Source organism: Oncorhynchus tshawytscha, unplaced genomic scaffold (genome assembly GCF_018296145.1).
Source record: "Oncorhynchus tshawytscha isolate Ot180627B unplaced genomic scaffold, Otsh_v2.0 Un_contig_120_pilon_pilon, whole genome shotgun sequence".
NCBI classification, from domain to species: Eukaryota; Metazoa; Chordata; class Actinopteri; order Salmoniformes; family Salmonidae; genus Oncorhynchus; species Oncorhynchus tshawytscha.
In genome coordinates this window covers 59,468-131,556 of record NW_024609310.1, presented here as the reverse complement: position 1 = coordinate 131,556, position 72,089 = coordinate 59,468, and the positions used below count along the sequence as shown (strand labels likewise).

The 72,089-nt window shown below is 44.2% G+C and overlaps 2 protein-coding genes and 1 pseudogene across 4 annotated transcripts; 1 reads left to right on the top strand and 2 right to left on the bottom strand.

Annotated features, from left to right (window-relative positions):
* Positions 1–12,396: 12,396 nt before the first annotated feature.
* Positions 12,397–20,326, bottom strand: LOC121844571 (annotated as a pseudogene).
* A 3,265-nt stretch (positions 20,327–23,591) lies between these two features.
* Positions 23,592–42,682, bottom strand: LOC121844574 (zinc finger protein 239-like). Of its 3 annotated transcripts, XM_042314843.1 has the most exons (5): positions 42,583–42,678; positions 40,748–40,996; positions 38,836–39,306; positions 24,498–24,755; positions 23,592–24,161 (listed from the first exon to the last, which is right to left on the bottom strand). In XM_042314843.1, exons 2-5 carry the CDS (start codon positions 40,848–40,850, stop codon positions 23,959–23,961), a joined length of 1,035 nt encoding a protein of 344 aa, XP_042170777.1. In that variant the 5' UTR covers positions 40,851–40,996; positions 42,583–42,678; the 3' UTR covers positions 23,592–23,958. The 3 variants fall into 3 exon arrangements, with proteins under 3 accessions (XP_042170777.1, XP_042170775.1, XP_042170776.1); XM_042314841.1 differs by having other exon boundaries at positions 23,592–24,755; positions 42,583–42,682; XM_042314842.1 differs by lacking the exons at positions 38,836–39,306; positions 40,748–40,996; positions 42,583–42,678 and adding exons at positions 27,477–27,726; positions 29,231–29,322; positions 32,636–32,705 and having other exon boundaries at positions 23,592–25,142.
* A 6,125-nt stretch (positions 42,683–48,807) lies between these two features.
* On the top strand, positions 48,808–64,648 carry LOC121844570 (NTPase KAP family P-loop domain-containing protein 1-like). The gene is given in 14 exon segments (XM_042314839.1): positions 48,808–49,124; positions 51,795–51,866; positions 54,490–54,618; positions 55,497–55,771; positions 56,935–57,099; positions 57,477–57,749; positions 57,959–58,118; positions 58,121–58,173; positions 61,467–61,580; positions 61,691–62,104; positions 62,730–62,816; positions 62,950–63,051; positions 63,154–63,348; positions 63,711–64,648. Coding segments are annotated over 13 exon segments (2,268 nt in total). The 5' UTR covers positions 48,808–49,124; positions 51,795–51,853; the 3' UTR covers positions 63,999–64,648.
* The last annotated feature ends 7,441 nt before the right edge of the window (positions 64,649–72,089 follow it).

The following is a 72,089-nucleotide window of genomic DNA, read 5'->3' as shown; positions in this document are numbered from 1 at the left end:
ATCAGCCTCTCTCAGCAATCATCTCCCTCTGAGAACTCTGAGAACATCTCACCAACAGCTATCAGCCTCCTCTCTCAGCAATCATCTCCCTCTGAGAACAACCAACACAGTGTATAACCCACAGCTATCAGCCTCCTCTCTCAGCAATCATCTCCCTCTGAGAACAACCAACACAGCTATCAGCCTCCTCTCTCAGCAATCATCTCCCTCTGAGAACAACCAACACAGTGTATAACCCACAGCTATCAGCCTCCTCTCTCAGCAATCATCTCTCCTCTGAGAACAACCAACAGCTATCAGCCTCCTCTCTCAGCAATCATCTCCCTCTGAGAACCAACCAACAGCTATCAGCCTCCTCTCTCAGCAATCATCTCTCCTCTGAGAACAACCAACACAGTGTATAACCCACAGCTATCAGCCTCCTCTCTCAGCAATCATCTCTCCTCTGAGAACAACCAACAGCTATCAGCCTCCTCTCTCAGCAATCATCTCTCCTCTGAGAACAACCAACACAGTGTATAACCCACAGCTATCAGCCTCCTCTTTCAGCAATCATCTCTCCTCTGAGAACAACCAACACAGCTATCAGCCTCCTCTCTCAGCAATCATCTCTCTCTGAGAACAACCAGCAATCATCATCTCCTCTGAGAACAACCAACAGCTATCAGCCTCCTCTCTCAGCAATCATCTCCCTCTGAGAACAACCAACACAGCTATCAGCCTCCTCTCTCAGCAATCATCTCTCCTCTGAGAACAACCAACACAGTGTATAACCCACAGCTATCAGCCTCCTCTCTCAGCAATCATCTCTCCTCTGAGAACAACCAACACAGCTATCATCTCTCTCAGCAATCATCTCCTCTGAGAACAACCAACACAGTGTATAACCCACAGCTATCAGCCTCCTCTCAGCAATCATCTCTCCTCTGAGAACAACCAACTATCAGCCTCCTCTCTCAGCAATCATCTCTCCTCTGCCTCCTCTCTGAGAACAACCAACAGCAATCATCTCTCTCTCTGAGAACAACCAACAGCTATCAGCCTCCTCTCATTCACAGCTATCAGCCTCCTCTCTCAGCAATCATCTCTCCTCTGAGAACAATCATCTCTCTCAGCAATCATCTCTCCTCTGAGAACAACCAACACAGCTATCAGCCTCCTCTCTCAGCAATCATCTCTCCTCTGAGAACAACCAACACAGCTATCAGCCTCCTCTCTCAGCAATCATCTCTCCTCTGAGAACAACCAACACAGTGTATAACCCACAGCTATCAGCCTCCTCTCTCAGCAATCATCTCTCCTCTGAGAACAACCAACACAGCTATCAGCCTCCTCTCTCAGCAATCATCTCTCCTCTGAGAACAACCATAACACAGCTATCAGCCTAATCATCCTCCTCTGAGAACAACAGCTATCAGCCTCCTCTCTCAGCAATCATCTCTCCTCTGAGAACCCAACAGCTATCAGCCTCCTCTTCAGCAATCATCTCTCCTCTGAGAACAACCAAACAGCTATCAGCCTCCTCTCTCAGCAATCATCTCTCCTCTGAGAACAACCAACACAGTGTATAACCCACAGCTATCAGCCTCCTCTTTCAGCAATCATCTCTCCTCTGAGAACAAACAACCAACAGCTAATCAGCCTCAGTGTCTCTCAGCAATCATCTCCCTCTGAGAACAACCAACACAGTGTACAGTGTATAACCCACAGCTATCAGCCTCCTCTCTCAGCAATCATCAGCAATCATCTCTCTGAGAACAACCAAACAGCTATCAGCCTCTCATCTCTCCTCTGAGAACAACCAACAGTGTATAACCCACAGCTATCAGCCTCCTCTCTCAGCAATCATCTCTCCTCTGAGAACAACCAACACAGTGTATAACCCACAGCTATCAGCCTCCTCTTTCAGCAATCATCTCTCCTCTGAGAACAACCAACACAGCTATCAGCCTCCTCTCTCAGCAATCATCTCTCCTCTGAGAACAACCAACACAGTGTATAACCCACAGCTATCAGCCTCCTCTTTCAGCAATCATCTCTCCTCTGAGAACAACCAACAGCTATCAGCCTCCTCTCTCAGCAATCATCTCTCCTCTGAGAACAACCAACACAGTGTATAACCCACAGCTATCAGCCTCCTCTCTCAGCAATCATCTCTCCTCTGAGAACAACCAACAGCTATCAGCCTCCTCTCTCAGCAATCATCTCTCCTCTGAGAACAACCAACACAGTGTATAACCCAGCTATCAGCCTCCTCTCTCAGCAATCATCTCTCCTCTGAGAACAACCAACACAGCTATCAGCCTCCTCTCTCAGCAATCATCTCTCCTCTGAGAACAACCAACACAGCCCACAGCTATCAGCCTCCTCTCAGCAATCATCTCTCCTCTGAGAACAACCAACATAACCCACAGCTATCAGCCTCCTCTCTCAGCAATCATCTCTCCTCTGCAATCATCTCAGCCTCCTCTGAGAACAACCAACAGCTATCAGCCTCCTCTCTCAGCAATCATCTCTCCTCTGAGAACAACCAACACAGCTATCAGCCTCCTCTCTCAGCAATCATCTCTCCTCTGAGAACAACCAACACAGTGTATAACCCACAGCTATCAGCCTCCTCTCTCAGCAATCATCTCTCCTCTGAGAACAACCAACACAGTGTATAACCCACAGCTATCAGCCTCCTCTCTCAGCAATCATCTCTCCTCTGAGAACAACCAACAGCTATCAGCCTCCTCTCTCAGCAATCATCTCTCCTCTGAGAACAATCATCTCTCTCTGAGAACAACCAACAGCTATCAGCCTCCTCTCTCAGCAATCATCTCCCTCTGAGAACAACCAACACAGTGTATAACCCACAGCTATCAGCCTCCTCTCTCAGCAATCATCTCTCCTCTGAGAACAACCAACACAGCTATCAGCCTCCTCTCTCAGCAATCATCTCTCCTCTGAGAACAACCAACACAGTGTATAACCCACAGCTATCAGCCTCCTCTTCATCTCTCAGCAATCAATCATCTCTCCTCTGAGAACAACCAACACAGCTATCAGCCTCACAGCAATCATCTCCCTCTGAGAACAATCATCTCCTCTCTGAGAACAACCAACACAGTGTATAACCCACAGCTATCAGCCTCCTCTCAGCAATCATCAGAACAATCATATCAGCCTCCTCTTTCAGCAATCATCTCTCCTCTGAGAACAACCAACACAGTGCAATCATAGAACAACCAACACAGTGTAAACCCACAGCTATCAGCCTCCTCTCAGCAATCAGCAATCATCTCATCTCCTCTGAGAACAACCAACACAGCTATCAGCCTCCTCTCTCAGCAATCATCTCTCCTCTGAGAACAACCAAAAGCTATCAGCCTCCTCTCTCAGCAATCATCTCTCCTCTGAGAACAACCAACACAGTGTATAACCCACAGCTATCAGCCTCCTCTCTCATCAGCAATCATCTCTCCTCTGAGAACAACCAACACAGCTATCAGCCTCCTCTCTCAGCAATCATCTCTCCTCTGAGAACAACCAGTGTGTAACACAGCTGCCTCCTCTTTCAGCAATCATCTCTCCTCTGAGAACAACCAACAGCTATCAGCCTCCTCTCTCAGCAATCATCTCTCCTCTGAGAACAACAACACAGTGTATCACAGCTATCTCTCAGCCATCTCTCCTCTGAGAACAACCAACACAGCTATCAGCCTCAGCAATCATCTCTCCTCTGAGAACAACCAACACAGCTACAGCCCACAGCTATCAGCCCCTCTCAGTCATAACCCACAGCTATCAGCCTCCTCTCTCAGCAATCATCTCTCCTCTGAACAACAGAACACTGGCATTTCATCTGGAGAAGGAGTCTGGGACAGCTGTATCCTGACAAGGGGGCTGTATCCCAATCAGACAAGGGGCGGGCATAACAAACCACAACACAGAAACTGGGGAGCGAACAACGGTAAAACAACCATATGCACCTATCATAGCCCCTGGAGTCCCTCCTGAAACACATCATAAAATCAGCAACACCTATCATACTACTATGACTGACCCTGTAACAACACCTTCATACTACTATGACTGCATCCTGAAACACACCTACATACCCTGTACAACAAACCACCCTGTACAACAACACCTATCATACTACTAACACCCTGTAAAACAAAACCTATCATACTACTATGACTGTAAAAACAACATATTATACCCTGTAAAACACCTATCATACTACTATGACTGACCCTGTAAAACAACACCTATCATACTACTATGACTGACCCTGTAAAACAACACCTATCATACTACTATGACCCTGTAAAACAACACCTATCATACTACTATGACTGACCCTGTAAAACAACACCTATCATACTACTATGACTGACCCTGTAAAACAACACCTATCATACTACTATGACTGACCCTGTACAACAACACCTATCATACTACTATGACTGACCCTGTAAAACAACACCTATCATACTACTATGACTGACCCTGTAAAACAACACCTATCATACTACTATGACTGACCCTGTAAAACAACACATATGTGTCAATCACAAACATACAGTGTCTATACTACATGCTACCATGACTAGGTTTGGCTTTCTCCCTGCTGTCTGTTTCTCCCTGCTGTCTCCCTGCTGTCTGTTGTCCCTCAGAACATCAGAGAAACTAGCTGTGGCCATGGTGACTGTGTGTTGCCTGCTCTGTTATATATGAATGACTCTAGCACCACCTGGTGATGTAATATTTTATATGAATGACTCTAGCACCACCTGGTGATGTAATATTTTATATAAATGACTCTAGCACCACCTGGTGATGTAATATTTTATATGAATGACTCTAGCGCCACCTGGTGATGTAATATTTTATAAATGACTCTAGCACCACCTGGTGACGTAATATTTTATAAATGACTCTAGCGACACCTGGTGACGTAATATTTTATATAAATGACTCTAGCGCCACCTGGTGATGTAATATTTTATATAAATGACTCTAGCGCCACCTGGTGATGTAATATTTTATATGAATGACTCTAGCACCACCTGGTGATGTAATGTTTTATATGAATGACTCTAGCACCACCTGGTGATGTAATATTTTATATGAATGACTCTAGCACCACCTGGTGATGTAATGTTTTATATGAATGACTGTAGCACCACCTGGTGATGTAATATTTTATATAAATGACTCTAGCTCCACCTGGTGATGTAATATTTTATATGAATGACTCTAGCACCACCTGTTATTACATTATTACATGCGCTATAGACTCAAAAGAGATGCAAGCGATCATCTGGGCAGTGTCCCAATAGCACCCTAATCCTTATTTAACCAGGGCCCATAGTCTGATATACTTCACTACTTGACCAGGAGCCCTCCCCCTCCTCTTCCTAGGCCCCTGTTCTGTGGAGCCCTCCTCCTCCCTGCTCTTCCTAACACCCTGTTCTGTGGGCCCTCCTCCTCCTAGCCCCCTGTCCTATGTAGCCTTCCTCCTCCTGGCCCCCTGTTCTGTGAAGCCCCCTCCTCCTCTTCCTAGCCTCCTGTTCTGTGGAGTCCTCCTCCTCTTCCTAGCCCCCTGTTCTGTGGAGTCCTCCTCCTCCTAGCCTCCTGTTCTGTGAAGCCCCCTCCTCCTCTTCCTCCTAGCCTCCTGTTCTGTGGAGTCCTCCTCCTCTTCCTAGCCCCCTGTTCTGTGGAGTCCTACTCCTCTTCCTAGCCCCCTGTTCTGTGGAGTCCTACTCCTCTTCCTAGCCCCCTGTTCTGTGGAGCCCTCCCCATCCTCTTCCTAGCCCCCCTGTTCTGTGGAGCCCTCCCCATCCTCTTCCTAGCCCCTGTTCTGTGGAGCCCTCTCCATCCTCTTCCTAGCCCCCTGTTCTGTGGAGCCCTCCTCCTAGCCCCCTGTTCTGTGGAGCCCTCCCCATCCTCTTCCTAGCCCCCTGTTCTGTGGAGCCCTCCCCATCCTCCTCCCCATCCTCTGCCTAGCCCCCTGTTCTGTGGAGCCCTCCTCCTAGCCCCCTGTTCTGTGGAGCCCTCCCCATCCTAGCCCCCTGTTCTGTGGAGCCCTCCCCATCCTAGCCCCCTGTTCTGTGGAGCCCTCCTCCTCCTCCTCCTCCTGTTCTGTAGCCCCCTGTTCTGTGGAGCCCTCCCCATCCTCCTCCTAGCCCCCTGTTCTGTGGAGCCCCATCCTCCTCCTCCTCCTCCTCCTCCTAGCCCCCTGTTCTGTGGAGTCCTCCTCATCCTAGCCCATAGATGGTGCTAAACCCATACAATTATACAGAGCTGCTGAGACAACATGAAGGCCTACCACTATATCACATTTAGTTACTTTCTAGAGACATGGTTTCACGAGCCAACGCAAACTACCTTATGTGTCAGAGGACGCATGGCTTTCGACCTTTGTCTCTCCCGAGCCCGTACGGGAGTTGTAACAATGAGACAAGATAGTAATTACTAACAATTGGATACTACGAAATTGGGGAGAAAAGGGAGGTAAAAAAAAAAGTAATAATAAAATAAAACTGCACGCAGACATAAAATGGTTATCCATGAGTTCATCTGACTGTGGGCAAGTAGATAATGGGCTTAAACTGTCAAAAATCAAACTATCTCTGCATGGCTAGCATTAGCTGATCAATATAACCTGTTGGTGGCTAATTGACTGGCAAGTAACGTTAGCATGTTTTCTATGCTAACTTTAGCTAGCTATATAACTTATACAGTTGAAGTCGGAAGTTTACAAACACTTAGGTTGGAGTCATTAAAACTTGTTTTTCAACCACTCTACAAATTTCTTGCTAACAAACTATAGTTTTGGCAAGTCGGTTAGGACATCTACTTTGTGCATGACACAATTTTTCCAACAATTATTTACAGACATATTATTTCACTGTACCACAATTCCAGTGGGTCAGAAATGTACATACACTAAGGTGACTGTGCCTTTAAACAGCTTGGACAATTCCAGAAAATGATGTCATGGCTTTAGAAGCTTCTGATAGGCTAATTGACATCATTTGAGTCAATTGGGGGTGTACCTGTGGATGTATTTCAAGGCCCACCTTCTAATTCAGTGCATTTTTGCTTGACATCACAGGAAAATCAGCCAGGACTTCATAAAAAAAATTGTAGACCTCCACAAGTCTGGTTCATCCTTGGGAGCAATTTCCAAATGTCTGAAGGTACCACGTTCATCTGTACAAACAATAGTATGCAAGTACAAACACCATGGAACCACGCAGCCGTCATACCGCCCAGGAAGGAGACGCGTTCTGTCTCCTAGAGATGAACGTACTTTGGTGCAAAAAGTGCAAATCAATCCCAGAACAACAGCAAAGGACCTTGTGAAGATGCTGGAGGAAACAGGTACAAAAGTATCTATATCCACAGTCAAACAAGTTCTATATCGACATAACCTGAAAGGCCACTCAGGAAGGAAGAAGCCACTACTCCAAAACCACCATAAAAAAGCCAGACTAGGTTTGAAACTGCACATGGAGACAAAGATCGTACTTTTTGTCTGTCCTCTGGTCTGATGAAACAAAAATAGAACTGTTTGGCCATAATGACCATCGTTATGTTTGGAGGGAAAAGGGGGAGGCTTGCAAGCCGAAGAACACCGTCCCAACCGTGAAGCACTGGGGTGGCAGCATCATGTTGTGGGGGTGCTTTGCTGCAGGAGGGACTGGTGCACTTCACAAAATAGATGGCATCATGAGGATGGAAAATTATGTGGATATATTGAAGCAACATCTCAAGACATCAGTCAGGAAGTTAAAGCTTGGTCGCAAAAGGGTCTTCCAGATGGACAATGACCCCAAGCATACTTCCAGTTGTGGCAAAATGGCTTAAGGACAACAAAGTCAAGGTCTTGGAGTGGCCATCACAAAGCCCTCACCTCAATCCTATAGAACATTTGTGGGCAGAACTGAAAAAGCGTGTGAGCAAGGAGGCCTACAAACCTGACTCAGTTACACCAGCTCTGTTGGGAGGAATGGGCCAAAATTCACCCAACTTATTTGTGGGAAGCTTGTGGAAGGCTACCCAAAACGTTTGACCCAAGTTAAACAGTTTTAAGGCAATGCTACCAAATACTAATTGAGTGTATGTAAACTGACCCACTGGGAACGTGATGAAAGAAATAAAAGCTGAAATAAATCACTCTCTACTATTATTCTGACATTTCACATTCTTCAAATAAAGTGGCTATCCTAACTGACCTAAGACAGGGAATTTTTACTAGGATTAAATGTCTTGAATGGTGAAAAACTGAGTTTAAATGTAGTTGGCTAAGGTGTATGTAAACTTCAGATATATACAGTTGAAGTCGGAAGTACAATATAAAATGCAACATGCAACAATTTCTAAGACTTTACCGAGTTACAGTTCATACAAGGAAATCAGTCAATTTAAGCCCCAACCTGTGGATTTCACATGACTGGGCAGGGATGCAGCCATGGGTGTGCCTTGGGAGGGCATAGGCCCACCCACTTGGGAGCCAGGCCCACCCACTTGGGAGCCAGGCCCAGCCAATCAGAATGAGTTTTCCCCCACAAAAGGCTTTATTACAGACAGAAATACTCATCAGCCCCCTGACGATCTCGCAGGTGAAGAAGCCGGATGTGGAGGTCATGGGCTGGTGTGGTTACACATGGCTTGCAGTTGTGAGGCTGGTTGCACAAACTGCCCCCAAAAAATGACATTGGAGGCAGCTGATGGTAGCTCTGGTGGACATTCTTGCAGTCAGCATGTCAACTGCACGTTCCGCAAACCTTGAGACATATGTGGCATTGTGTTGTGACAAAAGTGGCGTTTTATTGTCCAAAGCACAAGGTGCACCTGTGTAATGATCATGCTGTTTAATCAGCTTCTTGATATGCCACACCTGTGGATGGATTATCATGGCAAAGGAGAAATGCTCATTAACAAGGACGTAAACACATTTGCGCACAACATTTGAGAGAAATAAGCTTTTTGTGTATTTGGAACATTTCTGGGATTTTTATTTCAGCTCATGAAACATGGGACCAACACTTTACATGTGGCGTTTTATATTTTTGTTCAGTGTAGTGAGACAACCTGAACCTGTCAGTCAATAATGGGTTGCTAAAATCAACATCTGCTCCAACAGTTACAACAATTCCATCAAATCCCGAGTGGTGCAGCGGTCTAAGACACTGCATCTCAGTGCAAGAGGTGTCACTGCAGTACCTGGTTCGAATCCATGCTGCATCACATCCGGCTGTGATTGGGAGTCCCATAGGGACTACTAAAAGCTGCATGAACTGTTAAGTCTCGACATGTCCTGGGGCAATAGAGAGCGGGAGATAGCTGTCTATCAAAATGTTTTTACAGGCACCTGAAAGCTGGCTAGGCAACAGGAGAGCGACCCATTTGTCCACCACTAAACTTTGTACCGGCTGCTTAAAAAGGCAAGAGAACCATGGACTTCAGAAACGCGCGCTGTGTCTGTGTTGGAGTCTGTAATTGGAGTATATAGCCAGAGCGAATTTAGGAACGCAGGCTATGTCTGAGTGTTGGAGTGTGCCCCTTACAGGTTAGGATAATTAAAGTGGCAATTTAATTAATTTTTGTATAAGCCTGTAACGTAACAAAATATGGAAAAAGTCCAGGGTCTTGTATAATGCCCTGTATATGCTTCAAACTACAAATTTAAGGATCTGAAGTGATAAACACAATGGCATAATAGAACTGCATGTCCAATGGTTATCTCTGTATTAGTATTATCCACATTAAGAGCGTTGTCAGACTGTCAGTTCGTATCGCTCTCGGAGCGTTCAGAGCCACACTGGACGCTCTGGCGGAGGAGGAGGGTTGATTCAAGCGTTCTGACCTCACAACGGCAGTCAAGCATCCAAGATAACTGGTTAACATTGGCTGGCTTGCTAGCTACTTCCAGTACAAATGAGAGAACTCTGACATTTCACTCGCCTTAGCAGAGCTGGTTAGGCTGTGTTCATGTTATCCAGAGCATTTTTTAACTGTGCCGGCAACAATTTAATTACGCTGACACCGGCCGTATTCAAGGGGTGTTGAGCGTTCGTTTTTCATCAATTATTCTGTCCTCTGGCACTCAGACCAGAGTGGTCTGAAATCGGAGTATGTTGGAGTGTGCCCCTGACTATCCGTACATTTAAACTACAAGAAAATCGTGCTGTCTATTTCGCTTAATATAATGAATTTGAAATTATTTATACTTTTACCTTTGATACTTAAGTATATTTTAGCCTTTACATTTACATTTGATACTTATATGTTAAACTAAATACTTTTAGACTTTTACTCAAGTAGTATTTTACTGGGTGGCTTTCACCTTTTCCTTGACTCAAGTATCTTTACTTTAACTCAAGTATGACAATTGGGTAGTTTTTCCACCACTGGCTGCAATGCTGCCAATGTTAATTCCTGAACTCCTGACCCCTCCTGTCTCAGCCTCCAGTATTTATGCTGCAGTAGTTTATGTGTCGGGGGGCTAGGGTCAGTTTGTTATATCTGGAATACTTCTCCTGTCCTATTCGGTGTCCTGTGTGAATTTAAGTGTGCTCTCTCTAATTCTCTCTTTCTTTCTCTCTCTCGGAGGACCTGAGCCCTAGGACCATGCCTCAGGACTACCTGACATGATGACTCCTTGCTGTCCCCAGTCCACCTGGCCGTGCTGCTGCTCCAGTTTCAACTGTTCTGCCTTATTATTATTGGACCATGCTGGTCATTTATGAACATTTGAACATCTTGGCCATGTTCTGTTATAATCTCCACCGGCACAGCCAGAAGAGGACTGGCCACCCCACATAGCCTGGTTCCTCTGTAGGTTTCTTCCTTAGTTCTGGCCTTTGTAGGGAGTTTTTCCTAGCCACCGTGCTTCTACAGCTGCATTGCTTACTGTTTGGGGTTTTAGGCTGGGTTTCTGTACAGCACATTGAGATATCAGCTGATGTACGAAGGGCTATATAAATACATTTGATTTGATTTGATTTTTAAAATGTATTCAGACATCTAAATGTACAGGATTTCCCATGTGCATTTTTAAATTTATTTAACCTTTATTTAAGTGTTCGGTTCTGCAAAATACCAGTATGCATTCTAAAAACGGTGGAAAAGGCAACATATGACAATAACACAACTGATGGCAGTTGCTAACTACTGTAGCTAACTAGCCTCTGTAGCTAGTTCAAGCAATGCTTAATAACTAGCCTCTGTAGCTAGCAAGCAATGCTAAAAAGAGATTGCAAACGGGTTAGCATAACTAGCCAAACAAAATATTAAATAAATATTAGCTAAATATTAGCTAATTGACTAGTATTTATGAGGCCAGCAAACAAATTCCTCACATACTAGGAACGATTTCCTCAACGTTATACTGAAAAGGAGCCTCTCGGTCACAAAACAAGTTTTCTGGAGACTTGTGGGAGTGCTGATGACGTCGCTCACTGTGTGCGTTTTGGTAGCCGGATTGCGTCAGACTGAGGAGAAATCCACACACAATTGTCGTGACTTTACTTTCATTAATCTGATGACTGTTATGTATCTAAATCAACTAACTCTGTTTGTTACCCGATTAAATTAATCATGTAACAATGAACTCATTAGGAATTTTTGGGGCACCATGAGAGCATCTCCCGAATTAAACTCTAAAAGGGTATTTACCTATCACATCCATAAAACAGTCAACGTATTAATCATAACCCCGTCTCATATCATCATTCTGAACCGTCGTAACCTCCTGCATCTGCAAAAACCCCAGCCTTACTTATGATTCAGTACTACACAAATTGATTTAAATATTTATTTACTAGCTAACTAAATGATAACACAGGATAAACATACACACTTAATACATGAGAAAAGGTCCCTAGCGGACTGACACAATATAGTGTTTTTTTTTTTTTTACAAAAGGAGAGAGAGAGAGAGAAAAACGACACTTATCATTGATACATTTTAGAAACTATTCTCACAGTAATCATATACTTTGCAGACGAGAAGAAATCCTGAATGTATTTACGTGTGAATGCCTTCGTTCGCTGGTTATCTGTCGGCACCAGACCTTCTTAGGAAGGGTGTGCGGCCTTTCCCGCGGCACGTTTGTAAGGTTCTGATTGTCCAAAAGGGTTTCCTCTAAAATGAGTTCCGGCACCTATTTCAGTCCAAGTCAATGAGATTAAAATCACCTATTTCAGTCCAAATCAAGCAATGAGATTAAAATCACCTATTTCAGTCCAAGTCAAGCAATGAGATTAAAATCACCTATTTCAGTCCAAGTCAAGCAATGAGATTAAAATCACCTATTTCAGTCCAAGTCAAGCAATGAGATTAAAATCACCTATTTCAGTCCAAGTAAAGCAATGAAATTAAAATCACTCCATCACCTAATTTTAATCTTAGCTGGTCTGAGAGAACTGATGAGTCTTCTCCTTTATGCATACGTTGGTGTGTTTTTAAATTGCTCTGTTGAGAGAAACTCTTCCCACAGACAGAGCAGTAGTAAGGCTTCTCTCCTGTGTGTGTATACGTTGATGTGTGTTTAAATGGTTCTGTTGAGAGAACCTCTTCCCACAGTCAGAGCAGATGTAAGGCTTTTCTCCAGTGTGTGTTCTCAGATGAATTTTTAGATCAAATGATGTTGTGAAGCTTTTTCCACAGTCACAGCAGGAGTAAGGCTTCTCTCCTGTGTGTATACGTTGGTGTTTCTTGAAGCTGCTCTGTTGAGAGAAACTCTTCCCACAGTCAGAGCAGATGTAAGGCTTTTCTCCAGTGTGTGTTCTCTGGTGAACTTTTAGATCAGACGATGTTGTGAAGCATTTTCCACAGTCAGAGCAGGAGTAAGGCTTCTCTCCTGTGTGTAGACGTTGGTGTTTCTTGAAGCTGCTCTGTTGATAGAAACTCTTCCCACAGTCAGAGCAGACGTAAGGCTTTTTCTCCAGTGTGTGTTCTCTGGTGAACTTTTAGATCATATGATGTTGTGAAGCATTTTCTACAGTCAGAGCAGACATATGCCTTCTTTTCTTTATGTCTACGTTCATGTGATTTTAAATGGTTCCGTTGAGAGAAACTCTTCCCACAGTTGGAGCAGTAGTAAGGCTTCTTTCCTGTATGTATACGTTCATGCGATTTTAAGGTACCCAATCGGGAGAAACTCTTCTCACAGTCAGAACAGGAGTAAGGCTTCTCTCCTGTGTGTATACGTTGGTGTGCTTTAAAGCTACCCTGGTGGGAGAAACTCTTCCTACAGTCAGAGCAGTAGTAAGGCTTAATTCCTGTATGTATACGTTTATGCAATTTTAGGGTACCCAATCGGGAGAAGTTCTTTCCACAGTCAGAGCAGGAGTATGGCTTCTCTCCTGTATGTATACGTTGGTGTGCTTTTAAGCTACCCTGGTGGGAGAAACTCTTCCCACAGTCAGAGCAGATGTAAGGCTTCTCTCCAGTGTGTGTTCTCATATGAACTGTTAGCTCAGATGAGGTTGTGAAGCATTTTCCACAGTCACAGCAGGAGTAAGGCTTCTCTCCTGTGTGTAAACGTTGGTGTTTTTTAGGTTGGTCTGTTGAGAGAAACTCTTCCCACAGTATGAGCAGGAGTAAGGTTTCTCTTCTGTGTGCACTCTCTGATGAACTGTCAGTGCCTTTGATGTTGTGAATCTCTCCCCAGAGTCAGTACAGGAATACAGATTCTCTCCTGTGTGGAATTTTAAGTGTATTTTTAGCTTTGATAAACCTGGGAACATCTCCTCACAATGTGGGCAGTGGTGAGACCTCTTAGCTCTGTGATCTTCCTGCTGTTGCTCTCTAGATGTAGAGAATGTCTCAACATGGTCTCCTGTGTGAACAACAACAAAAGAACCAGTCAGTTGGTGTGATATACATGTCAATCAAAAGTTTGGACACACCTACTCATCCAACGGTTTTTCTTGAACTATTTACTACTCTTTGTAATACCAAAAGTGTGCAAAGTTGTCATCAAGGCAAAGGGTGGCTACTTTGAATACAAAATATATTTTGATTTGTTTAACACTATTTTGGTTACAACATGATTCCATATGTGTTATTTTCATAGTTTTGATGTCTTAACTATTATTCTACAATGTAGAAAATAGCAGAAATAAAGAAAAACACTTGAATGAGTAGGTGTTGTCAGGAGTTTACCTAGGGGGTCATGATTTGGGTCTGTACAAATATTTGATGTATATTATACGAATAATTGATTATGCTTATGTTATATTAATAGAAGGGGAGGGGTTAAAGACCCCTCCCTCCTTACATTTATAAGGTTTTATATTACAGATTAACAATATAAATTCATTGTAGAGGTTTAGTATTGTTCTACAGTTATATTTTAGTTCTCTCTCTTTTCTGCCTCATTATAAAGAGGCCCTCTTAGAAATGTGTGACTTAGACAGAACTCTGCAGGGGAGTGAAGGAGATAAGACTAGGCAAACATTCCACAATAAATCCACTTTGGGGCGAGGGACATTTACTGCTAAGTGTTTAGCTAACAGTTAAAGGACCTGTTTATACAGCTCTGTAGGCATGGTTTTGGTCCCAGGAGTAGAGGATGATGATGTCGGCGGTGACATCATCAGGGCGCGACTCAGGGTGTAATAAAACAACTGGAGGCCTTTTGTTAGACGCAGAACTTACTCTGAAACATACGTGCCATGTTCCTGGTTTGTCAACGTCTGTCTGCAAATTGCATTAATAAAGGTTTTGAATGATTTAATTAAAGATAATTGTCATAATGCTAATTTCACCAACGAACCAATGATTTGACAAGGAAGGAAGTAAGGAACGAACCCTAACGGTGTGTCCAAACGTTTGTCTGGAACTGCTCTTATTTTATGAAGCTACATCTACATTGGGGTTTTAGGTTTCTGTAAAGAACTGTGTGACAACTGCTGATGTACAAAGGGTTTCATAAAATACATGTGGCATGTATAAGTGCTGAACAGAAACCCAGCCTCAATCCCCAAAGAGCAAAGCAATGCAGATGTAGAAGCACAACGGCCACGAAAAACTCCCAGCAAGCAGGAACATAGGAAGAAACCTAGAAAGGAACCAGACTCTGAGGGGTGGCCAGTCCTCTTCTGTCTGTACCGGGTGACATATGTATTCATATCAGTAGGCTGTACAACACAGGGAATAAAACTATTCTAAAAGTGGGTAACAGTCTGGGTTGGGGGCAATTCCATTTAAATAACAGTCCATTCAGAAAGTAAACCTAATTCCAATTCCACATTTGGTTAATTTAAAGGCATTGAAGAGAATTGGAATTTCAGTGTATTTCCCAAAATTTCTAGAATTGACCAGAACCTGACAACAGAATTGACCAGAACCCTCCTCCTCTCACTATCACAAGGGTTAGTAACTACAGACTCATTTCATATCATCCTCCACTCACTATCACAAGGGTTAGTAACTACAGACTCATTTCATCATCACTCACTATCACAAGGGTTAGTAACTACAGACTCATTTCATATCATCCTCCACTCACTATCACAAGGGTTAGTAACTACAGACTCATTTCATATCATCCTCCACTCACTATCACAAGGGTTAGTAACTACACAGACTCATTTCATATCATCCTCCACTCACTATCACAAGGGTTAGTAACTACAGACTCATTTCATATAATCCTCCACTCACTATCACAAGGGTTAGTAACTACAGACTCATTTCATAGAGCTTTAAAACACTGGCAGTTTGTCTACTTCACTTCTTTAGTCTCCTCTCTGATCACTCCAGATAACCCAGTTGTCAGAATTACAGAATTCAACCTAGCAATAGACTGGTCATAACTTATGGAGGTCTAATATATGAAGATAACTTATAGATAGAACCAGCTCTTACCATGACTAACAGTTGTCCTAATCTTCTCCTCCTCTTCTTCATCTTTAATGTTGACATTCAGCTCCAGTGTTTGACTGCAGTCTTCCAGCTTCACTGATGCCATCTCTGGATCCTGCAGAGCAAACTGGGCTCCACTGTCACAATCAGGACCCAGTGACTGTAGGTTTCTACTCAGTGTGGAAGGAGAGAGGCAGGCTGGGTTTGTCCTCACTGTTGATGTTACCGGCCTCAGACTTAATCTGAGTCGGTCTGTAGTTGGTCTGTTGGTCTGTAGTAGTAAAGACAAACAGAAAACAATCTTGACAGTTCTGGTGCTTTTCTTTGTCCTCAAAAAAATGTATTATCTTTTTTGTTGTTGTTCAATCATCTCATTTCAACAGATCAGATAAACATTGACAACAAAACATTAATTCAAAACATTAGACAGAAAGTTCACCCTTTAAATTACACAAAGTAAGAGATGATCTAAGTGTACAGAATGGTTACCTGGAGGAAAAGGAGGGCTGTGCTTTTTCAATGTCAGTCTAAGGGAGGGTTTAGTATTGTTTTAATCTCGTCCAGAAGAGGGTCATGTCATTTGTAATTGGTGAAATTTCAATATTTCTCAGTGTTTAAGAATGAGTTGCTTATTAGGCTTTATAAACTGGGTGGTTGGAACCCTGAACGCTGATTGGCTGACAGCCGTGGAATATCACACCATATACCAGGGTATGACAAAACATTCCTTTTTACTCTTCTAATTACATTACTTACGTTATAATAGCAATAAGGCACCTCAAGGGTTTGTGGAATATGTCCAACATATCAGGGTTAAGTATCCAGGCCCTCCACAACAGCCCTTATCCGTGGTATATTGGCCATATAACAAACCCCCCTCTGACCTTATCACTTAAATATATCAATGTGTGGCTGATGCCTCCCTCATCTCTGATTCTCTGCTGGACAATATCAAGTGGGACTATAGGCTATTTAGTGTGATGTCAATCAAATGATCCATAGCCTATAGAATACCAAGTGCATGCTGGGAGGAAGCACAGAGCAAAGTTATACTGTATTTCTATGATAGTTGCTGAGATTGTGTAAATACAACTAGGCTGCATTACACACTACAAAAGGTTATTCCAATCCTGAGCCCCGACTTGCTCTGCTTGTTGATTCAAAACGTTTATTTTTATTTTTATGCTACCTAACCAATGGCTGTGCTGTGTCATCCTAACCAACGGCTGTGATGTGTCATCCTAACCAACGGCTGTGATGTGTCATCCTAACCAACGGCTGTGATGTGTCGGCCTATCCTGACCAACGGCTGTGCTGTGTCGGCCTATCCTGACCAACGGCTGTGCTGTGTCGGCCTATCCTGACCAACGGCTGTGCTGTGTCGGCCTATCCTGACCAACGGCTGTGCTGTGTCGGCCTATCCTGACCAACGGTGCTGTGTCGGCCTATCTGACCAACGGCTGTGCTGTGTCGGCCTATCCTGACCAACGGCTGTGCTGTGTCGGCCTATCCTGACCAACGGCTGTGCTGTGTCGGCCTATCCTGACCAACGGCTGTGCTGTGTCGGCCTATCCTGACCAACGGCTGTGCTGTGTCGGCCTATCCTGACCAACGGCTGTGCTGTGTCGGCCTATCTGACCAACGGCTGTGCTGTGTCGGCCTATCTGACCAACGGCTGTGCTGTGTCGGCCTATCCTGACCAACGGCTGTGCTGTGTCGGCCTATCCTGACCAACGGCTGTGCTGTGTCGGCCTATCCTGACCAACGGCTGTGCTGTGTCGGCCTATCCTAACCAACGGCTGTGCTGTGTCGGCCTATCCTAACCAACGGCTGTGCTGTGTCGGCCTATCCTAACCAACGGCTGTGCTGTGTCGACCTATCTAACCAATGGCTGTGATGTGTCGGTCAATGGTGGCAGTTGAGGAAGAGAGTGAAAGGTTTCTTCACATTTTGTTGTTGTTGATTAGACCAAGTACCCCAAAAACATAAACCACCATCTTGCACGCGGACTAGCCTATTCCTCAACCCACCCGGCACTCTTTAAATAGCCTACCTCCATGTCAGTGAATGTCAGTGAAGGGCTGTTGAGTTAAAACCCAGACTCCACTTGAGGGGTTATGCCATAGGCCTCTTTTAGTGAAGATGCTGTCAAAAAGCACAGGCCTCCCACTTGTTAGATAACATGAAGAAAATCAAACTGATCTGATGATATAAAGAGATCTGTAACAGTGTTTTGGTCAGCGCTGCTTTACGCCAGAAACAGGCTGTAAAATAACCAGGAAAGAAGTTACGTTGTTTCTTTGACATTCAGAGGCTGAGCTACAACCTTCTATATCCTACGAGACAAACAAAAAAATAAATATACTAATCTAATTCTGTCACTATCAATTTATTAAGCTATTTACTGGTCTGTACAATAGAAGATGTTTAAACCCAGACAGCTTTTAGGGAAATATTTGTTGGGTTAAAGACAAAGAATGAGAGTAGCCAGCAGTTGGAGATTTACATTTCTCTGCTAAAAGACTGGATGGTCAATCCGATATCTGACTGCAGATGCATCCTCTGCAGACATCTGGGCTTTTATACTTCTAGTGCTTAACGGAGGAGAGCTGTTGTCAAGGAAGTGAGTTTGTGTTTATACTGGACCTCCCGCCCACCAATCATGTCAATGCGGTGCTATACGGAGCCCTTCACATTGTTACAAAACTTGAAGAGGCACACGGCGATGCGTTAGGAGCTTGATTTGACCTCTGCCTCTGTGGGTTCAGAAATTGTGTCACACCCTCCCTAAGAAGCTTCCGAACACATTTTGGGATCAAACATGAATTGTCTTTTACTCTGTCTGGAGTGGAAAGGTAGCTTGTCTTTTACTCTGTCTGGAAAGTGGAAAGGTAGCTTGTCTTTTACTCTGTCTGGAGTGGAAAGGTAGCTTGTCTTTTACTCTGTCTGGAGTGGAAAGGTAGCTTGTCTTTTACTCTGTCTGGCGTGGAAAGGTAGCTTGTCTTTTAATCTGTCTGGCGTGGAAAGGTAGCTTGTCTTTTAATCTGTCTGGCGTGGAAAGGTAGCTTGTCTTTTAATCTGTCTGGCGTGGAAAGGTTGAACTATTTAAAGTACCATGATCAGATGGTCTCACATTTGATTATTTGTAAACAGGGACAGATTTGGCATCGGAGAAATATGGAGATGAACACAGGCCTTTCTCCATTCTTAGCCTGTGTGGTATTAAAAAACATTTGGCTAATACGTAAAATGACAGAGACTTGTATGAAATGTTTATAAAAAGGCTTTTTCTTCTCCCTCAGACCTGCAAATACGATGATAGATTCATGGAATGATTTCACCATAAAATAGATCTATCCACCCTTACTCTTGTTCACGGTGGTCTGCGAACCCACAACCTTCTGGCCCGCAGCCCTGAACGCGATCAGAATTCCTGCGTTGCCAAGCAACGCTTACAGGACGAATAACAGTTCATAAAGTTCATATCTAAAGGCTCTGGTCTGTCCAAGAAGTGTTGGTAAACATGTTCTCTACTATCCACCTTGTTTTAATCATTATTTTGGCTATAGGGGATATTTTTATGTATTTTTATTCAGCGTTCAGGGAGGGTTTATGTCAAATATATTTTGCTCACCAGACGTTCATCCATTTTCCTTTCAGATATCCGTATTAAAAAATAATGTTCACTACCTGAGTGCAATTAATCTACAGTAGTCTTCCTAAATTCACAAATTACTAAGTAAACAAGTAATGCAAGGTTGCAGTTTGAGGCAGAACTATGTCATATTTTCCACTTTCACTCACAAAAACACATTGTATTCCCCATTCACACCATAGTAACAACTATAGATAAATATAGAAACTGAATGTGTGTGAATATTGTTACAGTGACATGTAGAAATCAGATGAACATGACATTCTGCTTGTAAACAGTAAAACAACCCTGAAACTGTCTCTCTGGTGCAGCCGCACAGCCTGCAAGTCTATTGACTCAGACCGAGAGGCGCCGCCATTTTACCAGCTCATTAACATATGGAAATAATCAGAATAATAAACATGTCAAACGAACTCAGAAATCTCAAATCAATTGATTCTTTATGAAATTACATCGACGAAATAATGTACATCCATTCACTCTGACAAACCCAAAGTCTAACCTTAGCTAGCTAAATGTGACTTCTAAAATTATATTTAATCACGTTCTTCACTCACTCGGTTCAGCACAAAAACGTCATAAAACCTTTAACAAACGCGATAATACCTTGACGGATTTGCTACCTAACATATTATGACATGTTCTTTCGATATTAGACAGTTTAAACGTGCTATTGCATACCTTTAGTTAATACTTCTGAAACGGACACAACCGCTACTGTCTTCAGAGAACAACTGTGGCTGAAGCCTGCCCGGAACTTCCTGTTCCCCGACTATCAAAACGCAACAGGACTTCTTCTTCTTCGGTGGGTTTAATGGTGGTTGGCATTCAATATGTTGCATTAGTTTATTTAGTAAATATTTTATTAACTCAGGTGTTGCAAGAAGGCCAATAAGGGTATTATCTTTGAAAAACAAGTGTCCTGAAAACGGACGTTTCTTTTTTCTTGATCAATATATAACTGAGGGAGTCAAACAAACACTTTTTGGTTGTAATCAAGCTCTGACTTCACTACTTGTTTTGACCAGTGCCCATACTCTTATAGACTTCGTACCTTGTGCTGATTATTTGAATTAAACACACCACTTATTTTGTTCATAAAGCTGTAGGAATTGAATTAAGTGTCTGGTTAAGATCATTTGAAATGCTCAGCCTCCGGCAGATTATCCTCTACTTTACTGAGAGAGAGAGAGAGAGAGAGAGAGAGAGAGAGAGAGAGAGAGAGAGAGAGAGAGAGAGAGAGAGAGAGAGAGAGAGAGAGAGAGAGAGAGAGAGAGAGAGAGAGAGAGAGAGAGAGAGAGAGAGAGAGAGAGAGAGAGAGAGAGAGAGAGAGAGAGAGAGAGAGAGAGAGAGAGAGAGAGAGAGAGAGAGAGAGAGAGAGAGAGAGAGAGAGAGGAGAGACAGGGAGAGACAGGGAGAGAGAGAGCGAGAAAGAGAGACAGATGCAGGATACATTTGATTGAATCTGTTGTGGATCCATTTGATTGAATCTGTTCTGTGGAGCCCTCCACCTCCAGAGCCCTCCACCTCCAGAGCCCTCCACCTCTGGGCCCCCTGTTCTGTGGAGCCTTCCTACTCCTCCTCCTCCTCGTCCCCTGTTCTGTGGCCTCTTCCCATATGAAATCTGTAATTACAACTAATGAATTCATGCTCAGGATTCATTGAGGATGTCTATCATATACTGAGTAGATTAATTATGCTTCAAGGTTGGATCTGGATAGGAGAAGGAAAACAGAAAGTATCTGAAAATGATCACTGTGTTGAACTCAATGCACAACGTTTGACCTGGGCCCTATGCACTTTATAGGGAACCCTACAGCTACAGCCACACACGTCAGTACAGGCCTGAGTACAGTCTGAACAGCCAGTTGTCATAGCAGCCACACCATCAGTAGGTCAAGAACTCACTGTTAAATCCATTATAAAAACATATTTAAAAAAATGGAAAGAAGCGCTACTTCTGACTAGAGAAGGCCGTCCACCAAAACTCAGTGACCGGGTAAGGAAGGTATTAGACCGAGAAGCAACCAAGAGGACAATGGTAACTGTGAAAGAGCTGGAGAGATCCACAGCTGAGATGGGACAACTACCACCTGTACATTGGCATTAATATGGAGTTGGTCCCCACTTTGCTGCTATAAGAGCAGCCACTCTTCTGGGAAGGCTTTCCACTAGATGTTGGGACATTGCTGCTATAAGAGCAGCCACTCTTCTGGGAAGGTTTTCCACTAGATGTTGGGACATTGCTGCTGTAAGAGCAGCCACTCTTCTGGGAAGGCTTTCCACTAGATGTTGGGACATTGCTGCTATAAGAGCAGCCACTCTTCTGGGAAGGCTTTCCACTAGATGTTGGGACATTGCTGCTATAAGAGCAGCCACTCTTCTGGGAAGGCTTTCCACTAGATGTTGGGACATTGCTGCTATAAGAGCAGCCAATCTTCTGGGAAGGCTTTCCACTAGATGTTGCATTGCTGCTATAAGAGCAGCCACTCTTCTGGGAAAGGCTTTCCACTAGATGTTGGGACATTGCTGCTATAAGAGCAGCCACTCTTCTGGGAAGGCTTTCCACTAGATGTTGGGACATTGCTGCTATAAGAGCAGCCACTCTTCTGGGAAGGCTTTCCACTAGATGTTGGGACATTGCTGCTATAAGAGCAGCCACTCTTCTGGGAAGGCTTTCCACTAGATGTTGGGACATTGCTGCGGAGGCTTGCAAAAAAAGCATTAGCGAGGTCGGGCACTGATGTTGGGCGATTAGGCCTGGCTCGCAGTCTGCGTTCCAATTCATCCCAGAGGTGTTTGATGGGGTTCAGGTCAGAGCTCTGTGCAGGCCAGTCAAGTTCTTCCACACCGATCTTGACAAAAACATTTCAGTATGGACCTCGCTTTGTGCACGGGGCATCGTCATGCTGAAACAGGAAAGGCCCTTGCCCAAACTGTTGCCACAAAGTTGGAAGCACAGACTTGTCTAGAATGCCATTGTATACTGTAGTGTTAGATTTCCCTTCACGAGAACTGAGGGGTTTTGCCCGAACCATAAAAAACAGCCCCAGACCATTATTCCCCCTCCACCAAACTTTACAGTTGGCACTATGCATTCGGGCAGGTAGCGTTCTCCTAGCATCTGCCATAACCCAGATTCGTCCGTCGGACTGCCAGATGGTAAGGCGTGATTCATCACTCCAGAGAATGCGTTTCCACTGCTCCAGAGTCCAACGGCGGCGAGCTTTACATCACTCCAGCCGACGCTTAGCATTGTGCATGGTGATCTTAGGCTTGTGTGTGGCTGTTCGGTCATGGAAACCCATTTCATGAAGCTCCAGGCAAACAGTTCTTGTGCTGACATTGCTTCCAGATGCAGTTTGGAACTCGGTAGTGAGTGTTGCCACCGAGGACAGACGATTTTTATGCACTGCCACTTTGCGGCTGAGACGTTGTTGCTTGTAGACGTTTCCACTTCGCAAGAACAGCACTTACAGTTGACTGGGGCGGCTCTAGCATGGCAGAAACTTGACAAACTGACTTGTTGGAAATGTGGCATCCTATGACGGTGCCACTTTGAAAGTCACTGAGCTCTTCAGTAAGGGCCATTCTACCGCCAATGTTTGTCTATGGAGATTGCATGGCGGTGTGCTCGATTCTATACACCTGTCAACAACGGCTGTGGCTGAAATAGCCAAATCCACTAATTTGAAGGGGGTGTCCACATACTTTAGTATATATAGTGCAGTTTGCACCTTCTTAAGTATGTCAGGGCTGGACATGATCTTTTCTTGCCACTTGTCCAAATTATTTTTTACTTGTCCAATAGTTAAAAATACTTCTCTGAAACTGAAAAATTCTGTAGTAGTAAAAAAAAGAAAGAACTATTGACAGATGCAATTTGATAATTATTGTAATGTTAATAACAGTGTAGCAACACCTGACTATCCAACAACATGGAAACTATGGAAACTAACCATGGAAACTAACTATGGAAACTATGGAAACTAACCATGGAAACTAACTATGAAACTATGAAACTAACCATGAAACTAGAACAAACTGAATCCGCAGACCATAAAGTACATCACTGAGTTTATTGACATTTTCCTTTGTGGGGCAGAACTGATGAATTACCGTATAATACGAATAGAATAACAACCTATGACAGACTAATTAAATCTGCTAGACGTGTGTCAACCTCACAATAGCAACATAAATAGATAAAGAGATCATCTCTACAACGCAGTGATTAAAATGTCACAGAACACAATGAAGTTTAAGTCCACATGTCAGTGAATAACACATACCAATTTATATTTTATAACAGATAATTTACTTATGAATGATGTATGTAGTGGAAGCTAAATACAAAACAGTACCGGCACCTATTTCAGTCCAAGTCAAGCAATGAGATGAAAATTGAGTGATGGGAGTGATTTTAATCTTAGCTGGTCTGAGAGAACTGATGAGGCTTCTCTCCTTTATGTATACGTTGGTGTGTTTTTAAGTTGCTCTGTTGAGAGAAACTCTTCCCACAGTCAGAGCAGTAGTAAGGCTTCTCTCCTTTATGCATACGTTGGTGTGTTTTTAAGTTGCTCTGTTGAGAGAAACTCTTCCCACAGACAGAGCAGTAGTAAGGCTTCTCTCCTGTGTGTATACGTTGATGTGTTTTTAAATGGTTCTGTTGAGAGAACCTCTTCCCACAGTCAGAGCAGATGTAAGGCTTTTCTCCAGTGTGTGTTCTCAGATGAACTTTTAGATCAAATGATGTTGTGAAGCATTTTCCACAGTCACAGCAGGAGTAAGGCTTCTCTCCTGTGTGTATACATTGGTGTTTTTTTAAGCTACCCTGGTGGGAGAAACTCTTCCTACAGTCGGAGCAGTAGTAACGCTTCTTTCCTGTATGTATACGTTCATGTGATTTTAAAGTATCCAATCGAGAGAAACTCTTCCCACAGTCAGAGCAGTAGTAAGGCTTCTCTCCTGTGTGTATACGTTGGTGTGCTTTTAAATGGTTCTGTTGAGAGAAACTCTTCCCACAGTCAGAGCAGGAGAACGGCTTCTCTCCTGCATGTATACGTTGGTGTGCTTTATAGTTACACAGGTGGGAAAAACTCTTCCTACAGTCAGAGCAGAAGTAAGGCTTCTCTCCTGTGTGTATACGTTGGTGTGACTTTAAATGGTTCTGTTGAGAGAAACTCTTCCCACAGTCAGAGCAGGAGAACGGCTTCTCTCCTGCATGTATACGTTGGTGTGCTTTAAAGTTACACAGGTGAGAGAAACTCTTCCCACAGTCAGAGCAGATATAAGGCTTTTCTCCAGTGTGTGTTCTCTGATGAACTGTTAACTCAGAGGATGTTGTGAAGCATTTTCCACAGTACGAGCAGGAGTAAGGCTTCTCTCCTGTGTGCACTCTCTGATGAAGTGTCAGAGCCCTTGATGTTGTGAATCTCTTCCTACAGTCAGTACAGGAATACAGATTGTCTCCTGTGTGTATTTTTAAGTGGACTTTTAGCTTTGATAGAATTGGAAAATTCTCCTCACAATGTGGGCAGTGGTGAGACCTCTTAGCTCTGTGATCTTCCTGCTGTGTCTCTCTGGATGTAGAGAATGTCTCAACACGGTCTCCTGTGTGAACAACATCAGAAGAACCAGTCAGTTGGTGTGATATACAGTACCAGTCAAAACTTTGGACACCTACTCCTTCCAGGGTTTTCATTTATTTTTACAATTTTCTACATTGTAGAATAATAGTGAAGATATATTTTAGATTTTTCAAAGTAGCCACCCTTTGCCTTGATGAAAGCTTTGCATTCTCTCAACCAGCTTCATGAGGAAGTCACCTGGAATGCATTTCAATTAACAGGTGTGCCTTGTTAAAAGTTACTTTGTGGAATTTATTTCCTTCTTAATGCGTTTGAGTCAATCAGTTGTGTTGTGACAAGGTAAGGGTGGGATACAGAAGAGCCCTATTTGGTCAAATACCATCCATAGTATGACAAAAACAGCTGAAATAAAGCAAAGAGAAACAACAGTCCATCATTACTTTAACACATGAAAGTCAGTCAATACTCAATCATTTCAAGAACTTTGAAAGTTTCTTAAAGTGTAGTCACATAAACCATCCAGTGCTATGATGAAACTGGCTCTCAGGAGGACCGCCACAGGAAAGGAAGACCCAGAGTTACCTCTGCTGCAGAGGATAAGTTCATTAGACGTAACTGCAGCTCAGATTGCAGGCCAAATAAATGTTTCACAGAGTTCAAGTAACAGACACATCTCCAACATCAACTGTTCAGAGGAGACTGCGTGAATCAGGCCTTCATGGTCAAATTGCCGCAAAGAAACCACTACTAAAGAACACCAATATGAAGAAGAGAATTGCTTGGGCGAAGAAACACAAGCAATGGACATTAGACCGGTGGAAATCTGTCCTTTGGTCTGTCCTTTTGGTTCCAATTGCCGTGTCTTTCTGAGACGTGGTGTGGGTGAACGGATGATCTCTGCTTGTGTGGTTCCCACCGTGAAGCAATGGAGGTGGTGTGGGAGTGCTTTGCTGGTGACACTGTCTGTGATTTATTTCGAATTCAAAGCCACACTTAACCAGCATGGCTACCGGTGTGCCCTAGTAAGAAGACCACTTTGTGCAGCTCACAGCACTATCATCTCCAATGTACATAATATAAGTAATTCTACCTGATAAGCTTCTCAGTAAAGCATTAAAAACAATCAAGCAACCCATAAAAGTGCTAAAAATAGCCCATATTAATATATGTAACCTAAAAAACAAGGTTCATGATATCAATAACTTGCTAGTTACAAATGACATTCATATTTAGACTATCTCTGAAACTCTACTTAGATAATACCTTTGATGATACAGTGGTAGCAATACATGGTTATAACATCTACAGAAAAGACAGAAATGCCAATGGGGGAGGTGTTGCTGTTTATATTCAGAACCACATTCCTGTAAAGATTAGAGACAATCTCATGTTAGATACTGTTGAAGTAATACGGCTACAGATTCATCTACCTCACCTAAAGCCCATTCTGGTGGGAAGCTGCTATAGACCACCAAGTGCTAACCGTCATTATCTGGATAACGTGTGAAACATTGACTGTCTCTCATCAACCTGCCCACTCAAAAAAAAAAAAAAAAAAAAAAGCAGCCAACAAGTGCTCATCAAATGTGGGAACTCCTTCAAGACTGCTGGAAAAGCATTCCAGGTGAAGCTGGTTGAGAGAATGCCAAGAGTGTGCAAAGTTGTCATCAGGGCAAAGGGTGGCTACTTTGAATAATATAAAATATTTTTAGATTTGTTTAACTCTATTTTTTTGGTTAATACATGATTCCATGTGTTATTTCATAGTTTGTCTTCATTGTTATTCTACAATGTAGAAAGTAGTAAAAAAATAAGAAAAACCCTTGAATGAGTAGGTTTGCTAGAATGCAGGAACAGAGGAACATAGGAAGAAACCTAGAAAGGAACCGAGGGGTGGCCAGTCCTCTTCTGTCTGTACCGGGTGACATATGACTTCATATCAGTAGGTTGTACAACACAGGGGAGTAAAACTATTCTAAAAGTGGGTAACAGTCTGGGTTGGGGTCAATTCCTTTTCAATTCCAATCAATTCAAAAAGTAAACCAAATTCCAAATGCTGCTAATTGAAAAGCATTGAAGAGAATTGGAATTTCAGTGTATTTCCTGAATGATATGGAATTGACCAGAACCATGGCAACAGTCTAAGGCTAAAGGGGTGAAAATAATTACCCAGAATCCTCCTCCTCTCACTATCACAAGGGTTAGTAACTACAGACTCATTTCATAGAACTTTAAAACACTGGCAGTTTGTCTACTTCACTTCTTTAGTCTCCTCTCTCCTAGCGTTAGACCCAGTCTAACTTATGACCCAGTCTAACTTATGACCCAGTCTAACTTATGAGGAACCTGCTGTTACCATGACTAACAGATTTCCCAATCTTCTCCTCCTCTTCTTCATCTTTAATGTTGACATTCAGCTCCAGTGTTTGACTGCAGTCTTCCAGCTTCACTGATGCCATCTCTGGATCCTGCAGAGCAAACTGGGCTCCACTGTCACAATCAGGACCCAGTGACTGTAGGTTTGGACTCAGTGTGGAAGGGAGAGAGGCAGGCTGCGTTTGTCCTCACTGTTGATGTTACCGGCCTCAGACTTAATTCAAGTCATCCTGTAGATATAATGAGAAGCAGAAAACAACCTTGACAGTTCTGGTGCTTTACTTCTCAAAAGATATTAGATTTTTTGTTGTTCAATTCTCTCATTTCAACAGATCAGGTAGCTAAGCATTGCCAACAAAACCTTCATTCAAAACATTAGACAAAATTCACCCTTTAAATAACACAAATAAGAGATGGATCTAAATGTACAGAATGGTTACCTGGAGGAAAATGAGGGAGGGTTATGCTGTTTCAATTTCAGTCAAGGGGAGGGTTGAGTATTGTTTTAATCTAGTCCATAAGAGGGTCATGTCATTTGTAATTGATGACATGTCAATATTTCTCAGTGTTTGACAATTACTTGCTTATTAGGCTTTATAAACTGGGTGGTTTGAGCCCTGAACGCTGATTGGCTATATATCAATGTGTGCCTGATGCCGCCCCTCATCTCTGATTCTCTGCTGGGCCACAATATCAAGTGTGACTATAGGCCATTTAGTGTGATGTCAATCAAATGATCCATAGTCTATAGGCTAAAGCAGGGCTGTCCAGCCATGTTCCTAGAGAGCTTCCCTCCTGTAGGTTTTCACTCCAACCCTGTTCCTGGAGAGCTTCCCTCCTGTAGGTTTTAACTCCAACCCTGTTCCTGGAGAGCTATCCTCCTGTAGGTTTTCACTCCAACCCTGTTCCTGGAGAGCTACCCTCCTGTAGGTTTTTAACTCCAACCCTGTTCCTGGAGAGCTACCCTCCTGTAGGTTTTAACTCCAACCCCATTGGTTCAGTTTATAGAATTAGGTGTGCTAGATTAGGGTTAGAGCGAAAGCCTACAGGGCTGTAGCTCTCCAGGAACAGGGTTGGAGAGTCCTGGGCTATAGGATACGAAGTGCATGCTGGGAGAAGCACAGAGCAAAGTTATAATATGGTTCTAGGATAGTTGCTGGGATGGTGTAAATATACTAGGCTGCATTACACACTGCAAAGGCTATTCCAACCCTGAGAAACGGCCTGCTCTATGCTTGTTGAGCCAAAACGTTTTTTTTTTTTGCTGTGTGCTGCCTAACCAATGGCTGTGCTGTGTAGGCCTATCCTAAACAATGGCTGTGCTGTGTTGGCCTATACTAACCAATGGCTGTGCTGTGTCATCCTAACCAATGGCTGTGCTGTGTCGGCCTATCCTAACCAATGGCTGTGCTGTGTCGGCCTATCCTAACCAATGGCTGTGCTGTGTCGGCCTATCCTAACCAATGGCTGTGCTGTGTCGGCCTATCCTAACCAATGGCTGTGCTGTGTCGGCCTATCCTAACCAATGGCTGTGCTGTGTCGGCCTATCCTAACCAATGGCTGTGCTGTGTCGGCCTATCCTAACCAATGGCTGTGCTGTGAGGGCTGTGCTGTGAGGAAGAGAGCGAAAGGTTTCTTCAGATTTTTTTTGTTGATTAGGCCAAGTCCCAAAAATACACACAATCTTGCGCATGGACTACCGCACACTCACCATACACTCTTTAAATAGCCTACCTCCATGTCAGTGAATGTCAGTGAAGGGCTGTTGAGTTAAAACCCAGACTCCACTTGAGGGGTTATGCCATAGGCCTCTTTTAGTGAAGATGCTGTCAAAAAGCACAGGCCCCCACTTGTTAGATAACATGAAGAAAATCAAACTGATCTGATGATATAAAGAGATCTGTAACAGTGTTTTGGTCAGCGCTGCTTTACGCCAGAAACAGGCTGTAAAATAACCAGGAAAGAAGTTACGTTGTTTCTTTGACATTCTGAGGCTGAGCTACAACCTTCTATAGCCCAGGAGACAAACAAAAAAGACTTTCTAATCTAATTATGTCGCTACCAATTTATTAAGCTATTTACTTTCTGTACAATAGAAGATGTTTAAACTAGAGGTCGACCGATTCATCGGAATGGCCGATTAATTAGGCCGATTTCAAGTTTTCATAACAATCGGAAATCCGTATTTTTGGTTTGGCCTACTTTTTTTTTTTTACAACTTTATTTAACTAGGCAAGTCAGTTAAGAACACATTCTTATTTTCAATGACGGCATACCAGGGAATGGTGGGTTAACTGCCTCGTTCCCTGAACGACAGATTTTCACCTTGTCAGCTCGGGGGATTCAATCTTGCAACCTTACAGTTAACTAGTCCAATGCTCTAACCACCTGCCTCTCATTGCACTCCACGAGGAGACTGCCTGTTACGCGAATGCAGTAAGCCAAGGTAAGTTGCTAGCTAGCATTAAACTTATCTTATAAAAAAACAATCAATCATAATCACTAGTTAACTACACATGGTTGATAATATTACTAGTTTATCTAGCGTGTCCTGCGTTGCATATAATCGATGTGGTGCGTATCGTTGCTCCAATGTGTACCTAACCATGAACATCAATGCCTTTCTTAAAATCAATACACAGAAGTATATATTTTTAAATCTGCATATTTAGCTAAAAGAAATCCAGGTTAGCAGGGAATATTAACCAGGAGAAATTGTGTCACTTCTCTTGCGTTCATTGCATGCAGAGTCAGTGTATATGCAACAGTTTGGGCCGCCTAATTTGCCAGAATTTTACGTAATTATGACATAACATTGAAGGTTGTGCAATGTAACAGGAATATTTAGACTTATGGATGCCACCCGTTAGATGAAATACGGAACGGTTCCGTATTTCACTGAAAGAATAAACATCTTGTTTTCGAGATGATAGTTTCCGGATTCGACCATATTAATGACCTAAGGCTCGTATTTCTGTGTGTTATTATGTTATAACTAAGTCTATGATTTGATAGAGCAGTCTGACTGAGCGGTGGTAGGCAGCAGCAGGCTCGTAAGCATTCATTCAAATAGCACTTTCGTGCGTTTTGCCAGCAGCTCTTCGTTGTGCGTCAAGTATTGCGCTGTTTATGACTTCAAGCCTATCAACTCCCGAGATTAGGCTGGTGTAACCGATGTGAAATGGCTAGCTAGTTAGCGGGGTGCGCGCTAATAGCGTTTCAAATGTCACTCGCTCTGAGACTTGGAGTGGTTGTTCCCCTTGCTCTGCATGGGTAACGCTGCTTCGAGGGTGGCTGTTGTCATTGTGTTCCTGGATCGAGCCCAGGGAGGAGCGAGGAGAGGGACGGAAGCTATACTGTTACACTGGCAATACTAAAGTGCCTATAAGAACATCCAATAGTCAAAGGTTAATGAAATACAAATGGTATAGAGAGAAATAGTCCTATAATTCCTATAATAACTACAACCTAAAACATCTTAACTGGGAATATTGAAGACTCATGTTAAAAGGAGCCACCAGCTTTCATATGTTCTCATGTTTTGAGCAAGGAACTTAAACGTTAGCTTTCTTACATGGCACATATTGCACTTTTACTTTCTTCTCCAACAATTTGTTTTTGCATTATTTAAACCAAATTGAACATGTTTCATTATTTATTTGATGCTAAATTGATTTTATTGATGTATTGTATTAAGTTAAAATAAGTGTTCATTCAGTATTGTTGTAATTGTCATTTTTACAAATAATATATATTTTTAAATTTTTTAAAAATCGGCCGATTAATCGGTATTGGCTTTTTGGTCCTCCAATAATCAGTATCAGACAGCTTTTATGGAAATGCTTGTTGGGTTAAAGACAAAGAATGAGAGTAGCCAGCAGTTAGAGCTTTACATTTCTCTGCTAAAAGACTGGATGGTCAATCCGATATCTGACTGCAGATGCATCCTCTGCAGACATCTGGGCTTTTATACTTCTAGCGCTTAACGGAGCAGAGCTGTTGTCAAGGAAGCAAGTTTGTGTTTATACTGGACCTCCCGCCCACCAATCATGTCAGATGGTCTCTGATTTAGTTATTTGCAAACCGGGACAATTTCTTTGCAAACAAGAAACACTGATTTGGCATTGGAGAAATATGGAGATGAACACGTAGGCCTTTCTCCATTCTTAGCCTGTGTGGTATTAAAAAACATTTGGCTAATACGTAAAATGACAGAGACTTGTATGAAATGTTTATAAAAAGGCTTTTTCTTCCCCCTCAGACCTGCAAATACGATGATAGATATATTTTATGATGAAATCATTCCATGAATCTATCCACCCTTACTCTTGTTCACGGTGGTCTGCGAACCCACGACCTTCTGGCCCGCAGCCCCGTTCATGGAGGGTTTATGTCTAATATATGTTGCTGACAGGACGGCCTCCATTTTCCTTTCAGATATTTTCTCCATGTAACCCTTATTAAACATGTTCCCTCTACGTGCAGATAAGCTATAGCAGACTTCCTCAAATTCACGTTAATGCATAAATGACTAAATAAACAATTAATACAAGGTTGCAGTTTGAGACATAACTATGTACTATTTTCCACTATTTCACTCACAACATATTGTATTTTCCATTCACACCAAAGTAACTACTATCGATTAATATAGAAACAACTGAATGTGTGTGAATATTGTTTCGGTGACATGTAGAAATCAGATGAACATGACATTCTGCTTGTAAACAGTAAAACAACCCTGAAACTGTCTCTCTGGTGCAGCCGCACAGCCTGCAAGTCTATTGACTCAGACCGAGAGGCGCCGCCATTTTACCAGCTCATTAACATATGGAAATAATCAGAATAATAAACATGTCAAACGAACTCAGAAATCTCAAATCAATTGATTCTTTATGAAATTACATCGACGAAATAATGTACATCCATTCACTCTGACAAACCCAAAGTCTAACCTTAGCTAGCTAAATGTGACTTCTAAAATTATATTTAATCACGTTCTTCACTCACTCGGTTCAGCACAAAACTAAAACGTCATAACACCTTTAACAAACGCGATAATACATTGACGGATTTGTTACCTAACATATGATGACATGTTCTTTCGATATTAGACAGTTTAAACGTGCTATTGCATACCTTTAGTAATACTTCTGAAACGGACACACACGCTACTGTCTTCAGAGAACAGTTCCGCAGACTTCATTGTGTCTGGAGCCCGGAACTTCCTGTTTCCCGACTATTAATATATATATATATATATATATATATATATATACAGTTGAAGTCGGAAGTTTACATACAGCTTAGCCAAATACATTTGAACTCAGTTTTTCACAATTCCTGACATTTAATCCTGGTAAAAATTTCCTGTCTTAGGTCAGTTAGGATCACCACTTTATTTTTAAGAATGTGAAATGTCATAATAATAGTAGAGAATTATTTATTTCAGCTTTTATTTCTTTCATCACATTCCCAGTGGGTCAGTTTACATACACTCAATTAGTATTTGGTAGCATTGCCTTAAAACTGTTTAACTTGGGTCAGACGTTTTGGGTAGCCTTCCACAAGCTTCCCACAATAAGTTGGGTGAATTTTGGCCCATTCCTCCTGACTGAGCTGGTGTAACTGAGTCAGGTTTGTAGGCCTCCTTGCTCGCACACACTTTTTCAGTTCTGCCCACAAATGTTCTAAAGGATTGAGGTGAGGGCTTTGTGATGGCCACTCCAAAACCTTGACTTTGTTGTCCTTAAAGCCATTTTGCCACAACTTTGGGAGTATGCTTGGGGTCATTGTCCATTTGGAAGACCCTTTTTGCGACCAAGCTTTAACTTTAACTGATGTCTTGAGATGTTGCTTCAATATATCCACATAATTTTCCATCCTCATGATTCCATCTATTTTGTGAAGTGCACCAGTCCCTCCTGCAGCAAAGCAACCACACAACATGATGCTGCCACCCCTGTGCTTTACGGTTGGGATGGTATTCTTCCCCTGTTTCCTCCAAACGTAATGATTGTCATTATGGCCAAACAGTTCTATTTTTGTTTCATCAGACCAGAGGACATTTCTCCAAAAATTACAATCTTTGTCCCCATTTGCAGTTGCAAACCGTAGTCTGGCTTTTTTTATGGCAGTTTTGGAGCAGTGGCTTCTTCCTTGCTGAGCTGCCTTTCAGTTTATGTTGATATAGGACTCGTTTTACTGTGGATATAGATACTTTTGTACCTGTTTCCTCCAGCATCTTCACAAGGTCCTTTGCTGATGTTCTGTGATTGATTTGCAGTTTTCGCACAAAAGTACGTTCATCTCTAGAGACAGAACGCTTCTCCTTCCTGAGTGGTATGACGGCTGCGTTGTCCCATGGTGTTTATACTTGAGTACTATTGTTTGTACAGATGAACGTGGTACCTTCAGGCGTTTGGATTTTGCTCCTAAGGATGAACCAGACTTGTGGAGGTCTACAATGTTTTTATGAAGTCCTGGCTGATCAAGCAAAGAGGCACTGAGTTTGAAGGTAGGCCTTGAAATACATCCAATGGTACACCTCCAATTGACTCAAATGGTGTCAATTAGCCTACCAGATGCTTCTGAAGCCATGACATCATTTTCTGGAATTTTCCAAACTGTTTAGAGGCGCAGTCAACTTAATATATGTAAACTTCTGACCCACTGGAATTGTGATACAGTGAATTATAAGTGAAATAATATGTCTGTAAACAATTGTTGGAAAAATGACTTGTGTCGTGCACAAAGTAGATGCCCTAACCGACTTGCCAAAACTATAGTTTGTTTAACAAGACATTTGTGGAGTGGTTGAAAAATGAGTTTTAATGACTCCAACCTAAGTGTATGTAAACTTCTGACTTCAACTGTATATATAAGATACACACATATATATATATATACACACAAACTCTGCAAAAAAATAAACATCCTCTCACTGTCAACTTGCTCACTGACATGCTCAATGGGATTGAGATCCGGGCTCTTCCCTGGCCATGCAAGAACACTGACATTCCTCTACTTGCAAGAAATCATGCACAGAACGAGCAGTATGGCTGGTGGCATTGTCATGCTGGATGGTCATGCCAGGATGAGCCTGCAGGAAGGGTACCACATGAGGGAGGAGGATGTCTTCCCTGTAACGCACAGCGTTGAGATTGCCTGCAATGACAACAAGATCCGTCCGATGATGCTGTGACACACCACCCCAGACCATGATGGACCCACCACCTCCAAATCGATCCCACTCCAGAGTACAGGCCTCGGTGTAACGCCCATTCCTTCGACGATAAACGCAAATCTGTGGTGAGACAAACCCGCGACTCGTCAGTGAAGAGCACTTTTTGCCAGTCCTGTCTGGTCCAGCAACGGTGAGTATGTGCCCATAGGCGACGTTGTTGCCGGTGATGTCTGGTGAGGACCTGCCTTACAACAGGCCTATAAGCCCTCAGTCCAGCTTCTCTCAGGTTATTGTGGACAGTCTGAGCACTGATGGAGGGATTGTGCCTTCCTGGTGTAACTTGGACAGTTGTTGTTGCCATCCTGTACCTGTCCCGCAGGTGTGATGTTTGGATGTACTGATCCTGTGCAGGTGTTGTTACATGTGGTCTGCCACTGCGAGGACGATCCGTTGCCTGTCTTGTCTCCCTGTAGCGCTGTCTTAGGCATCTCACAGTACGGACATTGCAATTTATTGCCCTGGTCACATCTGCAGTCCTCATGCCTCCTTGCAGCATGCCTAAGGCACATTCACGCAGATGAGCAGGGACCCTGGGCATCTTTCTTTTGGTGTTTTTCAGAGTCAGTTGAAAGGCCTCTTTAGTGTCCTAAGCTTTCATAACTGTGACCTTAATTGCTTGTAAGCTGTTAGTGTCTTAACAACCATTCCACAGGTGCATGTTCATGAATTGTTCATGGTTCATTGACCAATCATGGGAAACAGTGTTTAAACCCTTTACAATGAAGATCTGTGAAGTTATTTGGAATTTTACCAATTATATTTGAAAGACAGGGTCCTGAAAAAGGGGCGTTTATTTTTTGCTGGGTTAATATATATGGAAATCAGTCTATTTCAATGTAATTAATTAGGCCCTAATCTATGAATTGCACATGATTGGGCAGGGATGCAGCCTTGGAGGGCAAAGGCCCACCCACTTGGGAGCCAGGCGCAGTCAATCAGAATACGTTTTCCCCACAAAATTGCTTTATTACAGACAGAAATACTCCTCAGCAACCCCCTCAGCCAATCCCGTAGGTGAAGAAGCCGGATGTGGAGGTCGTGGGCTGGCGTGGTTACATGTGGTCTGCGGTTGTGAGGCCGGTTGGACAAACTGCCAAATTCTCTGAAAATGAGGCTGGAGGCGGCTTATGGTAGAGAAATTAACATTAAATTATCTGGAAACAGCTCTGGTGGACATTCTTGCAGTCAGCAAGCCAACCACAAACCTTGAGGGACATCTGTGGCATTGTGTTGTGACAAAACTGCACATTTTAATAAAGTAGTGTTTTATTGTCCAAAGCACAAGGTGCACCTGTGTAATGATCATGCTGTTTAATCAGCTTCTTGATATGCCACACCTGTGGATGGATTATCATGGCAAAGGAGAAATGCTCATTAACAAGGACGTAAACAAATTTGCGCACAACATTTGAGAGAAATAAGCTTTTTGTGTATTTGGAACATTTCTGGGATTTTTTATTTCAGCTCATGAAACATGGGACCAACACTTTACATGTACATTTTATATTTTTGTTCAGTGTAGTGAGACAACCTGAACCTGTCAGTCAATAATGGGTTGCTAAAAAAATCAACATTCACTACAACAGTTTAAACTATTCAACAACTTACGTGCAAATGGGAAATCCTGTACATCAGTTCTCCCTCTGTATCATGTGAAAGGAAACTCCTATTTCCAGGTCTGAATACATTTTATTATCCTTTTCTCCTGATTCGCTACCTTGTTTAGCAGTTGGTTCAAGGTTTGTTAGTGGTGGTGGATGAGGCGCTTTACTGACTGGCCAGTCTCTCCCCCTCATCAATCGACACACAATGCCCCATAATGACAAAGCAAAAACAGGTTTTTAGATTTATCTTTGTTTAAATACTCAAATATTACATTTTAAATAAGTATTCAGACCCTTTACTTAGTACTTTGTTGAAGCACGTTTGGCTGTGATTAAAGACTCGAGTCTTCTTGGGTATAATGCTACAAGCTTGGCAAACCTGTGTTTGAGGAGTTTCTCCCATTCTTCTCTGCAGATTCTCACAAACTCTGTCAGGTTGGATGGGGAGCGTCGCTGCACATCTATTTTCAGGTCTTTCCAGAGATGTTCAATCGGGTTCAAGTCTGGGCTCTGGCTGGGCCACTCAAGGACATTCAGAGACTTGTCCCGAAGTCACTCCTGCGTTGTCTTGGCTGTGTGCTTAGGGTCATTGTGGTACTGAGTGCTCTGGAGCAGGTTTTCATCAAGGATCTCTCTGCAATTTGCTCCGTTCACCTTTCCCTAAATCCTGACTTGTCTCTCAATCCCTGCTGCTGAAAAACATCCCCACAGCATGATGCTGCCACCACCATGCTTCACCGTAGGGATGGTGACAGGTTTGCTCCAGACGTGACGCTTGACATTCAGGCCAAAGAGTTCAATCTTGGTTTCATCAGACCAGAGAATATTGTTTCTCATGGTCTGAGAGTCCTTTAGGTGCCTTTTGGCAAACTCCAAGCAGGCTGTCATGTGCCTTTTACTGAAGGGTGGCTTCCGTCTGGCCACTCTACCATAAAGGCCTGAATGGTGGAGTGCTGCAGAGATGGTTGTCCTTCTGGAAGATTCTCCCATCTCCACAGAAGAACTCTGGAGCTCTGTCAGAGTGACCATCGATTGCTCAATTTGGACGGGCGGCCAACTCTAGGAAGAGTCTTGGTGGTTCCAAACTTCTTCCATTGAAGAATGATGGAGGCCACTGTGTTCTTGGTTACCTTCTATTCTGCAGAAAGGTTTTGGTACCCTTCCCCAGATCTGTGCCTCAACGTAATCCTGTTTCAGGATCTACTGACAATTCCTTTGACCTCATGGCTTGGTTTTTGCTCTGACATGCACTGTCAACTGTGGGACCTTATATGGACAGGTGTGTGCTTGATTTCCAAATCATGTCCAATCAATTGATTTTACCACAGGTGGCCTCCAATCAAGTTGTAGAAACATTTCAATGATGATCAACGGAAAAGGGATGCACCTGAGCTCAAGTTCAAGTCTCATAGAAAAGGGTCTGAATATCGAAAGGTTTCTGTTTTTTTATTTTTAATACATTTGCACGAAATTTCACTATCAAACTTTAGAATAAGGATGTAAAAAAAAAATTGAAAAAGGGAAGGGGTCTGAATACTTTACGGATACACAGTATATATATTTTTTACCATCCAAAGTGTGGGGCCTAAAACATCCGGGGCTGAAGCCCCGAAACACAGGACTAGTAATGCCACTGAATGCAATTATCCAAACCCATTGATGATGAATAACTATAATAACTAACCTAGTTTTAAAAGACAATTTAATAAACACATATTGTCGTTTCAGAGACTGTGTATCATTAAACAAGTAACTATGTAATAAAACCAACCCCCCAAACTAATGGTGACTGATCATCACACCATCTCTATCTGATACATGTTGTGAGTTCCGGCGCTTGACTTGGGCAGGAACTTAACAGAGCGGAGTACCAGGCCCTCAAATGTTCTACTGCTTGAGCTCCTGTTCCTGTTATAGATGAGCTCAAAAGTATTGTGGAGGTCCTGAAGCTAAATATAAAGTGCCGGCACCTATTTCAGTCCAAGTCAAGCAATCAGATAAAAATCACTCCATCACTAAATTTTAATCTCAGCTGGTCTGAGAGAACTGATGAGGCTTCTCTCCTTTATGTATACGTTGGTGTGTTTTTAATTGGTTCTGTAGAGAGAAACTCTTCCCACAGACAGAGCAGATGTAAGGCTTCTCTCCTTTGTGTTTACGTTGGTGAGTTTTTAAGTTGCTCTCTTGAGAGAAACTCTTCCCACAGTCAGAGCAGTAGTAAGGCTTCTCTCCTGTGTGTATACGTCTGTGTGTTTTTAAGTTGCTCTGTTGAGAGAAACTCTTCCCACAGTCAGAGCAGTAGTAAGGCTTCTCTCCTGTATGTATACGTTGGTGTGCTTTAAAGCTACCCTGGTGAGAAAAACTCTTCATACAGTCAGAACAGGAGTAAGGCTTCTTTCCTGTATGGGTACGTCCATGTGATTTTAAGGTATACAATCGGGAGAAACTCTTCCCACAGTCAGAGCAGGAGTACGGCTTCTCTCCTGAATGTATACGTTGGTGTGCTTTAAAGTTACACAGGTGGGAGAAACTCTTCCCACAGTCAGAGCAGATGTAAGGCTTTTCTCCCGTGTGTGTTCTCTGATGAACTGTTAGCTCAGATGATGTTGTAAAGCATTTTCCACAGTCACAGCAGGAGTAAGGCTTCTCTCCTGTGTGTAGACGTTGGTGTTTTTTGAAGTTGCTCTGTTGAGAGTAACTCTCCCCACAGTACGAGCAGTAGTAAGGCTTCTCTCCAGTGTGCACTCTCTGATGAAGTGTCAGAGCCCTTGATGTTGTGAATCTCTTTCCACAGTCAGTACAGGAATACAGATTCTCTCCTGTGTGTATTTTTAGGTGTAATTTTAGTTTTGTAATAATTGGGAAAATCTCCTCACAATGTGGGCAGTGATGAGAACTCTTGGCTCTGTGATCTTCCTGCTGTTGCTCTCTGGATGTAGAGAATGTCTCAACATGTTCTCCTGTGTGAACAACATCAGAAGAACCAGTCAATTGGTGTGATTATTCATGTCAAATGTATTTTATGAAGCTACATCTGCATTGCTTTGCTCTTTGGGGTTTTTAGGCTGGGTTTATGTGAAGCACTTTGTGGTCAACTGCTGATGTAAAAGATATTTCATAAAAAAATACATTTGACATGTATAAATGCTTTACAGAAACCCAGCCTAAAACCCCAAAGCAATGCAGATGTAATAAAATATATAATAAACCCCCAAAGAGCAAAGCAATGCAGATGTAGAAGCACAGTGGCTAGGAAAATAACTCCCTAGAAGGCAGAAACCTAGAAAGGAACCAGACTCTGAGGGGTGGCCAGTCCTCTTCTGTCTGTACCGAGTGACATATGTATTCATATCAGTAGGCTGTACAATACAGGGGAGTAAAACTATTCTAAAAGTGGGTAACAGTCTGGGTTGGGGGCAATTCCATTTAAATAACAGTCCATTCAGAAAGTAAACCAAATTCCAATTCCACATTTTCCTAAATGAAAAGGTTTGAAGAGAATTGTAATTTCAGTCTATTTCCCAAAATATCTAGAATTGACCAGAACCCTGGTAACAGTCGAAGGCAAAAGGAGGGGTTAGTAACTACAGACTCATTTCATATCATCCTCCACTCACTATCACAAGGGTGTAACTACAGTACAGACTCAATATCATCCTCCACTATCTCCTCATAATTATCCTCCACTCACTATCACAAGGGTTAGTAACTACAGACTCATTTCATATCATCCTCCACTCACTATCACAAGGGTTAGTAACTACAGACTCATTTCATATCATCCTCCACTCACTATCACAAGGGTTAGTAACTACAGACTCATTTCATATCATCCTCCACTCACTATCACAAGGGTTAGTAACTACAGACTCATTTCATATCATCCTCCACTATCACAAGGGTTGGTAACTACTATCACAAGGGTTAGTAACATCCTCCACACAGACTCATTTCATATCATCCTCCACTCACTATCACAAGGGTTAGTAACTACAGACTCATTTCATATCATCCTCCACTCACTATCACAAGGGTTAGTAACTACAGACTCATTTCATATCATCCTCCACTCACTATCACAAGGGTTAGTAACTACAGACTCATTTCATATCTCCTCCACTCACTATCACAAGGGTTGGTAACTCAGACTTTTCATATCATCCTCCACTCACTATCACAAGGGTTAAACTTTTCAAAACACTGACAAGGGTTAGTAACAGTTTGAACTCACTGGCAGTTTGTCTACACTTCTTTAGTCTACACTCTGATCACTCCAGATAACTCAGTTGTTCAGGGATGTGTTGTCAGAATTACAGAAGTCAACCTATCAATAGACTGGTCATAACTTAAGGAGGTCTAATTTATGAAGATAATTTATAGATAGATAGAACCTGCTGTTACCATGACTAACAGTTGTCCTAATCTTCTCCTCCTCTTCTTCATCTTTAATGTTGACATTCAGCTCCAGTGTTTGACTGCAGTCTTCCAGCTTCACTGATGCCATCTCTGGATCCTGCAGTGCAAACTGGGCTCCACTGTTACAATCAGGACCCAGTGACTATAGGTTTGGACTCAGTGTGGAAGGAGAGTGGCAGGCTGGGATTGTCTTCACTGTTGATGTTACCAGCCTCAGACTTAATCTGAGTCGGTCTGTAGTAATAAAGAGATACGGACACAAAGTTATTGTCTTAACAGTTCTGGTTCTATATTCTCTAAAAATGTATTTTTCTTGATCAATCATCTCATTTCAACAGATCAGGTAGTTAAACATTGAGAGCAAAACATTAATTCTTATTAGACAGAAAGTTCACACTTTAAATGACCCAACATAAGAGATATAAATGTACAGAATCTAAGTGTACAGAATGGTTACCTGGAGGAAAATGAGGGTTATGCTTTTTCAATGTCAGTCAAGGGGAGGGTTGAGTATTGTTTTAATCTAGTCCAGAAGAGGGTCCTGTCATTTGTAATTGGTGGATGGTTTGTGCCCTTAACACTGATTGGCTGACAGCCATGGCATATTAGAACATATACCACGGGTATGACAAAACATTCCTTTTTACTGTTCTAATTACATTGGTAACCAGTTTATAATAGCAATAATTCTGTATCCAGGCCCTCCACAACAGCCCTTATCCATGGTATATTGGACATATAACAAACCCCCTCTGACCTTATCACTTAAATATATCAATGTGTGGCTGATGCCTCCCCTCATCTCTGATTCTCTGCTGGACAATATCAAGTGGGACTATAGGCTATTTAGTGTGATGTCAATCAAATGATCCATAGCCTATAGAATACCAAGTGCATGCTGGGAGGAAGCACAGAGCAAAGTTATACTGTATTTCTATGATAGTTGCTGGGAGGGTGTAAATACTGCAAAAGGTTATTCCAACCCACACGTGTTAATCCCAAACGCGTTTAATGCTGTATAACCAATGGCTGTGCTGTGATTTTATTGTTGATTAGGCCTAGTCCCCCAAAAATATACTGTTCCTCCACACACCGGGCCTCTTTTATTGAAAAAAAGCAAGCATTCAGGGGGGTTAAGTTCAATGTATATTTTGTTGACGGGCATCCATTTTCCTTTCAGAGGTCCTTATCGTAAATAATGTTCACTCCTTAAGTGCAGTTAAAATAAAGTAGACTACCTACATTTACTTAAATAAACGTTTAATACAAGGTTGCAGTTTGTTTGATGGACTATTTTCTACTTATTTCACCCACAAAAAAACGATTGTATTTCCCATTCACACCATAGTAACAACTATAGATAAATATAGAAACAACTGAATGTGTGTGAATATTGTTACAGTGACATGTAGAAATCAGATGAACATGACATTCTGCTTGTAAACAGTAAAACAACCCTGAAACTGTCTCTCTGGTGCAGCCGCACAGCCTGCAAGTCTATTGACTCAGACCGAGAGGCGCCGCCATTTTACCAGCTCATTAACATATGGTAATAATCAGAATAATAAACATGTCAAACGAACTCAGAAATCTCAAATCAATTGATTCTTTATTAAATTACATTGACGAAATAATGTAAATTAACCCCAAAGTCTAACGTTATATGACTAACAATATATGTTTTAGCACGTTCTTCATTCGGTTTAGCACAACAATAACACGTCATAAAACCTTTATTAACAAACGCGATAATAACTTGACGGATTTATGACCTGACACGTTCTTTCGATATTATAAAGTTTAAACGTGCAATGACATACCTTTTAGTAATACATTTGAAACGGACATAAAAGCTATCGTCTTCAGAGAACAGTTCTGGCGCTTTCATTATGGCTGACGCCTGCCCGGAACTTCCTGTTCGCCGACTCCCGCAGCGCAACAGGACTTGTCCTTGTTTGGTCGGGTTTAATGGCTGTTGGTCAATATGTTGCAGTACCACCCCAACTGGACTTTAAGTATAAACCACGTTTCCCCAACTGGCGGCCCACGGGTGGTTTTATTTGGCCCCCAAGTTTTAATGAGCAAAACAAATAAACATAATAGACTGTAAAAACACCAGGAAATCAGCTCCAAGTGATTTTAAATACAAATATAATAATTTCAATGTATTTATTTTTATTTAATCTTTATTTAACTAGACAAGTCAGTTAAGAACGAATTATTATTTACAATGACGGCCTACGGGGGAACAGTGGGTTAACTGCCTTGTTCAGGGGCAGAGAGAGAGATTTTTACCTTGTCAGCTCGGGATTTGATCCAGCAACCTTTCGGTTACTGGCCCAAGTGGTGGAAAAAGTACCCAATTGTGAATCTTGAGTAAAAGTAAAGATACCTTGATAGAACATTTCTCAAGGGGAAGTCACCCAGTAAAATACTACTTGAGTTCAAGTCTAAAAGTGTTTGATTTTAAATATATTTAAGTATCAAAAGTAAATGTATTTGATAAAATATACTTAAGTATGGAAAGTAAAAGTATAAATAATTTCAAATTCCATATATTAAACAAACCAGAAGGCACCATTTTATTTTTTTTTTTTTTTTTTTTACATTTACGGATAGCCAGGGGCATGCTCCAACACTCAGACATGATTTACAAACGAAACATTTGTGTTTAGTGAGCCCGCCAGATCAGAGGCAATAGGGATGACCAGGGTCATGATAAGTGCGTGAATTGGACAATTATTTTCTGTCCTGCTATTCATTCAAAATGTACAAAGTATAAATATTGATTTAATGTAGTGTATAATATATATATTTGTGTATGTAACAGTTGTTAAAGTACTATGTATTTCACCAGCTTCATATATTAATATGTCGTGTTGATCTGTCATTATGCTGCATCCTGGGAGAAGGGGAGTGGGTACTTACGTTTTGCCCTGCGTGCTCGTGCTCAAATCATTTTGACGCACTATGAGAGGTAGGCGCGCCTTTTCTGTCTTCAGAAACTTTTGATTCTTTTAAGCACAAAGTCATTCACACAGTGTTTTGTTCAATGAATAATGTTGTATATTTAGAGGTTACTCATAAGTGGATGGTATTGTTAAGATGCACTTGTAATTGTACTTTTTAGGATGATATCAACATTCTGAATTCAACATGTGGTTAATAGCAGGCTATTTTATTGTATGTGTGAACGATGGCCAGCTCCTCGAATGATCCCAGACCCTCCTATCGTGCATCTGTTGTAGAAAGAGGTGACGATTCTCAGAACATAATGTGGCTCTACAAATGTTTGATTTCCTTTTGGATGCAGGTATGTGGTTTTATTATTTTTTTGTCAAATATGTTATGTGTTGATGCATAATAAGGAGAGGCTGTACTAATTTTTGTATTCTAAAATCATTTTGATGCACTATGAGAGAAAGAGGTGACGATTCGCAGAACATAATGTGGCTCTAAAAATGTTTTATTTCGTTTTGGATGTAGATGCAGGATGCAGAGAGTGAATTATGTTGAATTAAAACTACCTGATCTCCACAGCCCACGTCTATAGTGTCAATCAACCACACACAACGCAGAGCTACAGCGGTGCAGCACAGAACCGGTTACATGTCTACATATATACAGTACCAGTCAAAAGTTTGGACACACCTACTCATTCAAAAAATATGTATTTTTATTTTTTAACTATTTAGTACTTTGTAGAATAATAGTGAAGACATCATAACTATGAAATAACACATGCAGTAACCAAAAAAGTGTTAAACAAATCAAAATAGATTTTAGATTCTTCAAAGTAGCCACCTTCTGCCTTGAGGACAGCTTTGCTCACTCTTGGCATTCTCTCAACCAGCTTCATGAGGAATGCTTTTCCAACAGTCTTGAATGAGTTCCCACATATGCTGAGCACTTGTTGGGTGCTTTTCCTTCACTCTGTAGTCCAATTTATCCCAAACCATCTCAATTGGGTTGAGGTCGGGTGATTGTGGAGGGCCAGGTCATCTGATGCAGCACTCCATCATTCTCCTTCTTGGTCAAATAGCCCTTACACAGCCTGGAGGTGTGTTTTGGGTCATTGTCCTGTTGAAAAACAAATGATAGCGCATTTGTGATAGCACAAATCAAATGGATTGGCGTATCGCTGCAGAATGCTGTGGTAGCCATGCTGGTTAAGTGTGCCTTGAATTCTAAGTAAATCAGACAGTGTCACCAGCAAAGCACCGCCACAATGTCACACCTCCTCCATGCTTCACGGTAGGAAATACACATGCGGAGATCACGGAGACACGGCGGTTGGAAGCAAAAATCTGAAACTTGGACTCATCAGACCAAAAGACAGATTTCCACCGGTCTAATGTCCATTGCTCATGTTTCTTGGCCCAATCAAGTCTCTTATTATTATTGGTGTCCTTTAGTAGTGGTTTCTTTGCGGCAATTTGACCATGAAGGCCTGATTCACGCAGTCTCCTCTGAACAGTTGATGTTGGAGATGTGTCACTTACTTGAACTCTGTGAAACATTTATTTGGCCTGCAATCTGAGCTGCAGTTACCTCTAATGAACTTATCCTCTGCAGCAGAGGTAACTCTGGGTCTTCCTTTCCTGTGGCGGTCCTCCTGAGAGCCAGTTTCATCATAGCACTGGATGGTTTTTGTGACTGCACTTTAAGAAACTTTAGAAGTTCTTGAAATGTTCCATATTGACTGACCTTCATGTCTTAAAGTAATGACGGACTGTCGTTTCTCTTTGCTTATTCGAGCTGTTCTTGACATAATATGGACTTGGTATTTTACCAAATAGGGCTATCTTCTGTATACCACCCCTACCTTGTTACAACACAACTGATTGACTCAAATGCATTAAGAAGGAAAGAAATTCCACAAATTAACTTTTAACAAGGCACACCTGGTTAAATTAAATGCATTCCAGGTGACTTCCTCATGAAGCTGGTTGAGAGAATGACAAGAGTGTGCAAAGCTGTCATCAAGGCAAAGGGTGGCTACTTTAAAGAATATCAAATCTAAAATATATTTGTTTGACAGTTTTTTTGGTTACGTCATGATTCCATTTGTGTTATTTCATTGTTTTGATGTCTTCACTATTATCCTACAATGTAGAAAATAGTAAAAATTAATAAAAACCCTTGAATGAGTAAGTGTTCTAAAATGTTTGACTGGTACTATATATCCACAGTGTTCTGTCATCAGTCTTGCTCTGTGGAGGAACTTGTGGCTTCAAGCAACCCTACAGCTACAGCCACACATGTCAGTACAGGCCCGAGTACAGTCTGAACAGCCCGTTGTCATAGCAGACATACCATCAGTAGATCAAGTATTCAGGAACTTTAAACTGCAGCCCCTCCCCTCCATGCCCCTTAGCCCCACCCTCTTCTATCAGTTCACAGATCTGAAAGGACAGGATGGGTGGAAACACCAATCAATAGGCTGTGTGGTGTGTGGAACCTCTTTCATGTAATTCCTTTCAGTTCCCCCTGAGGAGGCGGGATCTAATGAGGGGGAGGAGCTGAGGTCTGAAAGGACAGGATAGGTGGAAACACCAATCAATAGGCTGTGTGGTGTGTGGAACCTCCGCCATGTTGCTTTCACCCAGGTCTTTCATGTATTCCTTTCAGTTCCCCCTGAGGAGGCAGGATCTAATGAGGGGGAGGGAGCTGAGGTCTGAAATGGAATCTAAAATCAGGTAATGATAGATGTATCCAAGGCAACGGTTCTTAAAGTTCTACTGCTACCTCACTTCCTGGTGAGAGTCATTGAACCATAGCTAAAGAGACTTATACCCAGGCTAACATTCCACATTCCTAGCCACGCCTTGTCATTTACTAAAAAGACTAGCCTTTCATCACTCTTCAAATATGAACATTTTCTCAATAATGAGCTCAAGGAGATCAGAGAATTTGATCCTGATTAAATAACCCTCACCGCTATCATCCAATCACAATATTTATGCAAATTAGACTGACAGGAAAACGTTCCTTAATTCTTAATACTAACATTGGGCATTCTGACGTAATACATTTCATTATAAACATCAACGTTGGGCACAGCCAATGGGAGCACATCAGAGAAGCTCTCGCCATTCATTGTGAACATTGTAATATATCCAGTAAGCAAGGTGCTTCTTTCCTCAAATATATATTGTTCAAAGTAAGAGACCAAACTATATCGCTACTTCTGGGACACATTGGGCTAGGCTATAATATAATATAATGTAGAGAATTGCTCAAGAAGGGAATAGTGAAGACAGAGTTGTGTAAGTTGGCCTCCCGAGTGGCGCAGAGTGGTGGTCTAAGTGGCCTAAGGCGCTGCATCACAGTGCTATCTGTGCCACTAGAGATTCTGGGTTCGAGTCCAGCTGGCCACGACCGAAGGACCCATGGGGCGGCGCACAATTGTCCCAGCGTCGTCCGGGTTAGGGGAGGGATGTCCTTGTCCCATTGCGCACCAGCGACTCCTGTGGCGGGCCGGGTGCAGTGCATGCTGACACAGTCACCAGGTGTATGGTGTTTCCTCCGACACATTGGTGCCAAGAAGCAGTCGGGTCGTGTTTCGGGGGACGCACGGCTCTCGACCTTCCCGAGTCCGTACGGGAGTTGAAGCGATGAGACAAGACTGTAAAAGAAAAAGCCTGGGCTATTAATACACAATTCGTATGCTAGCCTACAGTGAATTTAATACACAATTTGTATGCTAGCCTACAGTGAATTTAATACACAATTTGTATGCTACAGTGAATTCAGGCGACCTGTAAGCCAGAGACAAAACAATATCTTTGTCTGACGCAGGATTTTTCATGTGAGGGGAGTGGTGTATCCAGGGACAAAATTTCATTTGTGGCCTTATGCTGTCATCTATCGGAATTATTTAGCAACTGCAGTAGTACTGAATAAAGTGTATATCCTTAATTACTCAGAATTGCAAAAGACAACATTTTCCAGTAAATGTAATCACTTATAACCATAAAAAAAGCCATTTATAGCATAAAAAAAACAATGAAACTGACATAAACCAAAAACACCATTTTAGTTAATTTAAACTCTGTTTTTTTGTCTTAATCACGTTTCGTTCCTGTGAATTGAAGTTGAAAACCGGCAAATGCGTCGGTTTAATTACATTTTTAAAAATAAATAAAAGTATAGTGCCTAGGCCTATTCAATGAAATCCTGGCTGTTGACGTAGGAAACAGATCGCAAAGCAGGGAATCCCCATTCCCCGCGAAATGGGCAAGTTCACCTTTCTCATCCATAAACACATACAGTATCAAGTGCAACTTCACTGTCCTCTGCAGCTCACAGCAGCAGGATGGGGAGTCTATTCATTAGGAGGGATGGCTACCGTGGAGGCTCAAAACAATGATTAGGATCACATTTCCTCCATTTAAATATTAGACCTATGGGGACACCTATACGTTTGGCTGCCAGGCACGGGTGATCATTGTAGCCTTTTATTGTCTGGACATGATGTTGAAATGTCTTCACGCCAGGCTTCCGTCATAGACTGAACTGAATGGAAGAAATACAGTTAAGAATTACAGGCTGTTTAGAAAGAAAAAGAAAAACGCTAAGATTGAAAGGCCAGTCTCTTTGGCAATGACAAGGAGTGGCAAGGAGTGGATTGTTAGCTAAAGAGACTCGTAGTCTAGCTAATTGAGCCCTACAGACAGACCGAATAGAGAGAGAGACTCAACCCCGCAGATAGACAGAATAGAAAGAGAGAGAGCCCTACAGACAGACCAAATAGAGAGAGAGCCCTACAGACAGACAGAGATAGAGAGAGAACCCTACAGACAGACCAAATAGAGAGAGAGCCCTACAGACAGACCAAATAGAGAGAGAGAGCCCTACAGACAGACCGAATAGAGAGAGAGAGACAGAGAGAGTCCCTACAGACAGACCGAGATAGAGAGAGAGAGGGACAGACCAAATAGAAATAGAGAGAGAGAGGGAGAGAGACAGACCGAGTACAGACAGACCAAATAGAGCCCTACAGACAGACCGAATAGAGAGGGAGAGAGAGAGCCCAACAGACAGACCGAAATAAAGAGAGAACCCTACAGACAGACCAAATAGAGAGAGAGAGAGCCCTATAGACAGAAGGAGAAATGATCTAGTGAATAATTAGCTTTTAGCTGATATCTGCATTGTAAAGCTGTACAGCGGGCAGGAAGTTAGCCAGGCAGGCCCTGGGCTAGGGGTGTAAAGTTCACCACACCTTAGCCATTGTAGAGGTGGGTAGCAGCATTCTCTCTGTGGATCCCTCTCTTAGTCACAACAAGACAACATCTATTGATCCTGTTCCTGATCCGTGTTAGGAGGAGGAGTGGGTTCTGAGACTTCCAACTGAAAGGTAAGACCTCTGTTTCATCTGATGGGTTTTGATTGGATACAGGGCATTGTAGTGTACCTCAGATAGCTGAATTCCAAGTGGTTGCTCATGGTCAGTAAGCACTATGCTATCTTATAAAGAACACACCCACCTTATCCTGGACACACCCACCTTATCCTGGACACACCCATCTTATCCTGGATACACCCACTTTATCCTGGCAAGTCCTACTAACTGCATGTACACTACACATAGCCTATTGGATGGATAGTAACTCAGTAACTCACTGGATGTATAGGAACTCAGTAACTCACTGGATGTATAGTAACTCCCTGGATGTATAGTAACTCAGTAACTCACTGGATGTATAGTAACTCAGTAATTCACTGGATGTATAGTAACTCAGTGGATGTATAGTAACTCCTCACTGGATGTATAGTAACTCAGTAACTCACTGGATGTATAGTAACTCAGTAATTCACTGGATGTATAGTAACTCAGTGGATGTATAGTAACTCACTGGATGTATAGTAACTCAGTAACTCACTGGATGTATAGAAACTCACTGGATGTATAGTAACTCAGTAATTCACTGGATGTATAGTAACTCAGTAACTCACTGGATGTATAGTAACTCACTGGAGGTATAGTAACTCACTGGATGTATAGTAACTCAGTAACTCGCTGGATGTATAGTAACTCAGTAACTCACTGGATGTATAGTAACTCAGTAACTCACTGGATGTATAGTAACTCAGTAACTCACTGGATGTATAGGAACTCACTGGATGTATAGTAACTCAGTAACTCACTGGATGTATAGGAACTCACTGGATGTATAGGAACTCACTGGATGTATAGGAACTCACTGGATGTATAGTAACTCAGTAACTCACTGGATGTATAGTAACTCAGTAACTCACTGGATGTATAGGAACTCACTGGATGTATAGTAACTCAGTAACTCACTGGATGTATAGGAACTCACTGGATGTATAGTAACTCACTGGAGGTATAGTAACTCAGTAACTCACTGGATGTATAGAAACTCACTGGATGTATAGTAACTCAGTAATTCACTGGATGTATAGTAACTCACTGGATGTATAGGAACTCACTGGATGTATAGTAACTCACTGGAGGTATAGTAACTCACTGGATGTATAGTAACTCAGTAACTCGCTGGATGTATAGTAACTCAGTAACTCACTGGATGTATAGTAACTCAGTAACTCACTGGATGTATAGTAACTCAGTAACTCACTGGATGTATAGGAACTCACTGGATGTATAGGAACTCACTGGATGTATAGGAACTCACTGGATGTATAGTAACTCAGTAACTCACTGGATGTATAGGAACTCACTGGATGTATAGGAACTCACTGGATGTATAGTAACTCACTGGAGGTATAGTAACTCACTGGATGTATAGTAACTCAGTAACTCGCTGGATGTATAGTAACTCAGTAACTCACTGGATGTATAGTAACTCAGTAACTCACTGGATGTATAGTAACTCACTGGATGTATAGTAACTCAGTAACTCGCTGGATGTGTAGTAACTCAGTAACTCACTGGATGTATAGGAACTCACTGGATGTATAGTAACTCAGTAACTCACTGGATGTATAGGAACTCACTGGATGTATAGGAACTCACTGGATGTATAGGAACTCACTGGATGTATAGTAACTCAGTAACTCACTGGATGTATAGTAACTCAGTAACTCACTGGATGTATAGGAACTCACTGGATGTATAGGAACTCACTGGATGTATAGTAACTCACTGGAGGTATAGTAACTCAGTAACTCACTGGATGTATAGAAACTCACTGGATGTATAGTAACTCAGTAATTCACTGGATGTATAGTAACTCACTGGATGTATAGGAACTCACTGGATGTATAGTAACTCACTGGATAGTATAGTAACTCACTGGATGTATAGTAACTCAGTAACTCGCTGGATGTATAGTAACTCAGTAACTCACTGGATGTATAGTAACTCAGTAACTCACTGGATGTATAGGAACTCACTGGATGTATAGTAACTCAGTAACTCACTGGATGTATAGGAACTCACTGGATGTATAGGAACTCACTGGATGTATAGGAACTCACTGGATGTATAGTAACTCAGTAACTCACTGGATGTATAGGAACTCACTGGATGTATAGGAACTCACTGGATGTATAGTAACTCAGTAACTCACTGGATGTATAGGAACTCAGTAACTCACTGGATGTATAGGAACTCACTGGATGTATAGTAAGTCTAAATAGCACCAGAATGACAGACACTGTATACATTGAGGTGTATTTTGTCACCAAGTCATTTTATTTCTATATTATCTACTGCTGCACTTTCTATATAACCCTGCTGTTATATTAGTATTCAATTCCCCAACCCTCTCTCTCTCTCTCTCTCTCCTCTCTTTTTCCCTCCCCCTTCTCATTCACCTCCACCCTCTCTCTCTCCCCTCTCTTTCTCTCTGTCTCTCTCATTCACCTCCACCTCTCTCTCTCCACTCTGTCCCTTCTCTCTGTCCCTTCTCTCTCTTCTCCCTCTCCTTTTCCCTCCCCCTCTCATTCACCTCCATCCTCTCTCTCTCTCTCTCTCTCTCTCTCTCTCTCCCTCCCTCTCTTTCACCTGAGGATTTGTGAGTGTTATTCTTGTCATTCACAGATCACAAACAGCCATACATTACCATTATTCTCTGGGTGCCGTTGGCAACAACCAATACAATGATAACAAAAGGTGAGCTCTCTCTTGAGAGAGATCATTGAGATTCCAGATTCCATTTCCTCCTCCAAATTGTTAGTTTCTAGGGTCCCTCACTCTCAGCTCCTCTCTGAGTTACCCTAGCCCAATTATGACTGTGTGAACAGAATAGAACAGAACAGCATCTGAGTGTTTGCATAATGATATACTGGGCCTGTTCTGTAGCAGCTGGAATACACAAACACAGGACAAATGTCCCAAATGGCACCCTATTCCCTATGTAGTGCACTACTTTGGACCAGAGCCCTATTCCCTATGTAGTGCACTACTTTGGACCAGGGCCCTATTCCCTATGTAGTGCACTACTTTGGACCAGGGCCCTATTCCCTATGTAGTGCACTACTTTGGACCAGGGCCCTATTCCCTATGTAGTGCACCTCTTTGGACCAGGGCCCTATTCCCTATGTAGTGCACTACTTTGGACCAGGGCCCTATTCCCTATGTAGTGCACTACTTTGGACCAGGGCCCTATTCCCTATGTAGTGCACTACTTTGGACCAGGGCCCTATTCCCCCATAGGGTTCTGGTCAAAAGTAGTGCACTACATAGGAATAGGAGCCATTTCAGATGCAGTCATACTGTAGGTTTTAAAAGAGGAAGTTGTGTGCAACTGGTATTAATTAGGAAATTTGATAACTTTTATTATCCCATTGGAGGAAATTCATGTGGTCACATGCTTTAAAAATACATATTTACAGTGGAGGTCACTCCCATCATTCAGAAAACACTGTCAATCATTAAAGAAATATCTTTTGGTATATATTTCATTAGTCCATTGTTGATATAGTCCCCAAAATGTTTTGCAGGTCAGATATTGAATTTTCAAATTAACAGTGGGGCAAAAAAGTATTTAGTCAGCCACCAATTGTGCAAGTTCTCCCACTTAAAAAGTTGAGAGAGGCCTGTAATTTGCATCATAGGTACACTTCGACTATGACAGACAAAATGAGAAGAAAAAAATCCAGAAAATCACATGTAGGATTTTTAATGAATTTATTTGCAAATTATGGTGGAAAATAAGTATTTGGTCAATAACAAAAGTTTATCTCAATACTTAGTTATATACCCTTTGTTGGCAATGACAGAGGTCAAACGTTTTCTGTAAGTCGTCACAAGGTTTTCACACACTGTTGCTGGTATTTTGGCCCATTCCTCCATGCAGATCTCCTCTAGAGCAGTGATGTTTTGGGGCTGTTGCTGGGCAACACAGACTTTCAACTTCTTCCAAAGATTTTCTATGGGGTTGAGATCTGGAGACTGGCTAGGCCACTCCAGGACCTTGAAATGCTTCTTACGAAGCCACTCCTTCATTGCCCGGGCGGTGTGTTTGGGATCATTGTCATGCTGAAAGACCCAGCCACGTTTCATCGTCAATGCCCTTGCTGTTGGAAGGAGGTTTTCACTCGAAATCTCACTAAACATGGCCCCATTCATTCTTTCCTTTACACGGATCAGTAGTCCTGGTCACTTTGCAGAAAAACAGCCCCAAAGCATGATGTTTCCACCCCCATGCTTCACAGTAGGTATGGTGTTCTTTGGATGCAACTCAGCATTCTGTGTCCTCTAAACACGACGAGTTGAGTTTTTACCAAAAAGTTATATTTTGGTTTCATCTGACCATATGACATTCTCCCAATCTTCATCTGGATCATCCAAATGTTCTCTAGCAAACTTCAGACGGGCCTGGACATGTACTGGCTTAAGCAGGGGGACACGTCTGGCACTGCAGGATTTGAGTCCCTGGCGGCGTAGTGTGTTACTGATGGTAGGCTTTGTTACTTTGGTCCCAGCTCTCTGCAGGTCATTCACTAGGTCCCCCGTGTGGTTCTGGGATTTTTGCTCACCGTTCTTGTGATCATTTTGACCCCACGGGGTGAGATCTTGCGTGGAGCCCCAGATCGAGGGAGATTATCAGTGGTCTTGTATGTCTTCCATTTCCTATTAATTGCTCCCACAGTTGATTTCTTCAAACCAAGCTGCTTACCTATTGCAGATTCAGGCTTCCCAGCCTGGTGCAGGTCTACAATTTTGTTTCTGGTGTCCTTTGACAGCTCTTTGGTCTTGGCCATAGTGGAGTTTGGAGTGTGACTGTTTGAGGTTGTGGACAGGTGTCTTTTATATTGATAACAAGTTCAAACAGGTGCCATTAATACAGGTAACAAGTGGAGGACAGAGGAGCCTCTTAAAGAAGAAGTTACAGGTCCGTGAGAGCCAGAAATCTTGCTTGTTTGTAGGTGACCAAATACTTATTTTCCACCATAATTTGCAAATAAATTCATTAAAAATCCTACACATTTTTTTCTGGATTTTTTTTCTCATTTTGTCTGTCATAGTTGAAGTGTACCTATGATGAAAATTACAGGCCTCTCTCATCTTTTTAAGTGGGAGAACTTGCACAATTGGTGGCTGACTAAATACTTTTTTGCCCCACTGTATAACTTTCAAAATACAGAAACACAGCCGGTATTTTGGTCCCTTTATTTTTATCTTGTAGATGTTTTATTTGTAGTTTCCCACTACATTTTAACTACTTAACCGAACCTATCAAAGTGCCTGGAAGGAACTTCCTGTGTTACATTTATCTCTTTTGATTCTATAGATTTGCCGTCGGATCACATCTATGCGTACGCTCTGTCCAAGACTCTGATTAAAGTGTCCTCTCCTGCTACAGTGGGCCTCTACTCATCATGTCAGAACCGCATCAACATGATCCTCAGATATATAGAGGGTAGGTAGACACCACATGATCCTGTCTTATAGAGGGTAGGTAGACACCACATGATCCTGTCTTATAGAGGGTAGGTAGACACCACATGATCCTGTCTTATAGAGGGTAGGTAGACACCACATGATCCTGTCTTATAGAGGGTAGGTAGACACCACATGATCCCGTCTTATAGAGGGTAGGTAGACACCACATGATCCTGTCTTATAGAGGGTAGGTTGACACCACATGATCCTGTCTTATAGAGGGTAGGTAGACACCACATGATCCTGTCTTATAGAGGGTAGGTAGACACCACATGATCCTGTCTTATAGAGGGTAGGTAGACACCACATGATCCTGTCATATAGAGGATAGATACAACATGATCCTGTCATATAGAGGGTAGGTAGACACCACATGATCCTGTCATATAGAGGGTAGATACAACATGATCCTGTCTCATAGAGGGTAGATACAACATGATCCTGTCTTATAGAGGGTAGATACAACATGATCCTGTCTTATAGAGGGTAGATACAACATGATCCTGTCATATAGAGGATAGATACAACATGATCCTGTCTCATAGAGGGTAGATACAACATGATCCTGTCTTATAGAGGGTAGGTAGACACCTCATGATCCTGTCTCATAGAGGATAGATACAACATGATCCTGTCATATAGAGGATAGATACAACATGATCCTGTCATATAGAGGATAGATACAACATGATCCTGTCATATAGAGTGTTGACGATATTCATCTACGCAGGATGCTCAGCGTTAGAAAGTAGCCCTAACGCCCACAGCTAGAATTAATATATCCTTATCTCACTGTTCTCTTTCTCTCTCTCTCTCTCTCTCTCTCTCTTGCTCGCTCGCTCGCTCCTTGACTAGTCCACATGGAGCAGGAGGCAGAGAGGAGGGAGCAGAGTTACCAGGGCAGATCCAAGCCTCGTTCCGTCAAAGCCTCCATCACTGGTCTCCTAACTCTGATCTGCAGGCTGCTGTTCTACCGACCCGTCTGGACCGAGGAGAACCAGCGGCGGAAGAATGTCCGGTTCATCTATGTTCGGTTCTCCGCATGGCACTTCGCCGGGAGTGACCTCCTCTGGGCGGGGCTGGTGATGAGACTGTGCCTGGCACTGCAGGAGAGCTTCGGGAAACTTCAGGTGGGTTACCCTAGAGGTTAGAAGTTAACTTCAGGTAGGTAGCCTAGAGGTTAGAGGTTAACTTCAGGTAGGTAGCCTAGAGGTTAGAGGTTAACTTCAGGTAGGTAGTCTAGAGGTTAGAGGTTAACTTCAGGTAAGTAACCTAGAGGTTAGAGGTTAACTGCAGGTAGGTAGTCTAGAGGTTAGAGGTTAACTTCAGGTAGGTAACCTAGAGGTTAGAGGTTAACTTCAGGTAAGTAACCTAGAGGTTAGAGGTTAACTTCAGGTAGGTAGTCTAGAGGTTAGAGGTTAACTTCAGGTAGGTAGTCTAGAGGTTAGAGGTTAACTTCAGGTAGGTAGCCTAGAGGTTAGAGGTTAACTTCAGGTAGGTAACCTAGAGGTTAGAGGTTAACTTCAGGTAGGTAGTCTAGAGGTTAGAGGTTAACTTCAGGTAGGTAGTCTAGAGGTTAGAGGTTAACTTCAGGTAGGTAACCTACAGGTTAGAGGTTAACTTCAGGTAGGTAGCCTAGAGGTTAGAGGTTCACTTCAGGTAGGTGACCTAGAGGTTGACTTCAGGTAGATAACCTAGAGGTTAGAGGTTAACTTCAGGTAGGTGACCTAGAGGTTAGAGATTGACTTCAGGTAGATGACCTAGAGGTTAGAGGTTCACTTCAGGTAGGTGACCTAGAGGTTGACTTCAGGTAGGTGACCTAGAGGTTAGAGGTTAACTTCAGGTAGGTGACCTAGAGGTTAGAGGTTAACTTCAGGTCGGTGACCTAGAGGTTAGAGATTGACTTCAGGTAGATGACCTAGAGGTTAGAGGTTCACTTCAGGTAGGTGACCTAGAGGTTATAGGTTTACTTCAGGTAGGTAACCCAGTGGTTAGTGGTTGACTTCAGGTAGGTAACCTAGAGGTTGACTTCAGGTAGGTAACCTAGAGGCTAGAGGTTGACTTCAGGTAGGTGACCTAGAGGTTAGAAGTATACTTCAGGTAGGTGACCTAGAGGTTGACTTCCGGTAGGTAACCTAGAGGTTAGCGGTCTCCCTCATAAAATAGGTCCTTTGACCTCAACAGGACTTCCTGTATAAATAATGGTTAAATCCAATAAGAGGTGAGAGCTTTGTTAGTTCCAAACCCAGTTCTGACTGGAAACATCAAGATAAGTCTTCTTGTTGTTCTTCAGCTGGGCCTGTACCGCGTGGCGCAGCACAACGAGGAGGATGAGGTGAAGAAGAAGGTGATTGAAAACACATCGTCAGAGTGGAGATCTAAGAAGTTCTGCTGTTTCCCCCTCTGGTCCCTGGTCCTGGCCGTGCTGCTGGCTGCTCTCATAGTCCTCGTCTTTCTGGTGAGGATCAGAAGGTTGTTAGAGGCTGCTTCCCAAATGACACTCTTTTGCCTTCAATGTGCACTACCTTGGAGTAAAAGTAGGACACTATGTAGGGAACGGGGTTCCAACCTGGGATAGAACCATAGTAACAAGTCCATTTATGTTCTAGTATCCCATAATATGTTTAGCGTAAACGAGGAAGAATTGTAAACAAAGGGACCAGTGAAGCAAGGTGATACAATATGACGACGAGTGAGGGAATCTTTGGCAGCATGAAAAATTTCACCAATCAGCATTAAGATGGAAAAAATAACACATTCATTGTGAATTTCAGCGAACAAGTCAGTGAACACAGAGTAGGACGTTGTCCTGACCTTGTGTTCCTGCACCTATAGGGGAAGTATGGCTTCCCGGAGGTTCCAGACGCACCTGAACTGGACGGACTGGGATCCGGAAACGGAACAGGAGGAGAAGAAGGTCCGAGTGAAGCCCAAAGAGGGGCCGGGGTGTTGGAGGGCCTGGCGTTCGCTGTCTTCGGGCTTCCTGCAGCAGCAGCTATGAGATTCATCTTCCAGATGGGAAAGAACCTGATCTTCAACCAGGACCTGAACGTCCGTAAGGCACTGGACAACGAGAGGGTCAGCGGCCAACTGGGGTTCATGAACGAGGTGAGGGAGGATATAATTGCACCCTATTCCCTACAGAATGCACTATTTTAGATCAATTCACCAACTTTTGACCAATGAATCAGCTCCCTAACCTGCTTTCTCCAACTTTTTATCTTTCTTTCTCTTTTACTCTCTCTCACCTCTCTCTCTCTGTTTCTCTGTCTCTGTTTGTCTCTCTCTCTTTCTCTCTCTCTCCCTTCCTCTCCCAGGTGAGGAAGGAGATGTGGCTGTTGTCCAGGTTCATCCTGTTCATGGAGGTATTTGAGCAGAGGAGGATCCGCGTGGTTCTGGAGATCACTAACCTGGACCGATGTGCTCCTAAGAAGATCGTTGGTGTCCTGGATGCTATCAGTATACTGCTCTCTGATGAGGAGTCCCCTTTATCTCTCTGCTGGCAGTCAACCCTGAGGTCCTGGTTCAACAGGTACATATTGTGTTATCAGTCAACCCTGAGGTCCTGGTTCAGGTACAGGTACATATTGGTGTTATTGTGTTATCAGTCAACCCTGAGGTCCTGGTTCAACAGGTACATATTGTGTTATCAGTCAACCCTGAGGTCCTGGTTCAACAGGTACATATTGTGTTATCAGTCAACCCTGAGGTCCTGGTGCAACAGGTACATATTGTTACATCAGTCAACCCGGAGGTCCTGGTTCAACAGGTACATATTGTGTTATCAGTCAACCCGGAGGTCCTGGTTCAACAGGTACATATTGTATGATCAGTCAACCCTGAGGTCCCGGTTCAACAGGTAGACTAAGAGTCATCAGATTGATTTCTATACATACGAACAACAACTTACAGTCAGACGCCTGAACAATGGTCAGACCCGCAGGCTCACACCCCCATCCCAGACCACACCTGGATCCCGGACCACACCCCCAGACGCATACCTGACCACACCCCCATCCCGGACCACACCTCCATCCCTGACCACACCCCATCCCTCAACACACCCCCATCCCGGACCACACCCCCATCCCTGACCACACCCCCATCCCGACCACACCCCCATCCCTGACCACACCCCCATCTCTGACCACACCCCCATCCCTCAACACACCCCATCCCTCAACACACCCCCATCCCTCAACACACCCCCATCCCTAGTGCCTGCATCATTGTTTGCCACTTGGCCTTAAATTGTGCCAATTTGTTTTCTCGTCACCCATGCTATTTCAATATTAAATCATTAGATGTTTTCATTGTGTTAATGATGGTGGATCATTTGATTTCCACGTTCTTTTGAGTCGTTTTTTTCAAGATGAGTGATGAGAAGAGAATGGTCCAGCCCGTTGGGTATCTCCCTACACCCCATATGCCATGTCTTGAAATATGCAGACGGATTTCTACAGTTTTAATCAACAACAGTGGTCACAGAATTAAGCCCTGTGGAAGACGCTTTTTAAATTCCAGGGTTGAGTTCAGTACTAAACAGAAATATGTATATACAGTAGTAGTAATAATAATAATCATAATAATCATAATAATAATAATAATACAATCTGGGTAACTGTTGGGACCCTCATGATAAGAATAAGTCACACACAGTAAAGTATATCCCTTATAGCAGTGGTTCCCAACTCCAGTCCTCCAGTGGTTCCCAACTCCAGTCCTCCAGTACCCCAACAGTGGGACCCAACTCCAGTCCTCCAGTGGTTCCCAACTCCAGTCCTTCAGTCCTCCCAACAGTGGTTCCCAACTCCAGTCCTCCCAACAGTGGTTCCCAGTCCTCCAGTACCCCAACAGTGGTACCCAACTCCAGTCCTCCAGTACCCCAACAGTGGTTCCCAACTCCAGTCCTCCAGTACCCCAACAGTGGTTCCCAACTCCAGTCCTCCAGTACCCCAACAGTGGTTCCCAACTCCAGTCCTCCAGTACCCCAACAGTGGGACCCAACTCCAGTCCTCCAGTGGTTCCCAACTCCAGTCCTTCAGTCCTCCCAACAGTGGTTCCCAACTCCAGTCCTCCCAACAGTGGTACCCAACTCCAGTCCTCCAGTACCCCAACAGTGGTACCCAACTCCAGTCCTCCAGTACCCCAACAGTGGTTCCCAACTCCAGTCCTCCAGTACCCCAACAGTGGTTCCCAACTCCAGTCCTCCAGTACCCCAACAGTGGTTCCCAACTCCAGTCCTCCAGTACCCCAACAGTGGGACCCAACTCCAGTCCTCCAGTGGTTCCCAACTCCAGTCCTCCAGTCCTCCCAACAGTGGTTCCCAACTCCAGTCCTCCCAACAGTGGTTCCCAACTCCAGTCCTCCAGTACCCCAACAGTGGTTCCCAACTCCAGTCCCCCAGTGGTTCCCAACTCCAGTCCTCCAGTACCCCAACAGTGGTTCCCAGTCCTCCAGTACCCCCAACAGTGGTTCCCAACTCCAGTCCTCCAGTACCCCAACAGTGGTTCCCAACTCCAGTCCTCCAGTGGTTCCCAACTCCAGTCCTCCAGTCCTCCCAACAGTGGTTCCCAACTCCAGTCCTCCAGTGGTTCCCAACTCCAGTCCTCCAGTACCCCAACAGTGGTTCCCAGTCCTGGTTCCCAACTCCAGTCCTCCAGTGGTTCCCAACAGTCCTTCCCTCCCAACAGTGGTTCCCAACTCCAGTCCTCCCAACAGTGGTTCCCAACTCCAGTCCTCCAGTACCCCAACAGTGGTTCCCAACTCCAGTCCTCCAGTACCCCAACAGTGGTTCCCAACTCCAGTCCTCCAGTACCCCAACAGTGGTACCCAACTCCAGTCCTCCAGTGGTTCCCAACTCCAGTCCTCCAGTCCTCCCAACAGTGGTTCCCAACTCCAGTCCTCCAGTGGTTCCCAACTCCAGTCCTCCAGTACCCCAACAGTGGTTCCCAACTCCAGTCCTCCAGTGGTTCCCAACTGCAGTCCTCCAGTACCCCAACAGTGGTTCCCAACTCCAGTCCTCCAGTGGTTCCCAACTCCAGTCCTCCAGTACCCCAACAGTGGTACCCAACTCCAGTCCTCCAGTGGTTCCCAACTCCAGTCCTCCAGTCCTCCCAACAGTGGTTCCCAACTCCAGTCCTCCAGTGGTTCCCAACTCCAGTCCTCCAGTACCCCAACAGTGGTTCCCAACTCCAGTCCTCCAGTGGTTCCCAACTCCAGTCCTCCAGTACCCCAACAGTGGTTCCCAACTCCAGTCCTCCAGTACCCCAACAGTGGTTCCCAACTCCAGTCCTCCAGTGGTTCCCAACTCCAGTCCTCCAGGACCCCAACAGTGGTTCCCAACTCCAGTCCTCCAGTACCCCAACAGTGGTTCCCAACTCCAGTCCTCCAGTACCCCAACAGTGGTTCCCAACTCCAGTCCTCCAGTACCCCAACAGTGGTTCCCAACTCCAGTCCTCCAGTACCCCAACAGTGGTACCCAACTCCAGTCCTCCAGTACCCCAACAGTGGTACCCAACTCCAGTCCTCCAGTACCCCAACAGTGGTACCCAACTCCAGTCCTCCAGTACCCCAACAGTGGTACCCAACTCCAGTCCTCCAGTACCCCAACAGTGGTACCCAACTCCAGTCCTATAAGTGTATATCTTCCAGAGCTGCATACAAGAGGGAAAAATAGAGGTCTGGTCTTGAGAAAAGCCTCAGCACAGAAATGTTGACTATTTAAATGATTTACAGTGGAAGAAGGTGAATCAATATAATGAATATTATTTACAGTGGAAAAATGTGAATAGGGCAATAATGCAGTTTGTTTCTCTCCAACAGGTGAACTATGCAGATGGGTGCTTCAGTAAAGAAGACAGAGCCTATGCCTTCCTGAACCGCATCGTGACCCTGGCCTTCACCATACCGCCGCTCTGCCACACCTCCAAGCACAAGGTGTTCTATATGAAATGGATACATTGTATCAAATAACTCAGCGTTTGCTGCCATTCATAATCTGGAATGCTTCCAAAATGTGTAAAAAAAAATCTATTCTCTCTCCCAAGGTGTTCTACAATATCGTTAGCGGCCAATCAGAGATCACGGAAGAAGCCAAGAGTCATGGGTCAAAGGGGATCGAGCTGGACCTGGGCAGCCCGAAGTCATCCCTCTCCTGGATCGAGAGCACCCCCCAAACAAAGGAGACGTCAAGTATTCTGACGGAGGCCAGTATTCCTTTGATAGACAACAACCACATCAAGGAGGCGCACGTGGCGTTTGCGCTGAGTGAGGACGAGGCGGACAAGGCGATAGAATCTGCGCTGGAGAGCATCCTGTCCAGTAACAGAGGGAACCTCCACCACTACATCTCTGATGACACCATGTCCATGAGACGGGTCATCAACTCCATCAGGGTCACCGTGGTGCTCATGGAGGCTCTGAAGACTGAGCTGCCTCCGCCAGAGAACATCGCTGCCTGGGTACTGTAACACCCCTCTTTATGTTGTGGGGAGGGAGGGAGGGAGGGAGGGAGGAGGGAGTGAGGAGTGAGTGAGTGAGTGAGGGAGGGAGGGGGAGGGAGGGAGGGAGGGAGGGAGGGAGGGAGGGAGGGGGAGGGAGGGAGGGAGGGAGGGGGAGGGAGGGAGGGAGGGAGGGAGGGAGGGAGGGAGGGAGGGAGGGAGGGAGGGAGGGAGTGAAGTGAGGGAGGAGTGAGTGAGTGAGTGGTGAGTGAGTGGTGAGTGAGTGAGTGAGTGGTGAGTGAGTGAGTGAGTGAGTGAGTGAGTGTGAGTGAGTGAGTGAGTGAGTCATACAAATGATAAGATTAGAAAAACGTAAATCGGTTGGGGCGTCTGATATGTTTGTTGGCCTTTACTGAAAGCATTGTGGGGATAGAAAGTATGGACTGGACTTCTGTAATGATCACAACATTAGAGTAAAACATGGAATGGAATTCTGAGTGTCAGTCTGCAATGTAATGAAAACATGGACTGGACTAACTGTAATGATCACGACATTAGAGTAAAACATGGAATGGAATTCTAAGTGACAGTTTGTAGTGTAATGAAAACATGGACTGGATTAACAGTAATGTTCACCACATTACAGGTCGTTCTTGCCAACCATTGGCCCTGTCGTCTCAGCTGGATCCTACAGTGTCTGGAGGACGAGCAGCAGAGAGCAGAGATCGATGACGCCGTCGGGGGCGACAGTCGTCGACGAGTCCAAGGCTTTGTGGGAGGTCTGCTAAATGGCATATATTATTATAATTAAATTCTACATTATTATTTTATATATTATTAATACATTATTATATACATTATAATAGGTGTTCAGCGACTCGAGGATGGAGCTTCACATGATGAGGGAGGAGATCGAAGACCTGCTGGAGCAGGACGGAGATCCAGAGATGTTTGAGATGTTCCTCAAGGTGTGTGTTCCGTTTACGCTCCTCCGGGACAGATTTGAACCAGCGACCTGTGTTTGTGTGTGCATCTCTCCAACACTTCATCTTCATCTTCCAATCCTCCAGGTGCATTTCCAGTTCAGGGTGAGGGACGCGGAGAGGTTCAAGCTGACCACGGTTAACCTGGATCATTCTATCAGGAGGGAACTGGCCCGGATCAGAGGGACCACCGGACTGAAGAATTCTGGGTGGGGGAGGAACCTGGCTCCTCTCAACATCAGGACTGTTATCAACATGACCTCTGAGGACGTCTGCAAAGCGGTAGGGGGTTGGTTGTGTCCCACATGGCACCCTATTCCCTATATAGTGCACTCCATTAGACCAGGGTCCATAGCCACCTTTAGACCTCAGATAAATACAATAAAGATGTTTATTTTATTTTATTTAACTAGGCAAGTCTGTTAAGAACAAATTCTTATTTACAATGACTGTCTATGAGCAGTGGGTTAACTGCCTTGTTCAGGGGCAGAATGACAGATTTTTACCTTGTCAGCTCAGGGATTTGATCTAGCAACCTTTTGGTTACTAGTCCAACGCTCCAACCGCTAGGCTACCTGCCTCCCCAAACATGTTAAACTGAAATGTTCTTTCTATGTTCTGCATCTTTCCAAATTCCCCAAAAGCTGGCGAGGATAAACCTCCCTAAGAAGTACGCAGACATCGTCCGTAGCAATGACCTCACCGGCCAGGCCCTGGTCTTCGGTGATCCCGACGACCTCAAACAGCTGCTCCAGATGACCTTCGGGGAGTGGACGACCTTCAGACTCCACTTCCTGGGTATCGGTGGGAGGGCCCAAAGTGGAGCCAAGGCCACTTCCCTAAACCCCAAACAACTGACCAATCAGCAGTCCAAACAACCTCATTTCGGTTCCCACAGCCACGGATCAACATTAAATTTGTCTTTTTCTTGATGCCGTGGCGAGATAGAGATGCATGATAAACGGAATGGTCTGTGTATTGATGTGTAGTACCCATGAGAACCTACCTATCTATTGTGTAATAACAGTGAACTGCATTCCTCTGTCAGCTCCTGTCGAGCTTTCAGTTGCTCATACCAGGGTAAAGTTCAAAGGAATGCAGTTCATTTAACTGGTTAATAGTTACTTAGATTACATTTTCCATTACATTTAGTTACATTTAACTGGTTAATAGTTAATAGTTACTTAGATTACATTTTAGATTACATTTTTTCCACCACTGGGTGGCGTTGCCATTGGATACATGTCAGAGAGACTTGCTGTCAACCAACAAAATAAAATAACACACAGAACAATTTAACAATGCAAAAGTATAACAAAAAGGGTCTCTACTCATATTACAGAGGGGTAAAAGCTTCGTTCGACACCAAGTTGAACTTTGTAGCACCTACAGATGAAATATGGTCTCAAGAGGAGGAGCCTGGGTAAGGCTGAAATGTCCTAAATATACAGACTTCTTTCAATTATTTATCAATTATGCTTTTAGATACAAATGTCAATAATATGTCAACAATCCTACCAGTGGAGGCTGCTGAGAGGAGGACGGCTCATAATAATGTCTGGAACGGAGCGAATGGAACGGCATCAAACACATGGAAACCATGTGTTTGGTGTGTTTGATACCATTCCGTGGATTCCGCTCCAGTCAATACCACGAGCCTGTCCTCCCCAGTTAAAGTTCCGCTCCAGTCAATACCACGAGCCTGTCCTCCCCAGTTAAAGTTCTGCTCCAGTCAATACCACGAGCCTGTCCTCCCCAATTAAAGTTCTGCTCCAGTCAATACCATGAGCCTGTCCTCCCCAGTTAAAGTTCTGCTCCAGTCAATACCACGAGCCTGTCCTCCCCAGTTAAAGTTCTGCTCCAGTCAATACCACGAGCCTGTCCTCCCCAGTTAAAGTTCTGCTCCAGTCATTACCACGAGCCTGTCCTCCCCAGTTAAAGTTCTGCTCCAGTCATTACCACGGGCCTGTCCTCCCCAGTTAAAGTTCTGCTCCAGTCATTACCACAGGCCTGTCCTCCCCAGTTAAAGTTCTGCTTCAGTCAATACCACGGGCCTGTCCTCCCCAGTTAAAGTTCTGCTCCAGTCAATACCACGGGCCTGTCCTCCCCAGTTAAAGTTCTGCTCCAGTCATTACCACGGGCCTGTCCTCCCCAGTTAAAGTTCTGCTCCAGTCATTACCACGGGCCTGTCCTCCCCAATTAAAGTTCTGCTCCAGTCATTACCACGGGCCTGTCCTCCCCAATTAAAGTTCTGCTCCAGTCATTACCACGGGCCTGTCCTCCCCAGTTAAAGTTCTGCTCCAGTCAATACCACGAGCCTGTCCTCCCCAGTTAAAGTTCTGCTCCAGTCAATACCACGGGCCTGTCCTCCCCAGTTAAAGTTCTGCTCCAGTCAATACCACGGGCCTGTCCTCCCCAGTTAAAGTTCTGCTCCAGTCAATACCATGGGCCTGTCCTCCCCAGTTAAAGTTCTGCTCCAGTCAATACCACGAGCCTGTCCTACCCAGTTAAAGTTCTGCTCCAGTCATTACCACGGGCCTGTCCTCCCCAATTAAAGATCTGCTCCAGTCAATACCATGAGCCTGTCCTCCCCAGTTAAAGTTCTGCTCCAGTCATTACCATGGGCCTGTCCTCCCCAGTTAAAGTTCTGCTCCAGTCATTACCACGGGCCTGTCCTCCCCAGTTAAAGTTCTGCTCCAGTCATTACCACGGGCCTGTCCTCCCCAGTTAAAGTTCTGCTCCAGTCATTACCACGGGCCTGTCCTCCCCAGTTAAAGTTCTGCTCCAGTCATTACCACGGGCCTGTCCTCCCCAGTTAAAGTTCTGCTCCAGTCATTACCACGGGCCTGTCCTCCCCAGTTAAAGTTCTGCTCCAGTCAATACCACGAGCCTGTCCTCCCCAATTAAAGTTCTGCTCCAGTCAATACCACGGGCCTGTCCTCCCCAGTTAAAGTTCTGCTCCAGTCATTACCACGGACCTGTCCTCCCCAATTAAAGTTCTGCTCCAGTCAATACCACGGGCCTGTCCTCCCCAGTTAAAGTTCTGCTCCAGTCATTACCACGGGCCTGTCCTCCCCAGTTAAAGTTCTGCTCCAGTCAATACCATGAGCCTGTCCTCCCCAGTTAAAGTTCCGCTCCAGTCAATACCACGGGCCTGTCCTCCCCAGTTAAAGTTCTGCTCCAGTCATTACCACGGGCCTGTCCTCCCCAGTTAAAGTTCTGCTCCAGTCATTACCACGGGCCTGTCCTCCCCAGTTAAAGTTCTGCTCCAGTCAATACCACGAGCCTGTCCTCCCCAGTTAAAGTTCTGCTCCAGTCAATACCACGAGCCTGTCCTCCCCAGTTAAAGTTCTGCTCCAGTCATTACCACGGGCCTTTCCTCCCCAGTTAAAGTTCTGCTCCAGTCATTACCACGGGCCTGTCCTCCCCAGTTAAAGTTCTGCTCCAGTCAATACCATGAGCCTGTCCTCCCCAGTTAAAGTTCTGCTCCAGTCAATACCATGAGCCTGTCCTCCCAGTTAAAGTTCTGCTCCAGTCATTACCACGGGCCTGTCCTCCCCAGTTAAAGTTCTGCTCCAGTCATTACCACGGGCCCTGTCCTCCCCAGTTAAAGTTCTGCTCCAGTCAATACCACGGGCCCTGTCCTCCCCAGTTAAAGTTCTGCTCCAGTCAATACCACGAGCCTGTCCTCCCCAGTTAAAGTTCTGCTCCAGTCAATACCATGAGCCTGTCCTCCCCAGTTAAAGTTCTGCTCCAGTCAATACCACGAGCCTGTCCTCCCCAGTTAAAGTTCTGCTCCAGTCATTACCACGGGCCTGTCCTCCCCAATTAAAGTTCTGCTCCAGTCATTACCACGGGCCTGTCCTCCCCAGTTAAAGTTCTGCTCCAGTCATTACCACGGGCCTGTCCTCCCCAGTTAAAGTTCTGCTCCAGTCAATACCACGGGCCTGTCCTCCCCAGTTAAAGTTCTGCTCCAGTCAATACCACAGGCCTGTCCTCCCCAGTTAAAGTTCTGCTCCAGTCAATACCACGGGCCTGTCCTCCCCAGTTAAAGTTCTGCTCCAGTCAATACCACGAGCCTGTCCTCCCAGTTAAAGTTCTGCTCCAGTCATTACCACGGGCCTGTCCTCCCCAGTTAAAGTTCTGCTCCAGTCATTACCACAGGCCTGTCCTCCCCAGTTAAAGTTCTGCTTCAGTCAATACCACGGGCCTGTCCTCCCCAGTTAAAGTTCTGCTCCAGTCAATACCACGGGCCTGTCCTCCCCAGTTAAAGTTCTGCTCCAGTCATTACCACGGGCCTGTCCTCCCCAGTTAAAGTTCTGCTCCAGTCATTACCACGGGCCTGTCCTCCCCAGTTAAAGTTCTGCTCCAGTCATTACCACGGGCCTGTCCTCCCCAGTTAAAGTTCTGCTCCAGTCATTACCACGGGCCTGTCCTCCCCAGTTAAAGTTCTGCTCCAGTCAATACCACGAGCCTGTCCTCCCCAGTTAAAGTTCTGCTCCAGTCAATACCACGGGCCTGTCCTCCCCAGTTAAAGTTCTGCTCCAGTCAATACCACGGGCCTGTCCTCCCCAGTTAAAGTTCTGCTCCAGTCAATACCACGGGCCTGTCCTCCCCAGTTAAAGTTCTGCTCCAGTCAATACCACGAGCCTGTCCTCCCCAGTTAAAGTTCTGCTCCAGTCATTACCACGGGCCTGTCCTCCCCAATTAAAGTTCTGCTCCAGTCAATACCATGAGCCTGTCCTCCCCAGTTAAAGTTCTGCTCCAGTCATTACCATGGGCCTGTCCTCCCCAGTTAAAGTTCTGCTCCAGTCATTACCACGGGCCTGTCCTCCCCAGTTAAAGTTCTGCTCCAGTCATTACCACGGGCCTGTCCTCCCCAGTTAAAGTTCTGCTCCAGTCAATACCATGAGCCTGTCCTCCCCAGTTAACGTTCCGCTCCAGTCAATACCACGGGCCTGTCCTCCCCAGTTAAAGTTCTGCTCCAGTCATTACCACGGGCCTGTCCTCCCCAGTTAAAGTTCTGCTCCAGTCATTACCACGGGCCTGTCCTCCCCAGTTAAAGTTCTGCTCCAGTCAATACCATGAGCCTGTCCTCCCCAGTTAAAGTTCTGCTCCAGTCATTACCACGGGCCTGTCCTCCCCAGTTAAAGTTCTGCTCCAGTCATTACCACGAGCCCTGTCCTCCCCAATTAAAGTTCTGCTCCAGTCATTACCACGGGCCCTGTCCTCCCCAGTTAAAGTTCTGCTCCAGTCAATACCACGAGCCTGTCCTCCCCAGTTAAAGTTCTGCTCCAGTCAATACCACGGGCCTGTCCTCCCCAGTTAAAGTTCTGCTCCAGTCAATACCACGGGCCTGTCCTCCCCAGTTAAAGTTCTGCTCCAGTCAATACCACGGGCCTGTCCTCCCCAGTTAAAGTTCTGCTCCAGTCATTACCACGGGCCCTGTCCTCCCCAGTTAAAGTTCTGCTCCAGTCAATACCACGGGCCCTGTCCTCCCCAGTTAAAGTCTGCTCCAGTCAATACCATGAGCCTGTCCTCCCCAGTTAAAGTTCTGCTCCAGTCATTACCACGGGCCCTGTCCTCCCCAGTTAAAGTTCTGCTCCAGTCATTACCACGGGCCTGTCCTCCCCAGTTAAAGTTCTGCTCCAGTCATTACCACGGGCCTGTCCTCCCCAGTTAAAGTTCTGCTCCAGTCAATACCACGAGCCTGTCCTCCCCAGTTAAAGTTCTGCTCCAGTCAATACCACGGGCCTGTCCTCCCCAGTTAAAGTTCTGCTCCAGTCAATACCATGAGCCTGTCCTCCCCAATTAAAGTTCTGCTCCAGTCAATACCATGAGCCTGTCCTCCCCAGTTAAAGTTCTGCTCCAGTCAATACCACGAGCCCTGTCCTCCCCAGTTAAAGTTCTGCTCCAGTCATTACCACGAGCCTGTCCTCCCCAGTTAAAGTTCTGCTCCAGTCAATACCATGAGCCTGTCCTCCCCAGTTAAAGTTCTGCTCCAGTCAATACCATGAGCCTGTCCTCCCCAGTTAAAGTTCTGCTCCAGTCAATACCACGAGCCTGTCCTCCCCAGTTAAAGTTCTGCTCCAGTCAATACCACGAGCCTGTCCTCCCCAGTTAAAGTTCTGCTCCAGTCATTACCACGGGCCTTTCCTCCCCAGTTAAAGTTCTGCTCCAGTCATTACCACGGGCCCTGTCCACCCCAGTTAAAGTTCTGCTCCAGTCAATACCATGAGCCTGTCCTCCCCAGTTAAAGTTCTGCTCCAGTCAATACCATGAGCCTGTCCTCCCCAGTTAAAGTTCTGCTCCAGTCATTACCACGGGCCTTTCCTCCCCAGTTAAAGTTCTGCTCCAGTCATTACCACGGGCCCTGTCCTCCCCAGTTAAAGTTCTGCTCCAGTCATTACCACGAGCCTGTCCTCCCCAGTTAAAGTTCTGCTCCAGTCAATACCACGGGCCTGTCCTCCCCAGTTAAAGTTCTGCTCCAGTCAATACCACGGGCCTGTCCTCCCCAGTTAAAGTTCTGCTCCAGTCAATACCACGAGCCTGTCCTCCCCAATTAAAGTTCTGCTCCAGTCAATACCACGAGCCCTGTCCTCCCCAGTTAAAGTTCTGCTCCAGTCAATACCACGGGCCCTGTCCTCCCCAGTTAAAGTTCTGCTCCAGTCAATACCACGAGCCTGTCCTCCCCAGTTAAAGTTCTGCTCCAGTCAATACCATGAGCCTGTCCTCCCCAATTAAAGTTCTGCTCCAGTCAATACCACGAGCCCTGTCCTCCCCAGTTAAAGTTCTGCTCCAGTCAATACCACGAGCCTGTCCTCCCCAGTTAAAGTTCTGCTCCAGTCAATACCACGGGCCTGTCCTCCCCAGTTAAAGTTCTGCTCCAGTCAATACCACGGGCCTGTCCTCCCCAGTTAAAGTTCTGCTCCAGTCAATACCACGGGCCTGTCCTCCCCAGTTAAAGTTCTGCTCCAGTCATTACCACGGGCCCTGTCCTCCCCAGTTAAAGTTCCGCTCCAGTCAATACCATGAGCCTGTCCTCCCCAGTTAAAGTTCTGCTCCAGTCAATACCACGGGCCTGTCCTCCCCAGTTAAAGTTCTGCTCCAGTCAATACCACGGGCCCTGTCCTCCCCAGTTAAAGTTCTGCTCCAGTCAATACCATGAGCCTGTCCTCCCCAGTTAAAGTTCTGCTCCAGTCATTACCACGGGCCCTGTCCTCCCCAGTTAAAGTTCTGCTCCAGTCATTACCACGGGCCTGTCCTCCCCAGTTAAAGTTCTGCTCCAGTCATTACCACGGGCCTGTCCTCCCCAGTTAAAGTTCTGCTCCAGTCAATACCACGAGCCTGTCCTCCCCAGTTAAAGTTCTGCTCCAGTCAATACCACGGGCCTGTCCTCCCCAGTTAAAGTTCTGCTCCAGTCAATACCATGAGCCTGTCCTCCCCAATTAAAGTTCTGCTCCAGTCAATACCATGAGCCTGTCCTCCCCAGTTAAAGTTCTGCTCCAGTCAATACCACGAGCCCTGTCCTCCCCAGTTAAAGTTCTGCTCCAGTCATTACCACGAGCCTGTCCTCCCCAGTTAAAGTTCTGCTCCAGTCAATACCACGAGCCCTGTCCTCCCCAGTTAAAGTTCTGCTCCAGTCATTACCACGAGCCTGTCCTCCCCAGTTAAAGTTCTGCTCCAGTCAATACCATGAGCCTGTCCTCCCCAGTTAAAGTTCTGCTCCAGTCAATACCATGAGCCTGTCCTCCCCAGTTAAAGTTCTGCTCCAGTTAATACCACGAGCCTGTCCTCCCCAGTTAAAGTTCTGCTCCAGTCAATACCACGAGCCTGTCCTCCCCAGTTAAAGTTCTGCTCCAGTCATTACCACGGGCCTTTCCTCCCCAGTTAAAGTTCTGCTCCAGTCATTACCACGGGCCTGTCCTCCCCAGTTAAAGTTCTGCTCCAGTCATTACCACGAGCCTGTCCTCCCCAGTTAAAGTTCTGCTCCAGTCAATACCACGGGCCTGTCCTCCCCAGTTAAAGTTCTGCTCCAGTCAATACCACGGGCCTGTCCTCCCCAGTTAAAGTTCTGCTCCAGTCAATACCACGAGCCTGTCCTCCCCAATTAAAGTTCTGCTCCAGTCAATACCACGAGCCCTGTCCTCCCCAGTTAAAGTTCTGCTCCAGTCAATACCACGGGCCTGTCCTCCCCAGTTAAAGTTCTGCTCCAGTCAATACCACGAGCCTGTCCTCCCCAGTTAAAGTTCTGCTCCAGTCAATACCATGAGCCTGTCCTCCCCAATTAAAGTTCTGCTCCAGTCAATACCACGGCCCTGTCCTCCCCAGTTAAAGTTCTGCTCCAGTCATTACCACGGGCCTTTCCTCCCCAATTAAAGTGCCACCAACCTCCTGTGAAATCCATCCCCCATTAAATTTAGTGAAAATCCCCAAAGTCATGGTCTTTGTCCTGGTTTCATTGGTAAGAGAATGCCCCTCTCCCCACAGGTGTGATTACTACCTCTGAGGGTTTAGAGCTTGAGGTAGTCACCTTATACAAGTACTTGGGAGTGTGGCTAGATGGTACACTGTCCTTCTCTCAGCACATATCAAAGCTGCAGGATAAGGTGAAATCTAGACTTGGTTTCCTCTATCGTAATCGCTCCTCTTTCACCCCAGCTGCCAAACTAACCCTGATTCATATGACCATCCTGCCCATGCTAGATTATGGAGATGTAAGTTATAGATTGGCCATCAGATTTGCCACCAATGTTCCTCATCCTCCACCCGTTCTGCCAGTCACCTTCTGTTAAAGGTCCCCAAAGCACACACATCCCTGAGTCGCCCCTCTTTTCAGTTCCCTGAAGCTAGCGACTGGAACGAGCTGCAACAAATACTCAAACTGGACTGTTTTATCTCCATCTCTTCATTCAAAGACTCAATCATGGACACTCTTACTGACAGTTGTGGCTGCTTTGTGGGATGTATTGTTGTCTCTACCTTCTTGCCCTTGTGCTGTTGTCTGTGCTCAACAATGTTTG

Excerpts from the sequence above, each read along its gene's own strand:
- LOC121844574 (XM_042314841.1), bottom strand. The coding sequence starts at position 40,850 with ATGGCATCAGTGAAGCTGGAAGACTGCAGTCAAACACTGGAGCTGAAT. Across the intron at positions 39,307-40,747 it reads TAGGACAACTGTTAGTCATG|GAGAACATGTTGAGACATTC; the intron begins GTAACAGCAGGT and ends TTGTTCACACAG. Across the intron at positions 24,756-38,835 it reads TAAAGCACACCAACGTATAC|ATGCAGGAGAGAAGCCGTTC; the intron begins ATTCAGGAGAGA and ends ACCAACGTATAC.